Below are 72089 nucleotides of genomic sequence, written 5' to 3'. Positions count from 1 at the left end.
CCACATAACGCAACTTGCTGAGAATACAGGTCTTCATGACATTTTATGCTTGAGCTTGATTTCTGGGTTGTACAGACACAACTCAATGTCCTATGGCTAAAACTGAAGTGCTTACTTCATTAATCATCTGACTTCGCCCATTCTCTATTACTGCTAGATAATGCCACCATTTTTCCTTTTACTGAATTTCACAACATTGTATGTGAGGCAGGATAAGCTCAGACACTAAAAATCTGCCACTTCTTCCTTCACAACGTCCCTAAAGTTTCCTCCCCTTCTTGCCATTAACACTGCCAAGATACCTAATGACTTTGTTATCTCCTACATCAGCCACTGCAGCCTCCTCTCCATTTCAGTCCATCCCAAAATGCCAGTGCCAAAAATCTTTTGCTGCTCCGATCACATTGCTCCACTTCCTCAGCTCAGCTCTTGCATACACCCATTGCAGCGACATCCCCTCCACCCAAGAACCACTTCACTGCTTCCAGACGCCTTCATATCTTTGTGCCTAGAACAGAGGTCAGCAACCTTTCAGAAGTGGTGTGCCAAGTCTTCATTTATTCACTCTAATTTAAGATTTCACGTGCCAGTAATACATTTTAACGTTTTTAGAAGGTCTCTTTCTATAAGTCTGTAATAGAAAACTTAACTATGGTTGTATGTAAAGTAAATAAGGTTTTTAAAATGTTTAAGAAGCTTCATTTAAAATTAAATTAAAATGCAGAGCCCCCCGGACCGGTGGCCAGGACTCAGGCAGCGAGAGTGAGAGTGCCACTGAAAATTGGCAAGCATGCCATAGGTTGCCTAACCCTGGCCTAGAACATGCTCTGTGCCAGAGCACACAAAGCTCTTTCATTCCTACTTCAAAAATATATTTAAAAAAAAAAATCTACCGATTCTGTTACCTATTCCATTTATTATGACAACCTGCCACTTGGTTTGTATCCTATATTGTTTTGTAACCAGACAGGGCTTTTAGTTTACCCCTCAGAGAGAAGAACCTGTTCCTTTATGGCACAGCTCTCAAAATTGTAGGTCATGATATACAACAATAGCACTTTATATATACAGATAATACAATGTATCGTAGAGATCATGTGACTTAGGATTGTGAATAACTTGCTTTTTATGTCTAACTGAAGTAGATAGTCCCAAATTGTCACTGTTCAGTATATACCACTTTAATTTCTATGGAACTTCTCTATTATATCCAAAACATATTTGTATCATGAGGAAATAAAAGCCAATATTACTGTGGCTGTAGTCTTAAAAAAACCCAAAGGTTTTGTATAAAGTGATTTCTGAAATATATTTCACAAAGATTAACTAACAAATTTCATGAACAGTGTTCCTTCAATGTTTTGGACTTTATTTTGGACTGAGTTCTGGATTTTGACTAATTTCCCAGTCTTTTCAGTAGATAATGATTACAATCCTAACATTATAGGATTCTCCCCCCTAGCCCCCTTTCAGGGGAACTGATTTTAAGGGACTTAATACAAATATACTCTCATTCTCCAGATGTGTTAGTTCTTCCACTATCAAGAGTTTACTCATTTCTTCCCCCCCTTCCAATGTAATCCCTCAAGTACACAAGAGTTTAGCTACATGGTTCCTAGACTATATATAGTTAATGGAAATTTTCCAGCTAAATCCCTGTTTAATCCAGCACAATATAGCCAGAGCTTGCTGAGCCTCACAAGTCCCAGGAGGATGCAGATTTGCAGCATGCTAAGCTACTCAGGGGAAACCTTGGCCTACCACAAAGCTTTTTTTTTTTTTTTAAATATATAAAACCCCCTCAAAAGTAAGTTGCAGAGGTGCCTGAAGGGAAGTACACTTCATCCAAATAAGCACCTCAGCTTTTATGCTCTTGCTCCTAACTAGACCAGTGGGTAGTCCAGACTGTTAAACAGAAGAAGAAAAAAAAAATTCTTGGAAGTGTTAAGAGGAACTCTGCCCCCAAATCAGTCTATTGCAGGAGTCTTGCTTCACGGGGTTCTGTTTAGGAGGGTGTCATTTCTGGGTCTCACGACCTGTTTCCCAGATTCCTATCCAAAACAGAATTGTTAGCAAAAGAAAAAACTTTGCGCTGTGACTCCTTTGAAAGTCTGTCTTTGTTAACTCGTGTGCAGCCAGATGGGGGGGGAAAGCCCTCTGTCAATTTGCTTCAAGGACTCAAGTCTCCAACAGGATTCTCAAAAGCTTGTCTAAGGCCTGGTCCACACTAACCCCCCACTTCGAACTAAGATACGCAACTTCAGCTACATTAATAACGTAGCTGAAGTCGAAGTACCTTAGTTCGAACTTACCGGGGTCCAGACGCGGCAGGCAGGCTCCCCCATCGACTCCGCGTACTCCTCTCGCGGAGCAAGAGTACCGGCGTCGATGGCGAGCACTTCCGGGATCGATCCCAGAAGATCGATTGCTTACCTCCGGGTCCGAAGGTAAGTATAGACGTACCCATAGATGGCAATTGCTTTGGACAGAGACAGACTCTGGGCCAAATTTTCTGCTGATGTAATTTACTTCAGTGGAGTTATGGTAGTGGCCAATTTGGCCCTCTGCTTCTAGGAAGGGAGCAGCTGCCAAATATCTAATCACAGCCATCCGGAAGAGAATGTCTCCGTACCTAGGGAGGTGGTGGAATCTCCTTCCTTAGAGGTTTTTAAGGTCAGGCTTGACAAAGCCCTAGCTGGAATGATTTAGTTGGGAATTGGTCCTGCTTTGAGCAGGTGGTTGGACTAGACGACATCTTAAGGTCCCTTCCAACCCTGATATTCTATGATTCTTTGTAACAGAGGTTCAAGGAAACAGGAAAGGTATACAAAAAAAATATTATATATATACACACACACACACACATATCAAGAGTCCAGAAAAAGGTTCTGCACAACTTTGTTTTTTAAAAAGTTATTTTTTTGGAATTTCCTCATCTTTAAAAAACCCCTGCACTTAGTACCTCTCACAGAAGTATATATCACAAAATACACCAGAAAAGGGCTCCCTACAAAAATATATCCACCTTAACCCTCCCGTTCTCAACAGCCTTAAAGAAGAGAAAAAAGTATAATTGGGTAAAGTAACAATCCAAGATAGTGTTTGGACAGTTTGGGCAAAAGCCATTTTTCAGCACCATGATATGAACACATTTCATTAGCCATTTTAGAAAAGGGTTACACACTTTTCTAAGATTATATACAATTCTCTCAGACCAGGAGTATGGGTTTACAGAATTGGGTCTTAACAGAGAAACTTATCCTCCAGATCTGTTCTTCCACTATCAAGAGTTTACTTTTTTTTTTTTTTTTTTTTTTTTTGGAGGAGGGGGAGAGACAAAGAAATGAGTAATCTGTCAAGTACACAAGAGTTTAGCTACGTGGGTCTTATACTATATATTAGTTCATGAAAATTTTCCAACTAAATCCCTGTTTAATACGCTGAAGAGTTATGCTTAAAAAAACCACACCCTACCACAGTATTTAAGTGTGAATATTAGAAGGCGGATTTCAATTTTGGTGATTTATGCTCATGCAGATATTTTTCACAATAGATATTTACAATTTTCATTTTTTAAAACAATATTAACGAGTATTAAAATATTGGATTTGCTTCCACCCTGCATGATTAAAAAAAAAAAAAGTCTTTTTGAAAGTTTGCCTTTTCTGTTGATAGGTTTCTCTTTGTTATGATGCAATCAAAAGTAATGTTTATTCTATCACAGATCTGAAGTCTAACTATAAATCTGTATTTAAAGTTTCACTAATCAGAGGAAACACTAAATTTGTGTAGAATATTTGTGGAAAACATACTAGGTCTGCCCAGTGCAAAGTTTTCTGAATTCATTCATCATCCTAATGCGGCCACATGTTTTTGTTTGGTTTGTCTTCATGAATGGTTGATACTGGAGACATAACAGTCCACTGTGACTGAAAATGGAGAATTTACAACCTGATGAAGCCAAAGATAGAAAATTGTCAAGTTTGACTAAGAGGCTGAAGCTGGAAGAAAATGGCAAAACAGCAGAGAAGCAGTGCCAGTTGTTGTGGCTATGAGGATTAGCAGTGGGCTTGGCTTCTATGAGCTGGAAGTGTCCAAGGCAACAGGATGAAGTGGTCAAAGTGAGAGGCATGGCAAACTACTATATATATATATATATATATATATATATATATATCTCCAGATAAATCTGTGTTAAAGTGGAGTTACAGTTGAGTACTTATTAATAGTTCAGGGTAAAACATATTACAGGGATGTAGTAATTATTCCCAAACTCAGGGAATTCAGAGTTTAATATTAAACTTAAAGAAAGTCAAACAGTTCAGGTGCCCTAGTAACCCTAAATCTTCCCTGTAGCAAACATCAGGCAGTGACCATATGATAATTCAGGCATTTTAGCGTTTCTAGTTCCAGATTAAGTTAAACTAGATTTTACATGCAGTGTTGTTGCAGCTGTGTCATCCCATGATTAGCAAGCCAAGGTGGGGAGGTACTGTAATAATTTTGAGCTACACTGAGCTCTGTGTAGCTCAAAAGCTTCTCACCCCAACAGAAGTTGGTCCAATACAAGCTATTACTTCACCCTCCTTATCTCTCTAGATTTTTTATTTAGTCTCATGATATTTCTACTAGACAGAGTGACTGCTTCTACATAGCTGTGCTTGGGCTCATGGAAAAGAGTACAGGGAGCCTCTTCTCCAGCCCCCTCCCCAGGGGCGGCTCCAGGCACCAGCACAGCAAGCGCATGCCTGGGGCGACAAGCTGTGGGGGGTGGCCTGCCGGTTGCAGTTTCGGTGGCGGGGGGTACGCCGAAGCCACGGGACCGGCAGATCACCCACAGAAACGCCACCGAATCTGCGTGACCGTGGACTGCCCGCAGGCATGCCGCCGAAGGCCGCCTGACTGCCGTGCTTGGGGCGGCAAAAAAAACAGAGCCGCCCCTGCCCCTCCCCCGAGATCAAAGGGGATGCAATTGCTTGCTGGTTTTGAGACCATTTCTGGGAACTAGTACTTGTGAAGCAGGTGCATAATACATCTGAGATGCTTTTTGTGTTAAAAATGGTAAGACGCTAGGACAAGAGATGTATACAAGTAGAAGGTGGATCTGGTCTATTGACCGCTCAAAGGACTTTCACTATACTGTGCTCAGTAGAAAGTATCCTGAGAAATCCAGGTGTCAGAACATTAACCTACCTAGATAATAGTCAGAAAGCAATACAACTTGAGTTGGACTTTTCCCTCCCCTCTCAAATGTAGTTCTTATCTGCCTGTAAAGCCTGAGAGACACAGGACTCCATAAAGTCTAGTTCTGAAAGGTGCTCAAATATCTTCCCCCTCATTGGTGTATCCAAGAATAAAAAGGCCAAACATTTCTCTTTTTGGGAATCAAGAAAAAGCAAAATTTATACCAGATTCACAAGTAGCAGGAATATCTTCCCTGCCATGCAGCTTTCATCACACACACACACACACACACACACACACACACACACACACACGAGGAACAGACAGGTAAATCTTAGAGGTGATGCTCTGAATTAGTTATAAGACTCTTAGTGGATTAGTAGAAGTGAACTAACTTTACAATATTTGCTGAGTCAAAGTCTTGTCCTGCACTATTTCTGAAGAGCACAGCGGGCATTAGCCAGACTCACAATAAAAGCACTCCTCTTTGTAAGAGTCTGCACCAGTAGAAAATATTGCAGGAGGGTTCCACAAGTTGTTTCAGTGGATCCACAGTTCTGGGCCCCACTGAAGGCATCCTCATGCCACATGAGGAATATTGTGCTAAGATATTACAAACCAAGTGTCATACAGTGAGGTAAACAGAATTCTGATAGCATATATTCGTTAACTTTCCAGGGACATGAGAGCTAAGGGGCATCTGTTCTACCCCAACTCAACAAATAAGGCAGTCAGACAAATGTTGACTGCCTCCAACAAAATACTGTACTTCCTTTAAAAAAAAAATTTCTCCCACCCCAGCAATACCAAAGTACAAGTACCTCCATCACCACTGCACAATGCCAAACAATGCTTTTTGTTGGATAGTGTGTGTTAAATCTATTGCAAATATAGCTGACTGCCTCAAGACACTTGGGTAATTGCAATAAGAGGGAGGACAGCCAAATAACTTTGTTAAATGTGCACATAAAATCAGTGTCTTGTGTTGCATTAGTTTTTAATTTTAGAGTAGGACCACTCCAAACCATTTTGAGAGATCATCTAGGGTTGGTCGGGTATAATTCCCATTATGCCTCCACACCGGGTTTGTCTGTCCATGTGACAGTTAATACAGAAGAAATTACTTCTAGCTATAAAACAATTCCTATGTGCTTGTATTTTTAAGCATCATACACAGATACCACCTACAATACTCAAATTTATAAATACTGTAAATGCAATTGTTCAAGCCAGATGGCTATGGCCAAGTCTGGTTGGTTCCTTGGAGAGGAGCTTAGAATGTTTTTTCTATGAAGTTTATGGAACAGTCAACTTCTGTCCACAGGCCAAACAGAGTCTGTAGACAGCCAAAGTGTGATTTTCCCTAATACTGTCCAGTTAATGATCTCATACCTGACCTGAAATAGTCACCCTACTAGAGTGCAAGAAGTTTAATCTTCATGATTGCTTGGACCTGGTCCTTGTTCTCCTAAGTGGCGGTTATGTGCTATTATATGAGAACTACCATTAAGTTCAAGTTTTAAGATAAAATTAAAGAGTGAAGAATTAATTACTACAGCCGTCAAGACAGCTTGTGTAGGAAGAATTTCTGTCAAATGCTGCACTCTTAAACAGGTCCTGGATTAGCTATCTACTGAGAACATGACCTTTCATTAAAGGTCTCTGAAAAATTAAGGTAGCTAATCTGTACATTGTTATTTTCATGCCAATCCATTGCTATAGATAAAGATTTACTCATCTCCAAATGTATTTTGCAGCAGGGAACCTTGGCTTCTCTTTCTCATACCAATTTGGTAACCCTGTAAAAGTTCCCATCACTAAGAGCTATAACAGTAGACAGAGTCTAATTAGGGACGGAGAAACTGACCAAACGAGACCTTAGAACTCACATTTTCTTTCACTAGTGAATCTATAGTTAACTAAATAATCACCAACGATAAAAATAAAGTCAACACTGAGACCAATCTCAGCTACAGAGACCTGCATTGCCACTTTAGAAATTTATTATGCCATGTCTTTTGAAAGAGACACTGCACTAAATTTTGGGTCACTCCCCTGATCTACAATGCCCCCAGCAATATTGGTTATACACACACAAAAATGACATTAAGAGCACATTAAGGCCACAAAATCGGGCATTCAAAAGTTAGAAAGTGCCAGTATTACTGTTGCCTGGATTTAAGCTTAATTTGGCCCCCTTGTGCATATGCATTATGATCAGTCTAATTACATGATCATACTATTTTTCCCCATAGGACCCCTGTCTCATTGTGTGCACAGGATGGATGGTGCTTATTTAAAGGGTAGCTATTCAATATTTTGTTTTCTCCTCACTGTTCAGTATAGGGTTCCCTGCCTTATTTACTGCACACTATTCAAACCCTGCTCTAAGGACAGAATTTTAGTTTCCACACAGGCTTTACTATGGTGCTCATCACTGTAGTATCAGAATGCTTCACCAATAGTAATGATTTTTCACAACTCCCCTGCAAAATGAAGGGGTATTATCTCCATTTTACAGATGGGGAACTGAGGCACAGAAAAATTAAGGTCAAAAGTATGCACTAATTTTGGATGCCCAATTTGGAACACCTAGTACCTGATTTTCAGAGTACATAATATTATGTAGTACCTTATATGCTCAAAGCACAGCCTCTATTGACTTCAGCACAGAAGTGCTGAGCACTCATGGCTGCAAGTCAGACTGTAGGGTCTCAAGTTAGGAAAACACAATTAAATAAAAACTTCTCGTAAGTGGTTGCTAAGTGACTTGCCCACCATCACATAGGAACTCTACGGCAGAGGCAGAGCTAGGATCCCTTTCTTCAAGGCAGCATTCAACTGCTTTAAGCATCAGACCATCCTTCTCTTCCTGCAATCCCCTGCGTCATTCACTATACACCTTTCAACTTCTGTGAAGCAAAGGTCCTACAGATAGTGTCCTTTATTATTCTTCAGTGCTGGTCCATTCTGTGCACTGACTGAAAACTGGGTGGAAGGAGGGGGAGGGGGGGAGAGAAGAGAAGAGAATCAATGTATATGCACAAAAGGAGGCCAAATTAAGGTGGCACAGGAAACATTCATTCTGGCTTTTCCTAGTTTTTGAGTGTTTCCCTTCATAACTGTATTGCTCTTAACCTAATTTTTGTATGTAATGTCTTTGGTTTTAATAAAAGCAAACTGAAGAAGCCAGAAATTCCATCATGTCATACTTCAGAGTAGCAGCCGTGTTAGTCTGTATCCGCAAAAAGAACAGGAGTACTTGTGGCACCTTAGAGACTAACAAATTTATTAGAGCATAAGCTTTCGTGGGCTACAACCCACTTCATACTGACACTCACATAGGTCATTTGCAGGGGTGGATCTTTTAGATCCACTGCATAGACTTCTGCCATGTGAGCCAATGAAGTAAATGATACCAGGTTGTTATCGTCTGTGCGCTCTTGCACGACAGGGAGAGGAGACATTTGCCCATGGGTTTCACAGCTATTTCCTGACAGCAAAGGAATGGTGAGACTCAGATCTTGGAAATTCCAGGCTCTGGAGTGGAACATGCTCTAGTGGATAGAGTTCTCTGCCTGATTTCTACTTCCCACCAACCTTGACCCTGTATGTCTCATCCCTTCTAACTCGATCCCCACTCTCCTTGCCCAGCCATTCACAGTCTCTTCCTCCTCTCCCTTCCCCCCACAAGCTCCTTGCACCCAGTGGCCTTGCCCAGTCTGTTCCCTCTCTCCTCTTGTTCCTTGTACAATCTGTCTCTCCTCCCTGCGTCGCACTTCCAGGTTCCTACTCAGCCAGACCCAGTTATGATCCCCTGCCCCCATACCATAGCTCCTTATATCTGTCTCCACTTCCACCCTCACACCTCACTGGTTCCCAGTCTCCTTGGCCAGCAAGTCCCAGTTTCTCCTACTGCGTCATCTGATTTCAATCCACTGTCCTCCTCCCCACAAAACCTACTGACTCCCAGTCTCCTTCCCCTACCCCACCATCTTCATTTCCTTCCCTAATGCCCAGCCCAGTCCCTACTTTCCGTGCTCAGCCAATCCATCTCCCTCTTCTCCCACTCCAGTGTGGGCTCCCAATCTTATTCCTCTCCCCTTCCCAGCTCCTTGTTGCCATCTACTCTCACCCCACTCCTTCCAGTTTTTATTCTCTTTGCATTCTCATCAGGCAGCCACTTCTAGGCTTCTTGGGCTCCAGCAAGGGATCATACAGAGTGCAGGCTCCCTGCTCAGTTCCAGTGCCCAGCCCAGGCTGCAGCAGCTCAGAGCTTGAATTGCAAGTAAGTCCTGCTCAACCCCGAATCGGAGCATACCCAATGCAGACAAGATTTAAACTTTAGCTTCAGAGTGCTAACTACTCTTTACTGAAGATGTGTGAACTGCAGCTTTTCAAAGGCTCATAATTTAACAAAATTTGGGTGGATTTTTATTTGGGTGACCAGATGTCCCGATTTTATAGGGACAGTCCCGATTTTTGGGTCTTTTTCTTATATAGGCTCCTATTACCCCCCACCCCCTGTCCCGATTTTTCACATTTGCTGTCTGGTCACCCTAATTTTTACAGAAACAGAAGCCCATCCCTGACACAAGAGGCTAGGTGGACAGCTAGGGCTCCTCCCTGCCCAGCATGCTCCTGCCTCCAAGCCAGCAGAAGAGGGAGTTGGACTCACTGCAGACATGAGCCTCACTGCTGCTTTTTATTCTGTCTGCCAACAGGGGGGAGAAGCACATTTCTGGCAAGAGACGACAACTGAGATCCTTGTTCCCGAACTCAGCTGTTCAACAGCAATTCTGTCAGGAGCTGAGTGAGGAGAGATTGCCAAGTGCAGCAGGCACTGCATAAAAGCAGCACATGATTGGACCCTGCCCCCTCCAATCCTTCCCCACCTTTGCAGAGCAATGTTGTCCTTTAAAGTTTTGGGGGGGAATGACACGATGAATTTTAGGCCACTTGTGACATCTCCTGATCACTCTTCAAGCCCCCTGAAAGCTCCAACCCTCAGTTATAGAAACTGAGCTATGCAGCAATTGCTTTGCAGCTTTGATCTTTATAGTTCTAGAAAGAACACACATTTTATAGGAAGTGTTATCACTCAGTTGCTTCAGAGGAGTGTTCCAAACTTGATTTTTTTCTGAAGACAAAGTAGAAATATAGGAACACATCTTTTGAATAAAACAAGTCTTAATTACAAACCACTCCATCCCATTGTACCAAGAAACTCAGGACACCACATAGGTAAAAATATAACAGCAGCAACTAAAGCACATAAAAAAGCCACAAGTAAAATACTAAAAAAGTCCCCAAAAGGTATAATTTTTTAAAGGGTGGTGTTTAGTCAGTTTTTAGTACCATAATTTTTCTATATTCCAGAAGTTTTTAAAATGTTTATTTCTGGGGCTAGAACCTCAGAAAAGAGTCAGTATAATTACTGTAAGTATTAGAGGATACATTTTGCTATCCTTATCTATGATATTAAGTAATCCCTTACACCCTGAGTAGTTCTAATGAAACTAACAAGTGATTTACTGTGCAGAGCAAGGAAGTGGTGGTAAAAACTGGCTCTAAGAACTCATTAGGCCCAATTCATTTCTTTGTGTTAATTGTTTACAGATTACAAGGTGAGATACATATTGGGTCTTTGTGCATATGTTATGCCTGCAACAGTGCGTATGTGCAAATCCAACTTTGAAAGTCACATTAACTCAAAGCTCAGAGGACAGTTTGACTGAGATTAATGACAGTTTCAAGATGCACCTTCCAGCAGTAATTCACTTGCAGTTTCTCAGAAGAGTCTTCTCAAAGTCTTCATATTTAATAGTATAGTAATTTATGGACATAGTTTATGGGTCTTGTCATCTTATGAATCATTTTAAAAGACTGAGTTAATATTGAAGACTTCCTTAACTAATTATCTTAGACATTGTATTTGAATGTCAATTTCTCCTACTAAGTAGTTTAGGTCCTCCCCCCTCCATTGTTTTATTCCAACAGCAAAAAAATGCAAACAAATAAGGACATTCACCTTGTTGGTATTCATCTCTGCTTATGACATCAGTGTGTAGGATGTACAAATCCCAGGGATCCAAGTTAGTCACACTCACGATCTGTGTGGGCCTGTTTAAGTAACTAAGAAAGCAATAGAAAACAATTGGTCATACTGAGTTGCTTTATACAAAAGGGAAACAGTTTGAGTTGCAGAGATTATAATCAGTCCCTTGAGTAGTTTCAATCTATCAGTATGTGTCTGTGGGAGTCAATTGCTGGGGCCAATTCTTTCAAATATAACAAGAGATGGGGAGGAGATAAGGACCTTCTGTGGATGTAGCAAGAATTTTAGCAGATTATGGTCCACTAACCCAACTATGTCTGCATTAAACATTTCAGGCAAACTTCTTTTCATATATACGGATGCAAGAGAATTTAATAAATTCTGAGATTTGAATTCAAGAAGGAGAAAGTGATCAAACAGTTCCTTTATCTTCTTAGGGATGAATCCAATTGTAAGGTGAAGTTGAAGGTGCAGTGTGGAGCTATGCAAATACCTCCATTACGCCCCATCCCCATATGGTGACATGCAGGAAACTTCATCCCTCTTCTCTGTAAGGGCTTGGTAAATGCTCTGTGTAGGCTACATAGTCCCAAAATATTAGACACAAGCTGGGGGAGGTAATATCTTTTATTGGACCAACTTCTGTTGGTGAGAGAAGTTTATTGGACCAACAGAAGTTGGTCCACTAAAGATATTACCTCATCCACCTTGTGTCTCTATGTAGACTACTTCAGCCATTTGGTAAATCACCAAGAGGTTCCAAAATGGAACCCTCCACCATAGCCTCCATGGAGGCTCTCTCTGGATTTGGTTCTTAGTGAATGTAGGTATTTTTTGTGAAAGGTGCAGAAAACAGATGAGTAGAGAGAAATTTCCATCTACAAAACAGGTATTGCTCAGGTACTGTCAGTGCAAGATTACTCATCCTTCCCCACTAATGTACTTCAGATTATGCTGTTGGGTTTCAGAAGCATCTTTTATTAAAAATAGGGTACAGTATCCTGCAATAATCCCAGATATAAATAGCACCATTGTAAATTGCAGTGTTTGGGACCACTGCTACAGAATATTAAAGTACTTTTATAAGGGTCATCTAATGGGACCATTTTAAACAACGCAAAAATGTATGTTGGGTCTTTGGCCTCTCTATCGAGACTGCCAGCAATCCCGTTTATAACCATAAAGAAGTTATTGGCAACTGAAATATTTTTACTTTACATGTTCATTTCTTCAATATGTAAAGAAATTAAGAATAGTGAATAATGTACAATTGCAGACATGTGGGGGAAACAGTGGAGAGCAACTATCCACACTACAGCTAACTTTTATAAGCGCTATAAATCCAGGCTGTAACTCAAATTCAAATGGTGACACTGCTTTTTTTTAAGTCTTTGGATTACTTTTGTTTGAATTAAAATGACTCCACATTTGTAAACTCATAGCTAAGAATACTTATTTGCTGGTAAGTTTTATTTTGGTGCTAGTAGGTAGTTTCTAGACACCTGATAGTCTCTACCCCTCAGGCCTGCCTTATGTTGCAGATGAGTACTTGAAGGACATACAACTATTAGGAAGCAGGAATGCAGTATTCCCTTAACCAAATGTTAGTTTTTAAGACTGTTTTAGTACAATCATGCCTTGCAGAAATCAAACTGATCAGCTCAACTGCACTCGATCTTTACTAGATCATGAGCAGGAAACTAGACTATGAGACAATTTGGGTCTCTATGAAATCCCACAGGCTTCCACTGCTTTTCCAACAAAGAACCCTATCGGTCTCCCACAAGTTTTCAGTGAGCTGTTCCTGAGCCAGGTAGACATTCATCTAAAGCAAGTTTTCAACAAACTCATTCTGTTGTGAACAAATCCAGCAATTCACCCAGACTCCGAAGAATTAGGTTAATGAATTAATCACTTTCTCCTTCCAGATTTTTTTCTTATTTTCATTCAGTGTTATTTTCAATACTGTGCTAGCATTCTCCTCAACCTTGTTTAGTAGTTGGTGACCACAAGTTTAGGAGAGCAAACACCACACACGCACACAGTAAACCATGGCTTGAGAAGTCCAACAAGCTAAGGGACAAATAGACACTATCTCCCACCCAATAGCAGCCTGGAAGCTGGGGAAAGTGTAAAGTAGCAGAGGATCTTAACATTATAGCAGCCAGGAGGTTTTGGAATGGAAGAACAGTGATAAAGTGCTTCTTCTCCCTCCCAGCAGCCCAAACAGACTGAGGGAAGGCTAAGCCTTCAAATTTACTAGACGCCTACTAGCCAGAGCCCTCAAACTGGGCCCAGGAATACTTTAGTAGGAATCTCAGCAACTGAAGAAAGTCAGTCCTCTCCCTCCAGGGTTCTCTGTCCACTGCCATATCCTCTACCACACCACATGTTAACATGGCTTTATGACATACCACCACTACTTCTCGGGTTGGCATCTTTTTCCTTCGTCCTGATCTGTTGAACTTTTATCCACATGATTGTTAGGACTGCACTTTGCATGACCAACTCATCTGAGCCTGTACTCCCTCATTTTCATTTATAGGTGTTGATTTGAGCAGGTCTTTAATGTACACACTCATCTGGTGCCTCATTACACCACTCATCCATCTCAACATTTGCATTTCTGTGGAACAGATTATTTGCTCAGGCTTCTTTGTTGCCCAACACTCAGCACCATATATTAAGACTGGACAACACCATTTTAGAGCAACTTTCCCTCTTAATTGCATGTTCTTGTTGCATTCTATACCACTTAGCACTCTCCATTTGAACCAAGCACTTATTTATCCTAGCTCTAATTTAGTCCATTTCCTCATATTCTGGGACCCAGATACTTGAACTGTTTTCTGTATTGTCGGCCCATCTAGTTTCAAGGATAATTCTTCTGTGTTCACATTATTGAAGTTACATACCATATACTCTTTCCCCATATTTTGAGCCCATTTCTCTCCAACATCTCTCTTCATTTATCTTTCTCCTCGCTGCATAGAAAAAAAAATTGGCAAACATGCACCAATGTGCCTCCTTCTATATTTTTCAGTTAAGTACAGTAGACCATTTTTGTTGGATTAGTTGGATTTGTTCATTTAAGACTGCAGATTTTATGGGGCACAGGTTTGTTTTGAACTCTGGTTTCCACACTATGGAAAAGACTAAGAGTAAGTAGTGATGTGAGGTACTTCAATTTGTGTGTGGCCAATTCAAGGGGCCCCGATTTTCAGAAGATGCAGAGCTCTCATGCCTTACGGGGACATGACTTGCACAGCATCTCAGTTGGGCACTCCAAGAACTGAGGAAACTTAGGGATTAGTGCTATTCCCTTTGAAACCAACAGAATCTTTCCATTGAGTTCAGTAATAGTTGGATCAGGCCATCAGTCACTTTTGAAAGTCTTGGCCATAATCTTTAGCCCAGTAGTTGTCAGGTAACTTTCCCACCAACTATCTCTGCCCCCTCCTGCAGTATATATGCTCATTAGGAAAATAAAACAGAGAATGGTTCAGAAATGCAGTTGAATGACTGATTACAAAGGGTTAATTTAAAATAGATTATAGCCAACATAGTTAATAGTTGTATAAAATGCCATTTCCAAACAATGGTTAGCAGAATAGAAGTGCTGGGTAGAGGAAGTACAGGGAGCCTTTGAATTTTTTTTTAATTATTATTAATTATTATTGTTATTATTAAACTGAACGTTTTTTTTTAGTTGGCAAATGCATAAAGCTAAAATTTTACCATATGCTGAAAAAAAGCCAGGATGGAATATTAGTTTTGTTATGCTATATACTAAGGAATGACAAAGTTGGACAGGTTTGTTGTTAAAACTAGCGAATGTGCTACTTTTTTAAACTACTCATACGCATCAGTCCAGCACTAAAAGCTATGCTTTGATTTTATACTGTTGATTTTTATATTGAGTTTGTATGAATACTGCTTTTTTTAAAATGACAGTGTGGTATGGATTATGGTGTGTGGATTACCAATGTGTAGGATAATTAAAAGCAAACTTCCATGGCCTCTCAAACATATGTTTAAATGTAAGGAAGGCAAATAATGGAATAAATCGGAGGAGATGAGAAGACTGGAACAAAATGTTTGCAGTTGGCTTAGCCAATTACATACACTGGCTAGAATTCATATTTAGAATCATAGAAGATTAGGGTTGGAAGAGACTTCAGGAGGTCATCTAGTCCAACCCCTTGCTCAAAGCAGGGCTAACCCCAACTAAATCATCTCAGCCAGGGCTTTGTCAAGCCGGGCCTTAAAAACCTTTAAGGACGGAGATTCCACCACCTCCCTAGGTAACCCATTACAGTGCTTCAACACCCTCCTAGTGAAATAGTGTTTCCTAATATCCAACCTAGACCTCCTGCACTGCAACTTGAGACCATTGCTCCTTGTTCTGTCATCTGCCACCACTGAACAGCTGAGCTCCATCCTCTTTGGAACCCCCCCTTCAGGTAGTTGAAGGCGGCTATCAAATCTCCCCCTCATTCTTCATTTAATAGAACCCGTGGTTTTACAATTCTTAAAACCCATCTTTTGTGAGTTGAAATGAGTCTTCATTGTCCACCCATAAAATAAATGCACAGCTCAAAAACAGCTGCAATCAAGTGAAAAACACATTTAAAAGCAAAGAAACAATGCCCCAGCTGACAAAGGGAGGGCACCTGCTACTACCATGCTTCTGCGAATGCTGCTTCCTCCCCTCATTGCAGCAGTCCCACTCTGGGCCAGAATGGAAAGGAGAACCATGGCTCACTTCCTCCTTAACTCTCCCTTGGGGCACTCTCCTGAGGGATTATGGAAAAGAACAGTGGGGACTACAATTGTGCAGCCCGTTTAAGGACTAAGCACCAATGGTGTTTGGGGTGGGAGAGGCTGGCATAATCTCCTTGCACACCTTTCCCCCACAACAAACATACATTTCAAAAAATGAAGCACAGTCTAGGCCTTTGTGACAACAGAAGGAGGAGGCAAGTACTGAATGATAAATTCCACTTGCTACTACAGCAAGTAGTCATGGAGAGTCTCAGTGCTCTATTGTTGTTTCCAGAGTTATAGCCGTGTTGGTCCCAGGCTGAGAGAGAGACAGGGTAGGTTATGTAGTATGTTTTTGGACCAACTTTGGTTGGTGAAAGAGCTTTTGAGGTACACAAAACACTTCTATCTTTTCCAGATCTGGAAAAGTGCTCTGTGCAGCTCAAAAGCCATCTCTTTCACCAACCAAAGTTGGTCCAATATTACCTCACTCACCTAGTCTCTTACATGATCAGCAATATTCAGACTCAACAGTGACAGCCTGTTGGAAACAAAGGGGGAGGGTTGGGGCTTCCAAAATTAATCCCCCCCCCCCCCCAATCTGCTGTAAGAGTCAGACATTTTATGTAATTTCAAGAATTACTTATACTCAGTTTCAAGAAACTTTTGGGGGACTCCAAAGGGGAAATTAAATGGGATTCAAAGTCTTTCACTTCTAGGTTGCTAGTTCAAATCCAGACTCAGTGACCAAAATGTTATTGGAGCTGTATGTTGTGTCAGTCCAGTTCCTAGCAGACAGGCAATCACTTCACAAGAGTCTCTGCTGCAATTAGCACTAGCAGTTTTCCTTTATTGGTAATGTCATCAATTGGCCAGTTCAGGGCTGAGTAAATTGGTTAACCAGCATGGGAAGGGCTCCATTAATGCTGTCCCTGTTCAGTGGCTAGACGGTTTAGTCTTCAGGACTATCAAAGCAACATCTTTTATGATAAACTTTGAAATGATTTTTTTTTGGAGGGGGGGGGGGAAGAAAGAGGCTCAAACATATGTTCAGGGAAAAGGAGGAAGAGAGCGTAGAACAGGTAGTTGTGGTATGGAGAAATATTTAATAAATTTATCTCCCTAGGAAATCTAGCAGTGTTAAAGTCAAGGGGATCATAATGGAAGACTTGGAACAAGAAGAACATTAATACCAAGCAAGCCTCCTTTATAATAGGAAAATTAGAGAGGTGATTCAGGCCACACAACTAAAACTGGATTGAGGCTCTCTGTTATGGGTTTGGTCACAGATACCCCCTTGGGACTGTCACCTGATGTGCTGAAACTACCTCTGAGCCCATTTTCTCTGTCAGCTTGGGCCTCCAGACATGCTAGTCTGCTGCAACAGACCCGGTTCTGGTCCACACCCTCAAAGCTGCAGACTTTAAACCAAAAACTGCTCAGCAAATCACCTATCTCCAGCACCCAAACATCCAGTTCCCAATGGGATCCAAACCCCAAATAAATCCATTTTACTCTGTATAAAGCTTATACAGGGTAAACTCATAAATTGTCTGCCCTCTATAACACAGAGAGATATGCACAGCTGTTTGCTCCCCCGGGTATTAATCACTTACTCTGGGTTAAGTAATAAAGAAAAGTGATTTTAGTAAGTGGGATTTAAGTGGTTTCAAGTAATAACAGAACAAAGTAAGTTACCAAGCATAATAAAACAAAACATGTAAGTGTAAGCCTAATACATTTAAGAAACTGAATACAGGTAAATCTCACCCTCAGATGTTCCAATAAGCTTCTTTCACAGAGTAGACTCCTTCTTAGTCTGGGCCCAATCTTTCCCTTGGTACAATCCTTGTCAGTTCCAGCTCAGGTGGTAACAAGAGGATTTCTCATGACTGGCAGCCCCGTTTGTTCTGTTCCACCCCCTTTTATATCTTTGGCACAAGGTGGGAATCCTGTGTCTCTGGGTTCCCACCCTTCCTTCTAAATGGAAAAGCACCAGGTTTAAGATGGAGTCCAGTAATGTGAGACTTCATTACCCACTAGCTGGCACACAGGTATACAGGAAGGCTTACAAGTAACCAGAGCCATTTACCACCAATTGTCCTAGTTAATGGGAGCCATCAAGATTCTAAGCCACCATTAATGGCCCACACTTTGCATCATTACAATTGGACTTAGACTCATAGACTTTAAGGTCAGAAGGGACCAATATGGTCATCTAGTCTGACCTCCCGCATGATGCAGGCCACAAAAGCTGACCCCCCCACTTTCCCTTAACTCTGCTGTTGAAGTTTCCAGATCGTGATCTAAAGACTTCAAGTTGCAGAGAATCTTCCAGCTTGCGACCCCTGCCCTATGCTGCGGAGGAAGGCGAAAAACCTCCAGGGCCACTGCCAATCTACCCTGGAGGAAAATTCCTTCCCGACCCCAAATATGGCGATCAGCAGAACCCCGAGCATACAGGCAAGATTCTCTAGCCAGACCCTCATTTTACCAGCGATGGCCGTTATTGCCTAATTGACTAAAATCACGTTATCCCATCAAACCATTCCCTCCATAAACTTATCTAGCCTAATCTTGAAGCCAGAGAGGTCTTTCGCCCCCACCGTTTCCCTCGGAAGGCTGTTCCAAAATTTCACCCCTCTGACGGTTAGAAACCTTCGTCTAATTTCAAGCCTAAATTTCCCCACGGCCAGTTTATATCCATTCGTTCTCGTGTCCACATTAGTACTGAGCTGAAATAATTCCTCTCCCTCCCTGGTATTTATCCCTTTGATATATTTAAAGAGAGCAATATATCCCCCCTCAGCCTTCTTTTAAACAAACCAAGCTCCTCGAGTCTCCTTTCATAGGAAAGGTTTTCCATTCCTCGGATCATCCTAGTGGCCCTTCTCTGTACCTGTTCCAGTTTGAGTTCATCCTTTTTAAACATAGGAGACCAGAACTGCACACAGTACTCCAAGTGAGGTCTCACCAGCGCCTTGTATAACGGAAGCAGCACCTCCCTGTCCCTACTAGAAATATCTCGCCTTATGCATCCCAAGATCGCATTAGCTTTTTTCACAGCCACGTCGCATTGCCGACTCATAGTCATCCTGCAATCAACCAGGACTCCGAGGTCCTTCTCCTCCTCCGTCACTTCTAACCGATGCGTCCCTAGCTTATAACTGAAATTCTTGTTAGTCATCCCTAAATGCATCACCTTACACTTCTCACTATTAAATCTCATCCTATTATTATTACTCCAATTTACAAGGTCATCCAAGTCTCCCTGCAGAATATCCCGATCCTTCTCTGAGTTGGCAATACCTCCCAACTTTGTGTCATCCGCAAACTTTATCAGCCCACTTCTACATTCGGTTCCGAGGTCAGTAATGAATAGATTAAATAAAATCGGACCCAAAACCGAACCTTGAGGAACCCCACTGGTGACCTCCCTCCAATCTGACAGTTCACCTTTCAGTACTACCCGCTGCAGTCTCCCCTTTAACCAGTTCCTTATCCACCTCTGGATTTTCCTATCGATCCCCATCTTTTCCAATTTAACCAATAATTCCTCATGCGGTACCGTATCAAACGCTTTACTAAAATCGAGGTATATTAGATCCACCGCATTTCCTTTATCTAGAAGGTCTGTTACTTTCTCAAAGAAGGAGATCAGGTTGGTTTGGCACGACCTGCCTTTTGTAAACCCATGTTGTAATTTGTCCCAATTGCCATTCACCTCAAGGTCCTTAACTACTTTCTCCTTCAAAATTTTTTCCAAGACCTTGCATACTACAGAAGTTAAACTAACAGGCCTGTAGTTACCCGGGTCACTTTTTTTCCCCCTTCTTGAAAATAGGAACCACATTAGCTATTCTCCAGTCCAACGGTACCACCCCCGAGTTTACAGATTCATTAAAAATTATCGCCAAGAGGCTTGCAATTTCTCGCGCCAGTTCCTTCAATATTCTAGGATGAAGATCATCCGGTCCGCCCGATTTAGTCCCGTTTAGCTGGTCAAGTTTGGCTTCCACCTCTGATACTGTAATGTCAATCCCCCCTCCTTTATTCCCCTCTGTCCTACTCCCTCTATTCCTAAACCCTTCATTAGCCTTATTAAAGACCGATGCAAAATATTCATTTAGATATTGTGCCATGCCTAGATTATTCTTAATTTCCACTCCATCTACATTCTTCAGTGGTCCCACTTCCTCTTTCTTTGTTTTCTTCCTATTTATATGGCTATAAAACCTCTTACTATTGGATTTAATTCCCCTCGCGAGGTCCAACTCTACACGGCTTTTGGCCTTTCTCACCGCATCCCTACATGCTCTAACCTCAATAAGGTAGGTTTCCTTGCTGATCCCTCCCTTCTTCCATTCTCTGTACACTTTGTTTTTTCTTAATCGCCCCTTTGAGACGCCCGCTCATCCAGCTAGGTCTAAATCTCCTGCCCACTAACCGTTTTCCCTTTCTCGGGATACAGGCCTCGGACAGCTCGTGCAACTTCAGCTTGAAATAATCCCAGGCGTCATCTGCCTTTAGATCCCTAAGTATGTTAGCCCAATCCACTTCCCTAAGTAGTTGCCTTCATTTATTAAAGTTGACCTTTTTGAAATCGTAAACCTTAGTCACAGTATTATTTCTGTTAATCCTTCCATTTAGTTTAAACCGAATTAGCTCATGGTCACTCGAGCCAAGGTTGTCCCCTACAACCATTTCCTCAACGAGGTCCTCACTACTCACCAGCACTAAATCTAAAATGGCATCCCCCCTCGTCGGTTCAGTTACTACTTGATGAAGGAATTCATCTGCTAGCACGTCTAGGAACATCTGAGCCCTATTATTGTTACTAGCATTTGTTCCCCAATCTATATCTGGGAAGTTAAAGTCCCCCATGATGACACAGTTCTTATCAGTTTTTACTTCCCTAAAAACATTAAGTAGTTCTCTGTCCGCATCCAGGCTAGATCCTGGCGGTCTATAGCACACCCCAAGCACTATCTCGGGGGAGGCAAGAGTAGGAGGCAAGACTTCAGAGTAATATTTCATATTTCTAGCTTCAGACACAAGAAGGATCATCCCATTTGTATGAATGTAACAGACTCAGTACATGATAAGCTTTGTAATGATACCTTACAAGAGACCTTTTGCATAAAGCATATTCCAGTTCATTATATTTACACTCATAAGCATATTTCCATAAACATACGGAGTGCAACACCACTCTCATCTGCCCATTTCTAACTTTAAATCTGAGACAGGCCTCAAATGAGACATTTGGATCCAGATCTGAACAGTCTCAGTATTTGTCTGTGTTACTTATTTGAAGAATGATAAAGTATGCAGACAGATTTCTGTCAGTTGTAGCTTCCCTTCCCCTCCATTTTTAAAAGAGGATTTGAAGGAGGTACTCTGACAATGAAATGCAGAGGAAAGTTCAACTGCCTGAAGTTTATAAATATTTCTGACCAAAATAACTTTAAGATAAAGTTGAAGCCAAGAATACATGTCAGGCAAACATAAAATCTTCACTCGAGTGTTCCAATTAGTATAAATACCACAAGTGTTAAGAAGCTAGGAAGTTCAGAGTTTAAGTTAACTTACAAAAATCCTAAATATTTCAGAAGCACAGAAGTTCACAGTTAAGGTATACAAACTACCTGAACTCTGTTTCCATAGCAATACCCTGCAAATCAAATCAGTGAAAAGTCACCTGACCCTATCCATGACAATTTCATCTTATCAATGACCGCAAAAACTTAAATGTTTCCACTTTAAAAAAAAAAATTGTGGTTGGCACAACCAGTCATTTTTATCTCTTACTGTTATAGTGCACGCATCACCAGCGTGCCACCACTTGTGGCAGGACACAGCATTGTAGGGGTTCTTCCCCTCATGTCCTGTTTCACAATGGTCTGCTGTTTCCATGGCCCAGTCCTCTCTCAGTCGAGTCCCTTTCTGGGGTTAACAGAAAGCTAATTAAATCTGAGCTCAAAATAGACACCTGGTTCTTCGAGTCCATAGTATAACCATTGGTTCTTTGTGGAGATCAAATGCCAAATTTAGGCCCCTGACGATGCCAGGTTACTTGGGGACAGAGTAGCAAGATCCTTCTGTCCCAGTCCTGGATTCACTTAGAAAACTGGCCCCTAGTAGAAGCAGCCAGCTTTTTTAATGTGGCCTGCTGGACTCTTATTGGCCACCTCCTGCTCCTGGATCTTGTAGATGCCAGAGGCCCAACTCTCGGTGGCTCTGTCCACAGCAGATCGTGGGAAGCCTTTCCAGGCAATCCCTGGAGGTCTGACCTCCCAGCTCTTCCCTTCACTTGCTAAGGCAGTGAGAACCTCTAGCAAGGGGGTTGCAAATCCCTTTCGGCCCTGTCACAAACTACTTCAACATATTGTACCGCTCATCGAATTAGGAATGGATGAAAATCACCATTCCTTACTCCTAACTAAGGGTCCTATTCTGCAAAGAACTGGGTCCAGTTTTTCCTATTGACAAGGCTTGCTAGCAGCCAGTTGTATTTTCAGGATTAGCTGCATAACAAAGAGGGCTAAAGTCATTTAAAAAAAAAAAAAAAAAAAGGTAAGATGTGGACTCCAGAAGTCATTTGGTGCCATATCTTAGATTTATTTGATCAAAGAGGTCATTCATCCAGTATTTAAAATCTTAATTACTTCAAATTAGAATTTAATAAACTAAACTTTGGTCTTGAGTGCTAGATCTGAACTAGAGGAGTCCAGTACTTCACTCCCTTGTTTTGTTACATAATGGCAGAAGAGAGAGGTCTTGAACTCTGGTGATTACTTCTATTTTTGGTAGAGAAATTCTACTTCAGACATATCCAATCTACCAAATTTGAGGACAGTATTCCTTTGCTTGCAGATTTTAAATGAGAGTGTCAAAATTGGGCTTATAGGGAAAAAAGTAATCATTCCATAATTTGCTAGAATTAAAAATATACTTGACTGTTGATTTTTTTCAGTTACTAAAGTTTTCCACATGTAGTGTTTACTGTAGCTTCTACTACGTGGATGGTAGTCACTGCCATCATTTGGTGTTACAATCATTTTGCTGCCTTCACAAGTGAATCTTTTGCGTCCTCTTCATGGTGTTCAGTCATTTACCCTGAAGCTCCAGATCCAGTGCTGGAAGCTTGTGCCTATTAGATTTTACATAAAGTTCTCTTTGGATAATACATCATTTCTAATTATAATTAATGAGGGTCAAATACTCTGGAAAAATCTATTTAGGCTCAGTTTTATGTAGTTTTCTTATCTAGTGTCTTGAGTGGCAGTACCAAAGGATATAACAAAATGTTGCTCTGCATGGAGTGTCATGTAAGCCAGTGAAGCTTCCCACAGGTGCAGGGATATGCCCATATGCTGCACCTTGCAGGAGTGGGACCATAATTTTCAGAAGTGCTGAATGTCAGGAGCTGCAGGTGCACAGTATCTCTGAAAAGCTGGCCACTAGGGCCTGATCCAACACCCACTGACGGCTACAGGAGCTTTTCCTTTGATCAAGCCCTTATTTAAGACAAACGCCAACTGAGGTATCAGTAGGGATTTAGGTATTTCATTTGAGGCAGCCTTGTTAGGAGATTACACATAAATAAAAACCAGGCCAACTCCAGAACACAACTAATTATTTTTAAACTTTGAGGCTAATAAATCTCTGTCAGAGAGAAACAGATGTTTGGGAATTTTTTTTTTAAACTGTATTCATAGGTCTCTTATTTCTCTCTCATATGTATCATGCTGGCTCAACTATTCCTCCTATTCTGGTTTCCTGCCCAGCTATTAGCATGGCTACAGCATGCAATAATGCTTAGTGCTGCAGCTGGTCTGCATTTTCTTTTTACGGTTTATGGGAATAACTCAATTGTGAGATGTAAAAGTGAAAAGCAACATACAAGAGTGGAACAGGCATGGTTAGACTTAAAATGGTTAGCGGTCTCATCAGAAAAAAGTACTGCTGAACTGAGTTGCTTCAGATTAATGCAAAGTCTGCAAAATATGAAGACCAATATTTGAATTGGGTTTTAAAATAGAACCAAACAGATGACTGTCAGACTGACATCTGATATAATGGCAAGGGATTACTTGCAATTGAGATGGCCTCCATTTTCAATTAAAAGCGACTCCGGAGGACTTTCAAAGGAATTTGTTTATTACTTAGTCTGATACAATGCCCATGGGCATGTGCTGCCCAATTAATGCAATCGTAAGGCAATGGAAGATTCACCAGCTGGGACAGTCCAAATAAAGTTCAGGATCACATCCCTTTCCTCAAACTGGGTTTATTAGACTAGATCAAGAAACTTTATATGTGGTTTCCTGAAGGGCACATGACTAGGTACAAGCATATGACCTACAATTATAAGCTCACATTTTTAGAGGATCAACAGGCCATAACACTGGGACTCACGTGTGCCCCAAAGCCCAGTGCCCTGTTACAGTACAGTCATCAAAATTCATGACTATATAAGGCTTTGCTCTTTATTCTTAAACTATAATATTGTAAAGTCTGACAGTATTACTATATGCGCTGTTAGAGAGAAAGTCCTATCCACTTAAAATTTCTCCTGTCCTGAAGGGATTGCCTTTCCCAGGAACTCATTCAGTAAAAAAATCCCCTACAGGACCAGAAGTCCCCTACAAGGAATGGTGACTTAAGTGCACTGTGCCGTCAGAAAGGGGTAACAGAGCCTTGAACCTGAAACCCCTTTGTATTTGGGGAAAGTACTGGGGTTTGGATTCAAATTCCTGGATCCAACCCTCTCTGTCATTCTGATTCTAAGTGAGATCCAAAACTAGAATGGTCTGTTTGGATGCGGCTCAAGTCTCATGAGAACAATTGGAATAAGAATGTGGAATTTTACTCCCTCCCATTTGAGCTGGAAAAGTCTCGTCAGCCGATCTCATGAACTTTTCACCATTTTGGGCTACAATCTTGCCAAAATATCCAGAAAAAAGATTGATATTTTTAAGCCAACCACATTTATCCCTCCTAATCAAAAAAACCAAAAGCATTTAAAGAAAAAACCCTATACTCAGGCCCTCTGAACTGGTTGCAGGCTTCCCATCTATTTTGGTTCCTTATGAACCCTGCTCCACCTTGCCATCTTTAATATAGGCAAAATTTAATATAAATGAACCAAGATGTCTTCTTTCTATAATGTAGTAGCAACTTTACAACTATGACTGTAACAGCATGATAGGACTTCCTGATAACAAATGGTTATCATTGATCCATTAGTGCAGAGTCCTTTCAATTCCTTCCCATAAAGCTAATCTTCCCCAACCCCGATGTACACCTGGTACTATCACACTGCTTATTGAGCACATAAGACTATCCCACTGTTGCGTCCCAAACCTTCTCCAATCACCAAGATTAGTGTCATAAGTAAAATGATGTATCTGGTAGTCACTTGACTTATTGACTACTGACTGTTCTGGCACAATGCTGTTTTGTCATTTCACATCACAATACACATTGCCAGGTCATAGGGGACTTTCTTTAGCTATACTGTTGTATGATATAACTGACAATAGTTTTCCCCATTAACTTCAGTGGTGCCAGGATTTCAGCCAATAGTCTAAATGTAGAGAGAACAAGGAGTCCAGAACATTGCAGCTTGATTATTTTCTGGATGAAGGAAGTAGGAACAGATCACCCTGATTTTCTATTATGTAATAGTAGTGTCCAGAGTCCCTACTGTGTTAAGTAGTGTACAAACAAAGAAGACAGTCAGTAATTGCCACAAGGATCTTAAGCAAAATGAAGCAAAGTTCTGTAGATTGCAAAATATTTTACTGAGGCTATAACAGGTTTTATTTAAGATTGCTGTAAAAAATAAAGACACTGCATTGCTTTTGCAGTTTCTGTATAGCCCTCTAAAATGAGAATATGCTGGAGTGATAAGGGACTAATATAAAGCCTATTGAAGTCAGTGGGAGTTCCCCCCGCTGACAACAGTGGTCTTTGGATTAAGTCCTACATGCATTTTTTTAATCCTAGTTTCTTTCATGTGTCTGCAAAAAGCAGGTTTTAATTCAAATACAGAAAAAACCACCACATACAGTCTAAAGAAACGTGAAGTATCCCCATAACTGCAGAACAAGTGTGTAACCAGTTTATTCCATAGTGGGAAATGGAGTCTGCTCATCAAGCCTGGAGCTGTTCAGATTTTGAAGGAAAAAGGACCACACAAATTTAAAGCACAATCTTGTCTTCACCTTTTAAGCCATGCTGGTGTGAGGAGCAATGTGTCAATACTGAAGGGTCTTACCCCCACCATGCAGATGGTCCAGGAGCAGAAAGAATGGGAAACAACTTACTGCTCTTTTTAAAGAAGGCACAGCATGCAACTTTTCAGCTCCTGTTGCAGATCAAAACACAGCATGCATGCAGGAATGCTGGTGACCTGTTCCTTTCTCAGACCAGTAGACTGCCTTTTAGGCTGTTTCTCACCATAGCACTATCTTGAGTACAAGAATAGAACCCTCTCCTGTTGCTGCTCTAGAGGATGTTCATGGGATCAGGATCCCTCTCTCTTTTCCCTCCCCTGCCCGGTGCGGCACAAGGCGGGATTTTTCCTTTAATGTAGTGGGCTTCACATTTCAAGGATGTTTACTGACTGACATTATATCTATGGTTATCCTGCCATTCTCCTTCAGTTTGCTCTGAGAGTGCACCACTGTTTTCCTAAGTTTAATAAGTGCCCAAACATTCAAATGTCTGTCACCCTGCACATGAGATGGCACATAGCGTTCTTAGCAATAAGAGCACTATCCAAGGTCAAGTTGTAAGTGGTATAATGTGATCCAAGATGTTTTCATAAATGTGACTCCCCATCCACAGCACCACACACTTCCCTAAGACAATTTGTGCTGTAAAAAGCAGACATTTGCATATTGGCCCTGGATATGCAGGCAGCACAGGAAAGAACCCCAGAGATTTTTTTGTTTGACAAATTCCTTGGTATATTAGAGCTCTTAAAGCAAGCAGTATGAAATTGTTTGCACACTGTAGAGCATTTTACAGTCACTCTTAGGAATAGGATACAACAGGGGATCCTTACAGAGCCCTTAACGAGCCAATAGAGGAAATGCACCACCAAAAAGTATCATTTGGCAATGTTTGCAGAGTTAATGTTTTGCTTCACTCTTTTCAGGGCACATTTATTCGAATCAATTTTCCTTCTGCATCATTTTAAGGTAGTCAGTGTCTGACAAACATTTGGTTGTGCACTTTGATATTCACTAGAGAGGGGCCTAAGGTATAGAGTTCAAATGCAAAATACCATCACAATTAGATTTGTTGGGGATTTAGGGACCTTTATATCTGAGGTTTTGTTTCAGAACCAACTCTAATACTCCTCCCTTAAGACATATGCATCATTAACTTCAGAAATTAATATAAAGCAAGCATTGATCAGAAGGACATATAATAGAATCTGAAGAGATTGTGCTACAGATTTACATGTAGTCACTATGGATATCGTGAAATCTCTCCCTCCAAGATTGTGAATTTGAGCCATTGACTGTCTTCATAGCAGGGGGACTCCTTGAAAGGGTTCAGTGTGCTTGCCCCTTTCCTGACCGGTACACTTGTGAGAGTGGAAAGTCTGGCTCTACACTCCTCCCCAGTCATCACTTCCTAACCAAAAGCAGTGCCTCTAGTCCCCTGGTAGTGCACAAGCTGGTCCCAATACAAGAGCCCAACAGGGAGAAGGCTTTCCCCTTCTACGCTCCCTTGTGGGCCTGCTCAAGTGGGCACAATTTAACCTGGATATTAGTGTTACAGGCAGAACTGCTAGTACAGCCTACAGTGCAGGGTGTCCAATAGCTTCCATCGGAAGACCCTATTCTCAGCTGTTTATGGCTTTGATAAACTCAGTGGCCAGAATGTTCCATGCTAGGGTCTACCTCAGTCTTCAAGTTTCAACCAAAACTGGTTAGCCATTTCTGAGAATGAAAATAGGGAAATACATTTTGCTCGTGTAACAAAACCACACATCTGTTTTGTTGAGAAATTCCAGTGCCTCCCTACCTCAAAGAAGGGATATGAAATTTGGCTGGGGGTCACCCTTGACTGGGTGGACACTTGATAATTTTGGTCTTAATCTCTGCCTTGAGTTACCACATCTGGAAAATGGGGATTCCACCACCTAATCTCACCGGGGTGTGGTGAAGATCAATTCATCCATGTTTGCGAAGCACTCAGACACTAAAGACTGCTAAGAATTGCTCAGGAGGAAACTAATTTTTTTTTTAATTCAGTGTGGGGTTTGGATGGTGAGAATTAAATAAGGTTGGGGGGCCATGCACTGAGTGAGGATGAAATGTTGAGTAACTACCCACTCACTGAATGCAACCTGCATCTTGTAGGAGAGATTGTTAAATTATTTGGTCATATACTAAGTATATGCACAAGGGGGCCAAATTAAAGTTGCACAGGCAAACTTAATCTGAACTTTTTCTAAATTTTGAGTGCTTGACTTTGCTTGACTTCATCTGAACTATGTAGTTCAGATGAAGAGGCTGAGCATGATTCTATCCTGTGTTACTGCCATAAAACTGGAGTAAAGTTCCATTAATTTCAATAGAAATTTACTGGCACAAAACTAGTATTAGAGTTTAAATTAAGGCCCAAAAGATTTTACTGAAATAAAATCATTTTTTTTTATGTTACTGAAACCCCAAACTGAAATTCAAGATGGTTTAGTGCATTCATTTATAGTGTGCGTGCTTGACAATTCTCTTCTTTTGAAAAAGGTTTCACTTTTTCCAGCGTAGAAAGTGACACTCTATACAGTTTTACAAAAGACTTCCGAAAGCAACAGTTCCCACAGAATGAAAAATAATCTGTAAAGTCTTTATGGAAAAAGTACAAATCAGTATGTATTAATGTTATATGGACATCAGGATGGAACCATCAGATGGACTGGTGCCAGTTATGCTGAGCAGAACTGGGTGTTTTTGCACATATTTGTCTTCTACACATTTGTTTGGGGAACAGTATGAGAATTAAAAAGACAAGATAAACTTAAATGGTGAAATCCTGGCCATATTGTGGTCTATTGATGTTAATGGCAAAGATGGCAAAGATGCCATTAACATCAATGGAACCTGAATTTCACTCAAAGTCTATCTTTATCAATAAATAAATAGGCATTGCAGAGCAAGTAAAAGAACAAAAGCCAGACATTGATCACAGCTGCAATAAAAATCATTCAGCAACATTAGAAAGGTTCCTTCCTACTAATTATGATAATTGGCTACAGTTCCTACTTACAGCATTCAAACCTGAAATAAAAGTACATGTTTATCAAAATAAGATTGGAGATACTCCTAAGTAGTCCCACTGTGAACCAAAATAGGTGATAAAATATAACCATAAGTACGTAATTTAATCCTGTATTTGTGAAGGGGGAGAGAGAGAGACACACACACACTTGCTACATCTGCGTTAGTTTAGGAAGCATGCTTTACTTAGGTAGCAGAGACATGGATTAATTATGCAGGACATCCTAAATAAGTGTCAAGTATGCATTTACATAATATTTATATATGCAATATGCACATCTCTCCCCCTTTAAAAGGATACATTTTGGACCAAATCCCACTTGCTTTACTCATTTTCAGTTCCCAGAACTGACGAAACTTTGTAAGTGAGGCAAGCAGAATTTGACCTTTCATGAAATAAACTGTTCTAAAGGAAGTGCTTAACTCTTAATTTTATAATTCAAAATAAAAAGTATTAGGTACATCTGTTTCTTGTCAAAAAATTTTAGCATTAGCAGACAGATTGCTTAATAGCACAATATTGCAAAAGGGAAAAAAAAAATCTCAGACCAAAATATTTTACAGATTATGTTTGTCTGAATCAAGTAGTCTAAATGAAATCCTGCCTTCTTTGACAGTCAATATGTGGATTTCAGGGATCTAGAGCATATTCTCATTTTAAAGAAAAATGAAAAAACTGACAAGACCTGGGCACTTGGCAATATTTACTACAGTCTCCTGTTTTCTGACAGTGGCCAATGCTAGATGCTTCAAAGGGAATGAATAGAACAGGGCAATTATCGAGTCATCTGCCACATGTCATCTAGTCGCAGCATCTAGCAGTCAGAGGTTTAGGAACTAATAGCCATTGATGGACCTATCTGCCATGAACGTATCCAATTCTTTTTTGAACCCAGTTGTATTTTTGGTCTCCACAACATGCCCTGGCAATGAGTTACACAAGTTGAGTGTGCGTTGTGTGAAGAAATACTTCCTTATGTCTGTTTTGAACCTGCTGCCTATAACAACAGCCACCACCACCACCACATGACCCCTGGTTATTGTGCTATTTGAAGGGGGTAAGTAACACTTTTGTATCTACTATCTCCACATCATTCACGATTTTGTAGACCTCTAGCATATCACCATCCCCTTAGTCATCTCTTTTCCAAGTTGAACAGTCTGTTTTTTAAATTTCTCCTCATATGGAAGGGCAACCAGAACTGCATGCAGAATTCAAGATGTGGGAGTACCATGGCTTTATATAGTGGCATTATGATATTTTCTGTCTCATTATCTATCCCTTTCTTAATGATTCCTAATATCGTGTTAGTTATGTGCAGCAGCAGCAATCAAAGAGTGGATGTTTTCTGAGAATTATCCAGGATTACTCCAAAGATATTTCTTGAGTGGTACAGCTAATTTAAACCCCATCTTTATGTATTTGGGATTATGTTTTCCAACATTAGCTAGCTTGCATTTATCTACTTTGATTTTCATCTGCCATTTTGTTGCCATCAGCCAGTTTTGTCACAGCCCTTTGTAACTTTGCAGTCAGCCTTGTACTTAACTATCTTGAGTAACAGTCATTGGCAAACTTTGCTACCCCACGGTTTATCCCCTTTTCCAGATCATTTATGAACGTTGAATAGCACTGCTCCCAGTACAGATCCCTGGGGCATTCCACTTAAACTCTCTCCATTGTGAAAACTGGACTGTTTATTCCTACCCTTTGATTCCTCTCTTAACCAGTTAGAGATTCATGAGAGCATCTTCCTTCTCATCCCATGACTGGTTGTTATGTTGCTAATGTCCTACACTAAAGGCTCTTTTCAAATGCTTTCTGAAAGTCCAAGTACAAGATTTCCACTACATCACCTTGTCCACATAGTTGTTGACCCCTTCAGAAAATTCTAATGGATTGGTGAGGTAGGATTTCTCTTTACAAAAGCTATGCTGACTCTTCCCCAAACTGTGTCCATCTGTGTATCTCATAATTCTGCTCTTTACTATAGTTAGTCTTACAAGCCTGTAATTGCTAAGATTGCCTATGGAGCCTATTTAAAAAATTGATATTACATTAGCTACCCTCCAGTCATCTGGTACAGAGGCTCATTTAAGTTATCAGTTATATACCACAACTAGTAGTTCTCCAGTTTCAGACAATAGCCGCACCTTAAATGCATAAGCCAAGATGAAGTAAAACATCTTTGAGTAGTCTGAATTTCTGTATTAGATAAATGAACACAATTAAAGTGACTCTTCTTGGAAGAGACTGTTCACTTACTGTTACATTAGCAGCCATATTTTGGCTGACCTTCCTTTAGCCTTTGATGCTGTGCCCAGTAGTTTACTTAATCAGAACTGGACAAGTGCAAATGAGCCCTGGAAAAAAAATAAATTTAAGTTTAAGTCACTCTTCAATGTCTGTTAAATTAATCAGTTTGTGATTTAGATTTTCTTCCAGTGAAAACAAGAACATGATATACAATGTGCATTGTCTATTGTTTTCCTACTTGAATAAATGAGTCATTCCCCTTGTAATCCAACTGCAGTGAGTAGGATCCTTAACCATTGTATCTGAGGCCTGCTCTACACTACACGGTGAGGTGTATGTAAGCTGCCTTGCGTTGACCTAGCTATGGAAGGGTCTTCACTGAAATTTGGCTCCTGCTGATATAAAGTGCCTCAGTATGCTATTTAGTAACACCTCCTCCCCAAGCAGTGTGGACCCACGGTAAATGTAATTAGGTTGACAGTGTCAGTGTAGACACTGCATTGCACAGGTCAACCAACACAGGCCTTGAGGAGCCATCCCAAAATGCCCCACACGGACAATACAATCTATACAAGAACTCCTGAGGAGGATGCATACTGCTGACACAAGATACCAAGTGCATGCACACTCAATTTACTAACTGCGGTGCCTGTATGCTGATGCAAATCAAGTCAACATAATTTTGCTGCATAGACATGGCCTGAGAGAATTCAACTAAAAAAAGATAGAGGACCAACTGAGGGCTTGCCCACTGAACACATTTGTAGTTGTACTAAGAGCCATTTAAAGTACAGTTTCATTTTGTAGCATAGAAAAGACCTTAGCCATAATGGGACAACTGTACTGTAACAACCTTTCAGAGAAACCTGGTGATACATATGGTCCTGAATCTACTGGCATGGAATTTATCTTCGGGGAGAGTGGGGGGAGGAGGAGAAGAGGAAAGAACCATTACCCTTCATTTTGCTTTTCTACACATTAGAAGCTCTTAAGTTGTGATTTTTAAGCACAGAAGAACTAGAACGACCACAGTTGGTGTGAGATCCCAAACCTAATATCCCCAAAGCCAGAGCACATTTGGAGACCATAAGCTGTTGAAGTCACTCAGCAGTAAGAAATCCTGTAAGTCAGTAGTGTCTTTTCTTCAAGGATTAGTATTAACAAGAAATCAAAATACATAGGCCCAGACTGTGTCTGGGCCTCATGCTGGGCTTGTTCTCCCTCCTTAACTGGGAGCTCTGGGAAGAATGGTGCCTTAGGACTACATTGCCAAATGTCATAAAAAGCACATGTCCCATAATTGTAAGTTAAAAAACATGGTCCAGTTTGCAGTTCAAGCCAGTGCTATGACCAATAGGACTAGAGCTCTAGCAAAAAATAATAATAATAATAATAATAATAATTCTAGCCTCTATCTTCCAGCCACTCTTACAGCCCTTCTATTGAGCACTCACATGAGGAGATGGGTGGGTAGTAAGACGCTAAGGTGAAGTCAGACTTTACTCCAGGGTCATGTAGTACCCCTCCCTCATCACAAGCCCATTTCTTTAAGCTTCCAAGGTTCTTGTGAATGTATACGAGTGTACCTTTTGCTGAAGAGCATGCTAGTGTTTTCAGTTTAAGAAAAATCTGTTATTGGAACCTGTGATTTATTTGAGTAATTCCTATTAAAAAAGGAGTTATGAACATAAGTTCCATGTATATCTATTGCTAGAAAGACCTTTGGCAAAAGTGTTAAGGCGCTGATTTACAGAACTTAGGTGAAATGGTAACAGATCTTCAAGAACCTTGAGCTAGAGTATGTGCAAAGCCAGACTCATTTGAAAAGCCATTTACTTTTTGTTGGTACTTAAAAAAAAAAAAAAAAAAAAAAAAAGTTAGAGGCGTTCACTCTAAGAGGGGGTTACTTGTTCCAGTAAAGCTCCATTGTGTTGCAAAGTAATTCTTACTCCTGCAGGCTCAAGCACCCACCAGTGGTGTCACAGATAAATGGTTCCTGAGAACAGGTGGCCACAGAGACCCCCTTGGGACTGTCACATGATGTGCCAGAATTACCTCTGAGCCTGTTTTCCACTGCTAGCTTGGGACTCCAGAACCCTACCTTGTTGAGCCAGATATGCTAGTCTGCTGCAACACAGACCCAGGTCTGTTCCACACCCCCAAAGCTGCAGACTTTAACCAAAAACTGCTCAGCAAGTCACCTATCTCCAGCACCCAGACACCCAGTTCCCAATGGGATCCAAACACCAAATAAATCCATTTGACTCTGTATAAAGCTTATATGGGGTAAACTCAAATTGTCTGTCCTCTATAACACTGATAGATATGCACAGCTGTTTGCTCCCCCCAGTATTAATCACTTACACTGGGTTAAGTAATAAAAAATGATTTTAGTAAGTATAAAAAGTAGGATTTAAGTGGTTTCAAGTAATAACAGACAGACCAAAATAAAACAAAAAACACGCAAGTGTAAGCCTAATACATTTAAGAAACTGAAGACAGATAAATCTCACCCTCAGATGTTCCAATAAACTTCTTTCAGAGTAGACTGCTTAGTCTGGGCCCAATCCTTTCCCTGGTACAGTTCTTATTAGTTCCAGCTCAGGTGGTAAGTAGGGGCTCTCTCATGACTGGCAGCCCCCTTTGTTCTGTTCCACACCCTTTTATATCTTTGGCACAAGGCAGGAATCTTTTGTCTCTTTGGGTCCCCACCCTTCCTTCTGAATGGAAAAGCACCAGGTTTAAGATTGATTCCAGTTCAGGTGACATGATCACATTTCACTGTAAGACCTCCTTCATTACTTGTAGCTGGAAGACAGGTAATTAGGAAGGCTTGCAGGTAAAGAAACCCATTCACAGTTCATTGATTCTGAAGCATCCTTAATGGCTTCCACTTAACATGTTTACATCAGTAATACAAGTTTATATCTTATTATCCTAACTCCAGACATAGAAATACATGCAAACAAATAGGATGAACACTCAGTAGATCATAAGCTTTGTAATGATACCTTACAAGAGAGATTTTGCATGAAGCATATTCCAGTTACATTATATTCACACTCATTGCACTCCATATGTTTTATGGAAATATGCTAATGTCACAGCCAAGAACAAGAAGAATCCCAGTAATGTGCTTTCAGATGGTTTTTCAAATACAGTTTGGATTTGTAAACTAAATAAGAAAAAAAGAAAGCTAAAGATCTTGCCTTTAGGCACGTTACTAACCTTTAGGAACAAGGAAGTGGTGATGCACAAGATAGTGTCTCCTGGAGCAGTGTGTGCCTCATGACATGAGGCAACTGGCAAATCTTTACAGTGTATAGTTTTATAGCAAAAAGATCAGGAGTACTTGTGGCACCTTAGAAACCAACAAATTTATTTGAGCATAAGCTTTCGTGGGCTACAGCCCACTTCTTTGGATGAATAGAAAGCTTACTAGTATAATTAAACTGGCAAAACCCTCTTAGAGTAGATGTAGCTATACTGGTATAAAAAAGTGCTTATAGCATTAAAGCTTATGCTGTTCAGAACCATGATAAGCTGTATGATATCACAACTGCATGCCTGTAGTTATGTATTTGTGTGTACAGTTACAGGTATGGATGCAATTATGAACAAATACATTTGCATATATAATCAGAGTTTTCATGTGCAATTGCTCACTCAAATCTTTGCAGCAGCCTCTGGGTCTCCCTGTATGAGAATTAGATTAGTACATTAGTGCACACATGAGATTGTAGCATAAATATTTTTTATAACTATGACAAGGTTAAATCAATCAATTCTGTACTAATCAACTACAGAGCTGTAGAGTGATTAAGAACTTTAACTGTATGTTAAAGAGATTTAATTTGTTCAGGCTAGTGAAGTATTAATACCTAAGAAATAAATGGATCCCTCCATATGGGCTGGGGCTTTTTTGACACTCTGCTTTTAGATGCAGTTAAGGGGACCACATTAAAAAAAACCTGACAAAAATAGGGCAAGAGTTCTGCTCCTTGGTTCCTGTCTACTTCAAAGTTCTGCAACTAGAATTTAGCACTTGATAACTGAGGAATCAGAAGAGTTCTGCTTGTTCTTTTGTAGCTGTGTCAGCTCTGCTGTACTAAGAGGGAGTAAAAATCTTACTTTAGTCAGTCAGGATATGACTGATTATGCACTAGAAGGAGTTTTTTTTTTTTTTTTTTTTTTTTTTTAAAAAGAGTCACTCCTGACAACTAGACTTAAAACTAGATTATAGTAGGGTAATATAATGGGCAGAAATTATAAACAAGCAACCCCTCAAAAAGGTGAGTAGCTTGGTGTCTGAGATTGAAACAAACAATATTTCCTCAAATACTTGCTTCCCATTGTCTTCCAGGGAGGTGACTTAAAGAGTCCATTGCAGGTGTTTGCATCAATTGTCTTTTGCATACCCTTCCAGTAGTTTGACACTTGAATGTTTTGTAATAGTGTTGTGTCCCAGAAAATAGAATTCCTTAACATCCTCTCAGATTCTTACTTTAGCAGGGAATCAGAGTTATGCTATGGTACCCATATCAATAAAGGATTCCTCCTTCACCCACTCCTTGCATGAGATTATCTCCCATGACCTGGTCTGTGTTAGCAGGTTCACGTCTTTTAAGTGCATCTTGGCTTCCAAGAGTATTTTTTTGTATGGGCTGCAGCTCATAGAAAGCTATCTTTCTGCCTGAGCCTGCACCATTAAGTTACTGGCAAAACTTCCATTACAGTCAATAGGGCAGAATCAAGTCTCCTATCCCAAAAGTTGGTGCATTACCATGATGGTACCAATAGAACTTGACTCAGTCTTTGTTAAATCTTTTCTCTAGATATTAGATTGTCCTAGGTATCAACATCCACAAAGTATCAGAGGGGTAGCCATGTTAGTCTGGATCCGTAAAAAGCGACGGAGTCCTGAGGCACCTTATAGACTAATGGACGTATTGGAACATAAGCTTCTGTGGGTGAATACCCAGTTCGTCAGATGAATGTGGTGGAAATTTCCAGAGGCAGGTAACATCCACAAAGATGCTGCTGTCAGATCATGTTTTTGATGTTCCTTCTATTTTATTTGTTTTAGCCTGTACTTTGCCCCTTTTGTCAGTTCTAGTTTTGGGATTGTGTATCCCATGCTGCACTGAGAGTCCAACAGATTAGGAGATATGAATTCAGAGGTGCCAGAGCCTAGCAGAACTGGTAATGGCTTAAAAAATAAAAATAAGTGACAAGAGACATTGAGATTAAAAATGTCAACATCCCATGTCAAAATATACAAATTAAATATCCTTAAACTCAAATAACTTATCATCAAGCAGCATTTTTCCTCTTTGCCCACATGTAACTTTTGATTCTCAATGGAAGCATTCTGTTAGTGTGCGTACAGTGAAATTGACATTTACCAATAAAAATCTAATCTTGAAGCCTGTTTCTATGACAGTAAAGCTCAAAGGCCCAAATCAGGAGCAGACTCCATGGTGTTAGTGCAGTCTTCCTATGAGTTTTTACATGATACTCACAGTAAAGTTTATAATGTTAACAGAGAAAACAGAAAATATGCATGCAAGCAAAGTGACAGAGACATCTTACTTTCCTTCATCCTCCATCTCTCTTTCCAGGTATCCTAGCCAGTCTGCTAAACCTCATAAATGTGATCATCAGGGGGTCAAGATGCACTGATGCAGGGGTGTATGCCGTACCATCAGAGAAGTGTTGGTAACTCCATATGTTTCTGCAGAATCAATCTTTTCGTTAAAAAAAAAAAAAAGTTTCTTCCATTCAGAATAGTATCTAAATGTTAGAGTCTATGCAATGACTAGTCTATACTAGTAGAGCTTATGTTTCATTCTAAGGGCCAAATGTTGCCCCACCCCTCTATGCGCCCCATCTTTCCCTCTTCTGGAATGAAAGATCCTGAACACAGAGCACCCACTCTGAGGGTCAGGAATAACATACGAGGTAGACCCACCAAACTACTGTATGGCCTCAGAGACTGTGGAGAAGAGTGGCCAGTAACTTTGTCACTGCATCAATCTACAGGCCTAAATCCAGAGCGCCTTGAGTGCACAGGGATCACAGCTACTACTATGGTCAACAGGCTGTGGCAGTGGCATGATTACACAAACACACGGCTCCAAGCCACTGACAAACCTAAGGGCAGCGGCATTGGCAACGGAGCTGTCTATTTGCTGCTTCAGGAAGACAAACACTGCATCAATTATATTTAGAAGGGTATATTCACAGCTACATTGACTAAAAATTGGAGGTTTTTTTTAAAGCTTAAGCTGAAGAAATGGTTCCCCATTTCCCTCCCTGCAATTGTACACACCACACACCCCGCCATGCAACTGGTGAGGGGATTTTTCAAATCCTCATCAGAATTCAGCAGACTTATGTTACTTTATATTAGAATTTCATAGTGAAGTACTGAAGGAGGTTTCGGTCAATATGCTTAGTAGAGAGTATTAGACTAACAAGCATATTTCAGGCCAGGTTCTGCCCTTTGAATACAACACCAGTCAATGGGAGTGGCATGTGCACATATGAGAGACAGCATTTGGACAGATTTGATTTCCAGATATGAGGTAGTGGATTTTATAAAGCCTCTTGAGAATTTTAATGTGAGTAATTTAGACAGCATTCCAATTGGAATCAACTGAAATTTGTTTGTTATCTCCAGGGATTGGTTTATCCCAAAAGGCAAAATATCAGTAAACAAAAACTTGGACAAATAATATGGAGAGGAGGTCCTCAAGTACAGTTAATTAGTTGTGGTTCTACTCTGAAAAGTAGCCATAGAAATATCACAGGGTTCCATGTTTGGCTGTCAGTAACCACCAGATCAGAGTTTGCTCAGTTTTCAAGTTAAAAAATATTAAGACTAATGGAGTTATGCAAGTGTCACAAAGGTTGCATGGTCTCCTGACTTTCTCAACACCATCAAAACTACCAGATAAATAAGAGTATATATTGTCAGCTAGTTATTTAAAATGCAAATAATGCTGTTACCTTAGAACACAATTCAAATAACATACTCTTAATAAAATACATTGTAATTTAATACAAGTTTTCCACTGATTTCATACAACTAAAGACAAAATCCTTGATGTTTCATTTATAGTTTCCTTTCTTTATTGCATTAAAAAAAAAAAGCGGCCTTATTTTTGTGGCCAGGAAGAGGTAGTTGGTGCAAATTGCAACCAGTAAGGTACTAGGAGATAATAGTCTTGGCAGCATATCCATTATAATTCCAGTTAGGATGAGCATGCACTTATAAATTGATGTAGTTCAGTGAAAAATAGGCGTATGAGATTATTCCACTGAACTGCACAAGTGAAATAACAAATAAAGTTAAAGCACAAACAAAGGTTAAAAATTAAAGAGTTAAGGTTTTTATTTTTAAAAAGTTTCATTAAATATTTTTTCCTCTTTGTTGTTTACTTCAGAGAGGAAGCTTGCCTTGAAAGCATGTTACACACAAGCCTTATATAGCTTCTGCTCTGAGGTTAGTACAGGAAGCTGGCCTACTTTTTATAGTAATAAAACCAGCCTGTGTGTGCTGTTAGTTGACTGCAAAATTCCCTATTTACTTTTCATCCACAGCAAAAAAACCTAGACAAACAATCTTCACTCCACAAAGGAGCACATGTTGGAAACATTTATTCTAATACAATATCAGCCAACCAATCAAAATGCTAAAGAGGAAATAAAAGGACAGAAAGTTTCCCCCCAAAAAGAGAAAACCCCAACAACTCCAGAGTCTCATACGATTTCGTTTTGCTAGGAGCTAATTAGTATTTGTACTAAGACAGATTTCATTGAGGATAGTGTGAACATACATAATACTTTGTAGTCCTTAACATACTGTAGTCCTACACTTCAAAAATAGTGTATCAAAGTTTGTCTGCATCAATTTCCAAATTCAGTGTAGGTAATTTAGTGTTTCATTACCACTTGTCAGATTCTATATTAGTGAATGTCAAGGAGTCAGTCTGATCTTTGTGACTAAAGGTGCAAATCAGGTTTATGCTTCTGAATGTGAAGCACAGGACAAAAAAATCAGGCTCTTGAAACTCAGTGTATACTATGAAAAAAAATGACCATATCAGCAATATATACTATACATCACATCTTTCAACCTTCTCAGAGATAATCATAGGAACCAAAATATAGAAGAATGCAGCTCAGAAACAGGTGTTCTGGACAGATAGTATTTTAAATACCATAGCTATGATTTTGGAATACAACGTTCTTCTCTACTCTTTCATGAAAGAAACTGGGAAAAATATTTAGTGTTAAGTTTAGCATATTTCAGAGGTATGGTCCAATCTATCTGTATTCTTTTTTCTAGTTTCCATGAGCATTTCAAGGCAGTATTTGCGGGCTCATACAGGCAAGCTATGTATGCTTTTGTTGGCTGGGTTAGATTGGTTTTGTTTGTTAACCATTGATGAAGATATTCATCTCTCTCTTTAGTCTGTATGCCACTGTTTGGCTTACTGAGGGATCAACAAAATAAATTAACATTTTAAGAATGATATTTTAAGGGAAAATTCTTCCGTCAGAGCATACTAAAATGAAGGTGAAGATTGCCATCTGCTGGCTAAAATATGTAGAGTACAAGACCACCACTTAGAACTTACATGTGCTTTACACATTCAAAGCACTGTACAAACTGATTAATCTCCACAGCCCTGTGAAGTAGGGATCTGTCATTATTCCCATTTCTGCACGTGGTAAAAGTTAGACAGATTAAATGGTTTTCTCAAGGCCACATTGAATCAGTGGCAGAGCTGATGTTAGAACACAGAACTTCTTGACTGTCCACTCTTTGCTACCTCCTCCAGAGCACTACTCACTATTTACCTGACAAGGTATTACTCACCACAGGATAAGGACAGTATGTAGATTCTAGGCCTGAGCTAGTAGATTGTCATAAGAATTTTTGAAGCTGATGTACAGCATCCTAAAGAACTTGCTTTGCCTTCGGTATTTTGAAATTACCATCTTCAGGTTAGCATATTCTTTTATTAGAGCTGGTGGCAGAGTCAGACATTTTATTATCCTATAACAAGTTATTTTATTTCATTTTAATAATTCTTAAATATTTTAATATAAACTACCAAAACTCCCATGACAATGAGCATAATTAGGTATTTGTGTTAGCCACTGTATTACCTCCAGATAATAGCTGCTCTTTACAATACACAAAGACATGGCAAACCTACAGTATGTACCAAGGAATGTTGATAACTATGCTTCCTTAATATATTGCATTCACCTAACCCTCTAGGGAACAGAGCCAGAGGGAAAGGGTTATTCACATGTATCATGCACAGAAAGTACTATTAATAAAAATATTACCATTTTAATAGCATCTAAAGTACACTAGGTAATAGATAGAAGACAAAAAATATGTCTGTCACAAACAGCCTATAATCTAAGGTCCCACTACTGCCTCAAAGCAAATGCAGGTAGACTCCTGGGGCCATATGGAGCCACATTGAAACCAATCTCACTGTTGCTCATTATAGCAACAGGGCCTGTATTAGATGTGACACAATCAACAAAGTTGACAAACACTAGGGACTGACAACAGCTACAGCTATTCAGATTAGGCACAGGCACATCTTTGTGGCCAAGGTTTTCTTCTACTCCTAGAACATGTACATACACACACTATTTATACGTCTTTAACCCTTTTGTTATTGACATCTGCTACATCTTATGCTCTGCAAGGGAACATGAAAGCAGTTTTTCCAGATAACATACATCTAGATATATAAATGGAAGTGTCCCATGAGCTCCATATAGTGCTTAGGTCACTTAAAGCAATAACAAGAACCACAACTGTTAGGAGATCCACTATGTAGGTAGTTTTGCCCCTTGGAGAACCATTACAGATATCATACCTCTTCAGACTGGCAATCCTCACAGATCCTCTTCCCTGAGCTGACAAGGTGATTTAGCTCTCCAATCCAATCAAGCCTCTCTTCTCATGAAAAGCAAACAATCTTTCAGCTTCATTCACTCAGTAGTCTTCTTCAAAGAGTATGCTTTGGAGAAAGGAAAATGCAGTCTCTTCTAACCCTATCTGGAAGCCAGAAACCCCCTAAACAAGGACAAGTGCTAACAGACAATCTGAAACCCATACCTGTATCTTAGTTACCACAGGTTTTTCCCTTCATTAGTTTCCCACTCACTCTGTCTTATCCTATAAAAGCTACTTTAACACAGCTCCTTTAAGACCCAGTGTTTCCTTGGTACTGAAACTACAGCTGAAACTACACTGATACTCCTCCCCAGCATGCCTTGCAGCAGCTCACAAGCAGGTGACCTTCTGGAGACTCTAATCACCACAATACTGTTCCTTAAAGGGCCAGAACTTGGAACTGGGATGTACTACCTAAGGCAGTCCTTAAAATTACAGCACATCCTGTGACACGGTTCTGCTTTCTGTGACAGATATCATTAGAGCTATTGAACTGGGACTCCTACTGCCATGCTTAATGTATCACAGAGAGGTACAGATGGGCAGAGAGGCATAACTGTTGGCAGAAGGTACAGGGAGCCGGGATGGTCCGTGATGCTCCCGAATGACTCCCTGGCCCACCTGTATGCCTGTCACCATTCCCACTGCAAAGCCCAGTTCTCTGGCCCAATGCCTCTGTTGTCTCACCTAATCCTCAATCCAAAATGAAGCTCTTCATTCTTTTTCCACTTACGTTGGTTTACATCAGTTTTATTAGCACTTACTTTTATTCATAAAATTAATACAAATCAGCAGAATCAAAAAACAATGTAAGAACAAGGATTAGGAGAGTGTGTTTTGGGGGAATCATGAAACTAGGGTGGCCATTGGGGCCAGGCAATTGGGCTCTACTGTGGAGCTCATGACACAAGTACAGCAGGGCCAGGGAGTCAGTGATAAGCCCCACTGCCCAGCTTCCCACCAATGTATGTTTTGTCTCTCCATCATGAAACATCCTCACCCCCCAAATGTACAACCTTAACTCTGAACATACTAATTAATATACAAATAACAGATTATATTTTTAGTGATTGCATTGACAGAAAATAATTTGAGCCACGGTAATTGTGAGTTAATGTTTTTTGTGTGCAAATATTCCTGGGTTTTTTAATGTCAACATTAATCAGTATCAATGCTTACAAGTACAATGGAGCAATAGGCTAGAGGCAGAGAGGGGATCATTGGGCAGGTAGCATCAAGAGCACGTCAATGATATAGGATGCGCTATCTACAGCTAATATAGAGTCCTGTATCTCTATTTGCCTAGCCTATGAAAAAGCAAATGTCTAATTATCAAATGATATCTGAAACCTTTTCAGAAGAGATTTACATTACAGCATTTAAATGCACCATTATATGCCTGTAAAAGCCCTATTGGAAATTTTACATCATTTTGGATTCTATCAGTAGTTAGTGTGTAATTTTTTTCAGTTTCTAAGAGCTCTGTAAATAGACATTTGGACACGTTGAACACAATTATCTTATGCAGCTTTTTCCACAATCCTCTGAGGCCTATTACTCAAATCAGTTGTAACTGGATATCTTTTGAGGATCAGGGTTATGCAATACCAAAAACAAGAGAGTCAAGAAAAAAAAAAGACAATAGTGCCAAACTTGACTACGCAATTACAAACACTTTGGTGGGAGGTTTTGTTTACATTTATGTGTAGTGCTCACAGGGCTCACAGTTCCTTATGTCCCCCTTGAATCACTCAGCTTTTCCCTTCCAACCTCCTAATACTTCTGGAATATAGTTAATAACTAGGTAAGTGCTAATTGCTTAGTCAAGTAAAAATGAATCCCTGGATGATTAAAGATTTAATCACTAAGTAGCTGAAGGAGATCTGGTCTATTCTGTTGAAAAGTGTTAGTAACTTGTTTCAAAACTAAAATTCTAAAAACCTATACTAGGCATGAGAGTGTTCCAAAATTTACCTATTCCTGAATTCTGAAGTTTATAGACAATTTTATGTTAGAGAAAGCCAAATAAATGTGGAGATTTTTTTTTAACTTTTTGAAGTAGACTTACATTTAGGGCTGCCATTTTAAAAGTTTTTATTTGACATTTTTGAAAAATCAACAAAAAAATCTGCTCCTTTAATCACAAAAATGTTCATAGTAATAGCTTCTTTCAATTATATGTTAGTAGAATGTGTGTGTCATAGATTATATTTCATGGCTATATGGACTCTCAATATGACCTTAACAACATAGCTATGAGCAGCATCTCCTATATAGATATTATCTATGAAAATTTTATTAGTCTTATAATTCCTCTCTGTATACCTCACATTGGACTAGATAGTCAGCTAGTGTAAAGCAGTATAACGCCAATGTAGTCAAAGGAGCTACACCAAGTTATGTAAACTGAGGATCTGTTTCATCCAGATTATGTAGAGGGCATAAAGGACATTTGGTGGGCCCATGTCATGTAAGTAGTGACAATGGTCCTCTGGGCAGCTGAAGACCAGGAGAAACTCCTTAGGGACCCCTGTCTTCACCCCATGCCCAAGGTTTGTTTAGGGCCTGAGTTGGATATCTGGCTTGCTGTGGGAATCCTTAAAGTATTCGTAGGCTGTGGGGATACGACAATACCAGGTGTGTTGTGAAAGGGGAGAAATGGGGTTACTGCAGAAGAATGGCCAGTAATCTGTGGGAGCCAGGGGCTGTTTCAGGTGGAAATGAGGAAGTGGAATATTTTTCACAGGGCAAGGGATAGGTGAAGTGTTGTGGAATTGTGGGTGGAAAAAGGGGGTTGGAAGAGCCAAAATATATGGGAGATGAGGAAAGGTAGGGAGATGAGCTAGTATGAAGGGCCCAAGGTTTAGATTAGGTCTGGTGCCATACACTTGGAGCCCACTAACAGAGACTTCTTAGGGACCGCCCCCCCCCAAACCTTCTTTCCCACAAGCTTTAGCTATTTATAGTCATCAGGAGCTGACAAAACTAATTGAGGTGTCTGAGGGGATGGGCCGTCAGAGGAGCTTCAGAAGGCTGCAAGGCACCTGGATATGGTGGTGTCTATGACAGGAAGCAGGAGGGCTGGAGAATGAATAAATGGGTCAAGGAGCCATCAGAGTAAATGGGAAGGCTGTAGTTGGACAGTGGTGCTTGAGCTAGCTCATCCCTCTGCTCCACAATACCTTCTCTAGAGCGAGAGACACAGGACGAGAAGCCAAAAGGAAAAGGGAGACATCTAGTCAGACCAATACATAGGAAGTGACAAAGGCCCACCACATTTACAATATTTTTAAGTAACTGCTCTGATTTTCTGACTGTCCTTTTACTGAGCCAGGACTTACAGTAAAACAGCTTTTTTTTCCCCTCTAGAAAATTGTTGGCCTCCAATGTCATGCCGATACCCCACCCCAAAAGAAGTGTATAGAATCAGATTACAAATAGCAGCAGTGGTTTTGATGAGTAAATCTAATCATATTTAATCCAAATGGTGTCAGCCATTACAGTGATGACAGAAAAATGCTCAAGAGCAGGAATTAGTTTTAGTACCACCATTTACAGTCTTTTTTCTATTTTGTTTTCACCCAAAGTATGAAACACTCACCGTGAGGTTTACTCAAAGTATTAGTTTGAGATACTTGTCTCCACAGTTATAAGCTTTTCTGTTACAACTAATACCAATTCCATCTTGGCTCGGCTTACTATTTAAATACTGCTAGATGGTAAAATGACTCTTGACTAAATTATCCAGACTCAGATTTGGTCTTTTGCCACAATGAAAGCATTATAGAATGCTGGCTGTAAAGCGTCATCCCTTGTTTTGTTGAAAAGGGATAACCAAAAGAACCCAAAGGAAACCAGGTAGACTTTAATTTTATTTTATTTAGAGGGGGCAAATATTGTCAAAAGGGGGTGTTTCAAGTGAGACCTTTTCCAAGATTTGACAGCCTATGTAGTATATATTTCTTACAATAAGAAATGTATGCCCTATTTATAAACACAAAAGTATGGTCTCTTCCTGCAAACAATACCACATGTAGTACTAATGAGTATAATCTACTGCAGGCTAGAGTACTAAATTTGTATTTGCAGTATGTACAAATTGACTTAGTAGTATATTGAAAGGCATATCCATATACACATTCTCATTTTATATACATATTTAAAATGGATGAATGATTCCTTCTTCCCTGTCTTTCCATAGCACTAAAGAACATTAAAAATACAGCAGCTTTTTGTAGTGCGCCAAAACACACATTATACTGTCAGTACAAGTTCAAAATATAGATATTTTCAAATAGTTTTTTATATTAAACTGAAATGAAAAGGGGTTATAAAGGATGTGTAAATCTAAACAAACATTTGTCTTTTGCTATATTACATTAAATTTAATTCAAAAGAATACCTACCTACCTCTTAGATAGCATATTTCATCCATAGCTCTCTAAGCACTTTATAAATAAGGTCTATACCAGTGATGGGCTGCGTGCGGGCCGCAGGTTGCCTATCAGAGTACTCTGATTGCGGGCTGCGAGACATTTTGCTGACGTTGACCATCCGCAGGCACACCACACAGCTCCCAGTGGCCATGGTTCTGTTCCTGGCCAATGGGAGCTGTAGGAAGCGGCGGACAGCATATCCTTGCGGCCCCTTCACCTGCAAGCGCCGCTTCCCACAGCTCCCATTGGCCGGGAACAGAGAACCGTGGCTACTGGGATCTGTGGGGCGCAGTGCCTGCAGATGGTCATTGTCAGTAAAATGTCTCATGGCCCGCAATTAGATTACCTTGATGTGCCACAGGTTGCCCACCACTGGTCTATATGATCATCCCCCTTTTAAAATATAGAAAATGAGGCACAGAGGTAAATTGTCATGCCCAAGACTATAATATAGCCCCTAGGCAGGTTTCTGTTTAATAAAAGTTGGAAATATAACCTTTTGGGGAGTAATATTATATAATATGAAAGCTAGTCTCCCTTCTCACAGGAGACAAATGTTCTTAAAATTCACTTAAATTTGTAAGAAAAGTAACACTTAGGAAAAGGAAGGTAATGGCAATGGCTTGAGCCAGGCACAGTTCAAGCTTTCTCAGTCAACTCTTTCCAGTGCACCTCAATCTTAACTAGTAATACTTGTGATTCCACTTTTAACATATCTACTATGTCTATAGATACCACCATGACTGCTATTTCTTCTAGGAGGACCTCTCAGCACCCTCTCTAAATAGAGGCATAGGGAAGCTCCCTCTTCCAAGAGAGTAGTTACCCCTCTGACATAACTGCGTAATGTCTTATATGGTCACCTGAGCACTTGTTGGTGGCAAGTTTGTTGCCTGATCCTCTGCTGGCATGAACCTACTGAAGTTAACATCACAACATTGATTCAGGCCAGCTGAGGAGCTGATCCTGGGTATTCACTACTTGGAATAATATTCAGTGAAGTATGCTTAATACTTCTCACCTTCTCAGACTTCCAAACACAGAGCAATTTCCCCTCAACTGACAATAGCTAGTCTCTGAAGCACTTAGAATAGGACCTGCAAAGAAAGTGCCCATTTCCTCATCCACGCAGAAGGCACAAGATGTAGGGTTTTCCTCATTGTACTTTTTGCATAAAGACTTCTCTTCCCTGTTTTTGGTTGAGCTCTTCATAGAAGTCCAGAGAAACAGAGAAGGAGCTTTCTCAACCCTTAGCTAAAGGGGTGAAGTGTTGAATCGTCCCTCTCAACAGCATCAGGCATTTGGGGAAATGGTGGTCACCAAAAAAAAGGGGGGGGGCAATTAAAAAACATTTGTTACTTGTGATGTCAATCTCACTAGTATTTGAGTCATCTAAGCTCTTCCAGGAACAGGGTAGACAAGACCTGAAGTTTCTTATATGAAAAAATCCACTAGAAATAAGAAACGAGGGTAGACAGACAAAGCAAAGCCCCCTTAAAAATCACAGAACACCCACAAAAACAGCAGTTGAGACAGAAGGGTGTTACTCCTCTGCTGTAGCAGGTGAATAAGGGCAAGAACTGACTTTGTAGTAAAGGGAAATCTGTAGATGAAGCCCTCAGCTGCCCCCTCGCCACTGTTTTGCAAAGCACAAACATGCCAGAAACCCAGACCAAATTTCAGTCTTTTCTCTCCACCTGAAGAGTCTGGAGCTATATTTTCTGCTTCCTATGCAACGTAGCATAAGAAGTGGGGAGGAGAGTTAATAGAGAGAGCATGGGAAACAACAGGCAATATTGTTGCTTAGAGACATTGAGCTCATTTCCATTAGTATCTCCACCTAGCAGCTTCATACTTCTCTCATGCATCAGTTTGACCTTGTCACAGTGTAGATTGGATGGACACCAAGATGCAAACTCCATTTCTAGAAAGTAAAAGCTACAGCATTATCTAATTTGTCTCTACATCCATGTGCTGAATTTTATTTGTAAATATCATTGGCATAACCCCTAAAAAGTTTGCTTTATAGCTGCACAAACACTGTGTACCTGCAAATTTTCCACCCACTGAGTTAGAGTCCTAAATAAAGCCTACCACGTCCTATAAAAATATGAACTCACTGGATACATGTGAATTTAATAACTGATTTCTATTAGGACCTGTGATAATTTCAGCATCTGTTTGAAGCACTAATAGCACCAAGTCTAGAGCTCTGCGCCATGCCTCCACCTTGGGTGTAACATTGTCATATATCTTTACAGCCTCCTGGGGTTTAGCTGAAAGACCAAACTCCCCCATGACCTTATCTCCCTTATTGAACTCTTTCAGAATATATGCTGAAGGAGAACCACAGTCTGCTGCTTTTTTGAGATGATGCTCAATGGAAGTGCTTGCTTCAAACTCTGATGCATAATGAGCAGTGTTACACATGACTCTTGAAAGGTACTGATGCCAACCACTTGCCAGAGCTTTAAGCACAACTGGTTTATACTGTGTCAATGATTTTGTCAGCCAACAAGATGACATGTAAAAATCCCCTGAAGGTTTTTTATCTGGTTGCTTTAATGATTGTTCTTCAAGCGTCTTAAGATGACTGAGGCACAAAAGTTCAACAGCACCACCTCCAGGAAAAACTTTCTGGTCAGTTAGAGCATGATGCAGGCGATAAGCACAAGTCCAGAACTGATCTTCAGTGACTTGCATCTTTGAAGTTACTGTGCTACTAAGCACAGCTGTTACCAGATGAATTCCTTCAGCTTTTATCCTGATTGGCACTTTGTTATCCAATTCCATTGTGCTCAAGTCACCAGTTCTCCAGAAATCCACCCAGACACTGCTACCCATACAATGACTATTTACCTGGGAAAGGTATGTCACCAGCTGCACTCCTGTGCCCTTCCCAAAAGCATGTAGCACATTGAGAGTTACTGGATTGATTATCAATATGTTATTCAGGATGCATCTTTCCATTAAACTTTCACACACATTTCCTTTTACCAAAACTAAATTTACTTTTGCTTGTATTAAAATATCTAACACACAATTTATCCATAAACTTTCTGAGCTACTTTCTTGTAAACCTACATTTTCCGATATTGTTCTGACATTTGATGGTCTATTAAATCCCAAGTGACGATACTTTTCCGTTAGATCACCATCTACAAGAAGAATCTGAAGCGGTCTATCCTGAAGTTGCTTGGTAACAGTGGCTTTCTCTGGTGATACTAAAGTGATATACCCTGGACACACACAAGAATAATGTTCAGACAATCCTGGTAAACAGCATGTCACAACTTCTGCAATATTAAATTGAGAAGAACCTGTGTGATCAGCTACTTGTTGCTGGCATCTGACAATATCCTGTACCAATTTCATGCTAGACTGATTCCCATGGCTAAGAGCCATTGCCAATTGTTCAAAATCATTAAATTCATAAGGACATGCTACAGGCCCAGTGGGAGGACCCCCAAAACTGTCTACTTGGAGTGAACAATGTTTTTTTCCTGGAGTGTTAAAGTATCTACTATGAGTTAATCTTGTTCTTTTGGTATAGCTGGATGCAATCAAACTGCTTCCAGGAACTGCAGGCATAGTTTTATTGCCCACTAGTTCAACCAATGAGGGTGTTATATAGTCTGTAGGGCATAGGTGTGAATTCAAACATCTGTTATGAAGATCGCAAGGGCTTGCTTGATGAGAATGAAGGCCTTCTGGAACACTTTCTTCTTTAGATACAGGAACCTCTTTAAGAATATGCACAAAAGGATTTAAAAAACTGTTAGCTCCAATACCAGGAGTTTTATTTTCAATAATTTGGGGCCCCAAACTGCTAGAACTGAAGTGAATGGGAACAGAATCAGGCCCTTTATATAAATCATGTACTGAGAGCTGAAGACACTGGACTTTTTCACTGCAAGAGTTCAATCCTTCAGACATCACAGATACTATTAGTGAAAAAGGAACATTCTGCTGAAGGCATTCAAGTACAGCACTGCTCCATACACCAATGAGAAATAACTGGGTAGTCATTCCAGTTTTATATTCTTTGTTCTGTGCCTGAATTGTTTCATTAAGAAGCTGTCCCACTGCACTAGTTAAATCCAAACTTTCAAGAAGTCTAACTGCAGAACAAGTCAAAACACTCTCATTGGTGCTTTCATCTACAATAAATTTATATGATTTTACTGGCCCTAAAAGTGTTCTTCCTATTGATGCTAAAGATGAAAGCTGCTGAAGTCCAATGTGACGTCTTCTGTTCACATTTCTGAAAGCCATGATCAGCAGTCAATATCTGTAAACAAAATACAAGTTTATTGCTTCTGTCCTTATTGTGCTAGACTTCACAAAAAATTATCTGTACACAATATATAATTAACAAAAAGTAACTGAATACAGATTGGGTGAAGTAATTTTACACTGCGTGTATTGTATTATAAAATGTTCATGTCGGACGCATGCAGTTGTTGAAATGTTGCACTGCAAAGACATTACAGAAGATTTTTTCCTCAAAATTAAAAGCTATTTTAATTTTACCCTATAAATCAAATATTTTATTTAATAAAGCAGATCAGATTTAATAATAAAAAAAGACCACCATTCCTTAAGACCATACCCAAACCATTCCTCTCCCGACTTCTTTTCTTATGTCAAATCTTGCATTTGTCTTATTCAGAATGCATGTTGTTAGGGCTGGAAACATATCTTGTCTGCAAACAGTAGTAGGCATAGGTTTTACTACCCTTAGTGATACCACTGACTTCAAACTGAGCTGGAAAGGGACCAATTACCGTATTCCATTCCCACTCAATTGCAGGCTCTCCTAACATAGTCATGAAAAAATGGTCTAAAGCAGGGGTTCTCAAACTGGGGGTCGGTACCCCTCAGGGAGTCGTGAGGTTATTACATGGGGGGTCGCGAGCTGTCAGCCTCCACTCCAAACCCTGCTTTGCCTCCTGCATTTATAATGGTGCTAAATATATTTAAAAAAGTGTTTTTAATTTATATGGGGGGGGGGGTTGCACTCAGAGGCTTGCTATGTGAAAGGGGTCACCAGTACAAAAGTTTGAGAACCACTGGTCTAAAGCCATACTTTTTATGCCTCATGAATAAAATACAAAGATTTTACAGCTTGGACTTCAAAGGCACTGCTCAGAGAAAAACAATTTTAAAATCACTTTAACGTGTCAAAACTGAATGCCTTCTCTTTCCCTATATAACCTCTCCACTCCACAGCCTCTTTCAGTGTGGAACCATCTGCTCTCCTCCCTGTCACTCAGGCCCATAAACTGGTAGTCCTCTTTGACTCCTCCACCTTACTTGCCCCAAACGTTCAGTCCATTTACAAATTACACTGCTTCTCCCATCACAAGATTTCTAAGGGCATGTCACTCAGGAAAGTTAATTCACTGTGAATTAAGCCAAAGCAAACTAAGACCACTTTACTTCTGACCAAGAGCATCCACAGAGGGGTTTAATAAGCTTTAACTAATGCAATTTAAAGTCACAAATTTAGTTAATTTATCTGAACTTGCCTGAGTGTCCCTATGTAGGCATGCCCCAAGATCCAAACTTTTCCCACTGACCCTCTAGCTAAAATTCTTGTCCAACCCCTCCTATTCTAATATATTACCTTCTACTCTTTGGCCTCTCTGACACCCACATAATCCCCCCTCCAGACTATATAAAATGCCACTGCTAAAATCATCTGCCTTGTTTGTTGTTCTGACCATGTCACCCTATCTTTGAATTCCTCCAATGACTTACCCTCCTGTCCCACAGTCAAGATCAAGCTTTTTGTCCCCACATAACTTTGCCTTTACTATTTATTCATCCTTGTCTCTTTTCATGACATCCCCCGTCCACCTTCCATTCCATTAACAAGGCTGCCTAGTAAATCTTTAAAGTTCTGCATGCAAGACACCAACATTTTTACAGGTTAATTTATACATTTGTTCCATGCAATGTCTTTGTAGGCCACAATGACGAGCCAAAAGTATCTTACCTCTGAACTAAGGCTTAAAGGAACCATTGAAGTTTGAATTGAACACAACTTGCTTTCAATTTACTTAGTAAGACTTAAGTAAAATTTAAGTCAGTTCCAAGAGAATCACTGACTCAGAATAATTTTATTCCACGTCTATAATTATTGTGATTATTTTTAAAATAGGATTTTAAATAAGCAACTCATTTTAACTTCTGAAATTGTACTGAAGAGGGATGGGAAGGGGAATGTGCACCTAAAAAAAGAAAAAAAGGCCTAAGTGTTTCTGGCAACTTTTCTTGGCAGCCTCTTGTGGTAATAATCTAGGCTTGTCATGCTATCTATCAGTGTTTTCCACAAACAATCCTCCTTTTTCATTAGTGGAATCCTTAACAATTTTACTTGCCAGTTACACCATTATTTCTTTATTTATCCAGACACTGTGGCGAATGAAGACAGACACAAGGATGGATTTTAAGCAGGAGGCTGAAACTTCATTAAACTTGTGGGGAACTTGCTGTCCTGTCACCCATACGCTCACATACCAGACATTTTAAATGGTTTCAGTGCAGGAGTTACAAGGTTCCTACCAAATGAACCAATAACTTAGAGCAGACCCTCTCAGCTTACTCCTAGGATTCAGCTCACTCTTCTGAATCCTATCAGTATCCCCACCACCCATGAGGGGGACAGAGGTTACTAAATGGTAGGAGGCATCAGCCCGTGAAGGCCATAACGTCTTCCACATCCCATCAGCACAAAGCCCAGGTCTTCTACTTCTGGGAATCCTTTTTAAATGCACTGGAAAGTGGCTGCAAGGTGCAACAAACTAACATCCCTATCAACTACCAAAGCTATGTCCACACAAACTGCTGCAGCGGTTCAGCATAAACGCTCACTACAGTGAGGGAAGGGGTTCTCCTGTCACTGTAGTTAATCCACCTCCCCGAGAGGCAGTAGCTAGGTTGATTGAAGAATTCTTCCATTTACCTAGCACTGACTACACCTGGGGTTAGGTTGGCTTTTTCACACTCTTGAACAACAGAGCTAGGTTGACCTAACGTTTTAGTGTAGACCTGGCCTCAATCCTATTCCTATTTAACCTAAGTGCACCTCCAGGATGCTGAGAGGAAGGGGAAAAAAAGAAAAACTCTACCAGAACTATGAGAATTTGGCCCCAATAGAAGAAAAACCCCTTCCTGACCCCCAGACAGGCAACTGGTCAGGCCAGCAGCATCTGCAAGACACAGCTGTGAAAATATACTTACAGGTAACAGGGTGGGGCTGCTGAGCAAAAAGAGGCTCCACATGGGCCAAGCTAGGGTTTAAATTATGAAAGGGGAAAATGAGAAACCAATCAGCTCCCTTCCTCTCTAGCTGGCCAGTGAGTAGATAAAGCCTCTGGAGGGGGAAAGGGCCACCCCTGCACACACCCCCCCCACCAATGAGTGGTGTTCTCTCTGTTTCTACTGGGACTGACCCAATCACCAGCAGTCCCATCAAAGTTTTCTACCTGTTGAGGAAGATGTGCCTCAGTACTAAACCTGTGCTTCTGCATGGGGGTTAAGAGGCACCTTGGTGCTGTCTATCAGATGAGATGAAAAACCAAAGTCCTGTGATTTGTGATAACAGATACGGTGGCACCTTCTGTAAAACAGAGGCAGTCACACCAGCGCTATGGTCAAATTCCAACACTGTCAATTACAGACTGTTCACCTAAAGTTTCCCCTGGTATTTCAACTGAAAAAGGTAATCCTCACTTCCTGTCCTAAATCTGGACTGCTGCTGTAAAACAGATGCTTCATTTCAGCCTACAGGATATACTAGAGATGTGAAGTAATCCCTACAATGCTATGTATAACTTGTATATCGGGTCATAAAGCAATTTGGGTATCTTTTGCTTGAGACATTTTATTTAAAAGAGCCAGGATACTCATTTTTGAGCTGTAAAAGGTTGTAACTTTTTTCTCTTCCATCATGCATACATGTATATTGGTAATAACCATAACATACACGTGACTGTAACACAGGAAATCAACATGTAGTACAAGACATTGCATTTAGAATATCGTTGTTTCATACTTCTTTCTCCCCACTTTCTCCACCCATCAAAAAAAAAGAAAAGAAAAAAAAGAAAAGAAAAAGTTAGTTTGGGTTATATTTTCAAGTTACCTAAATCAGAAAAGGCCAGGGAAGGGTGAAGAAAGAAAAGGAGGAAGACCCTGTAAGATAACAAAAGAGTAAGAGGTGGAATTGTCTATGGAGAAGCATCAATGGAGAAACTGAGGCCTTGTCTACACTGCAAATGCTTTGCCAGCCTAGCTACGTTGGTATAGCTATGCTGGCAAAGACCCGTAGTGTAGACACAGTATATGCCAACAGAAAGCCACGTCCGAGTGACATCAGCTACACCGACAGAAGCACTCTTCTGTCAGCACAGCTGCATCTACACTGGGGGTTCTTCCAGCATAACTATGTCACCTAGGGGGTGTGATGTTTTAACTAGCCTGAGACCCTTTGACTGCCTTAATGGGTTTTTACCAACCCTACCTGACTTACAGGACCAACTCCACTGGAAAGCCTATCCTCTGTAAACAGCAGAGCAGAAGAATACTCTTTTTCTAGAAAAGAATTTGTTTCATTGCATCATCTTTTTTGGCCTAAAATTGCATCTTATTTTTACACTCTGAAGTAGAAAGAGAGACCGTATGTTTGTATTACTTTGCTTTGCTTTCCTCAGTAGCATCTTAATCTTTAAAAGGTCTTTCTACACTATAACATTTTGAATCAATTTTCCAGCTCTTAGTATATTATCATGAAGTGTTAGTAAAAACTGCTGAATTGTCTGTACATAAGTGCACATACCCACCCACACACCCCATTGCTAGCCCTGGTGGAGCTGCAGTTACTGGAAAACTGGCAGCTGAAAAATGTTTTAGTTTACTATGAACCATGCAGAGTAACAGCAATTCCTTATCCCATCTACCTCAAGCATATTGCTATTTGGAGACTGATAGTTTCTCAGAAATTTTTCTGGCTAGAGACAGGGGGCTTGTCTACACTTACAGTACTGCAGTGGCACAGCTGCACTAGTGCTTCTGCAGTGCTTAGGGAAGATGCTACCTACACCGACTGAAGAGCTTCTCTGGTCAGTGTGAGTACTCCACCTCCTCGATAGGTGGTCAGGGTCGGCTCCAGGATTTTTGCCGCCCAAGCAGCAAAAAGAAAAAAAGTGAAAAAAGCCGCAATCGCGATCTGCTCTACCGCCGCCGTTTCAGTCTTCGGTGGCAATTCGGCGGCTGGTCCTTTGCTCCCAGAGGGAGTGAGGGACCCGCGGTCAAATTGCCGCCGAAGAGCCGGACATGCCTCCCCTCTCCGTTGGCCACCCCAAGCACCTGCTTGCTGGGCTGGTGCCCGGAGCCGGCTCTGGAGGTGGTGCCTATGTTGAAGGGAAAAGCCCTCCTGTTGACATAACACAGTCTACACTTGGAGTTTGGTTGGTATAATTGCGTTACTCAATTATGTAGTTATTTTACAGTCATAAGTTGGCAGTGTAGACCAAGCCTTAATCTTAAAAGACTGCATTTCTTTTTCACTTGAATACATACTTGGGGGGCTGGGCAGCTATGTACTTGGGGGGCTAGCCCAAGATATCACCCATGCCACCACAGCCACCCTGCTATTTTTACCATGCTTGTTTGGGTGGAGTTAGTGTGGGTCTATCTAGCTGCTCTGGGAAGCATGCTCCCAGCAGTTGTGTAGACTTACTACATCCCTAAACCACCAGCAGCTGCAGAGAAGGGGGACTGTCTGTGCAGGAGCCACTTATGCAAGGTGTTGCACAGTGGCAGTATCATAGCTAATGAGATTAATCCGAGGCGTGATTATTGCTAGTTGAAAACTTTTCCCTAAGTCCTTTAAACATTGCCAGAGTGGCATAAAGGGGACACATAGCTCAATGGAGAATTGCCCCCTCCTTTTTTTATTTTAAATTAATGTCTAGAACCTGAAGTTAAATTTTGCAACAGGGATGGTAAATTCCACAGCATCTCAGAACTAGGGTGACTAGATAGCAAGTGTGAAAAATCAGGACACTTTTTTTGGGGTGGGGGAGAGGGAGCAGATGTATAGTTGCCCACATAAAACAAAGCCCCTAATAACAGGATGGTCCCAGTAATAGCAGGACATCTGGTCACCCTATCTCAGAACACACTGGGCCCTGAGTAGGTGCATAGGCATCAGATTGTCTACTGCTGCATTCCTGACTCTACCTGTTTGCACGTAAGGAAGGTATTCTTCACAAGCTCTAGTATTGTACTCAAGTCGGAAACTACATAGCCCCCCAGACACTTTCTCTCCCAGGAATGCCTCCGCCTAGACCAGCCCCTTGGAGCCACTGCGAAGGTGTCTCAGCGGAGAGGCTCTCTTCGCAGCCCATCCTTCACAGGTGCTGGCCCCACCGTGCATTCTCCCCGCCAGCCAGGCGCCCCGCAGGCGCTGTGCCCGCAGTGAGGGGAGAGAACACGGATTCCCGCGGGAGTTACTAGCGCGACCCCCGGCTGGGTTGTTGTTACCCCAGCTGGGAAATGGACAAACCCCACTCACACAGCAGCTGAAAGCCGGGTTCCGCGGCTTGGGCCCTCACCAGAGGCAGGGCTGCTCTGCTGCCCGTGTGGGATCGGGACACCCGCCGCCCCTGCAGCCGCTGAGCCCCGCCAGAACTACTGACCGCTCTCCGCCGCCAGCCCCGCTCTCGCTCTCCCTCACGCGCAGGGGAGGCCCGGGCCGCCCGCGGAGGAGGGTCACTGCCGTTCTAGACGCGGCCGAACAGCCGCGCACGCAGCGCGGGATTTCTGTCGTTTCGGGCAGGCGCATGCGCCCAAGCTCCCGGCGGCAGCTAAAACGGGGATTTGTTGCCAGGACAACGACGCCTGCGTTTGTAGTGTGTATCCAAGCCAACGGACAACATGGCGTTCGGTGTGACCTCACAATGCCCGCCGCACCTGACTGGCCCCGGGTATGGAGGCGGGCGGGGCTTCGGGGGCGTTCTCGCTGGTCATTGGACCGGCCGCGTTGCCCGACCAAGGAGAGGCACTCCGTGTGTGCTGGTGGCAGAACAATTGACGCCCCGCGTCAGCCCCATCCAGCGCCCCGCGAGCCCCAGTGCCGCGTGTCGGATGGTGAGTGTGCACGCCCCCTCCCCCCGCGCCGAGCAGGACTGGCCTGGTAAATCCGCCCCCACCTGCCCCGGCCATCAGAGTGCGCCGGGAACCCTTCCCCAGGCCTGGGGGAGACAAGCTGCCAACCCCCGGGCCTGGGCACCGTGGCACAGCCCGTCCCGACCCAAAGCGGCGAGCCTGGCCGCCCTGTGTGAAGATGAGGTGGGATCCCAGCCCTGCTGCAGCAGCCAGTGCTGGGCCCTCTGGGCAAAGCTGCGATGGAGGGGGAAGGTGCAGGGCGAGTTCCAAACAAGCTGGCACGCGGGTGGTGTTCGCTCTAAGCACTGGCTCTATTGTTTTTAAAGCTGTTACCATCAAATCGTGGACATCCTGCCAAGGGGTTAATATAGGAGCCTCTTCAACTCTGGTCAGACAGGCTGCTAGATTCTGGCCTCGTGCAGGGGATTCTGGGTCTTAGAGGTTGATCATTCAAGGAGTGGGTCTGGTGCTGCTTTTTTTTTTTTTTTTTTAAGTTATAAGGAGACCCCCGATTAGCGAGTATCCTGTATTTGCTTGCATATGTCCTAGGGTGGCTCATCCCCATGTGACTACTAATCCATACACACTTCCCTTGACCTGGGGTCTTTGGTAAGCACCTATCTGAATCAGTCCTGTTGTTTCTCTGAGCTACACCGAGAGAAAGTGTCAGAGAGGCTAAGACACTTGAGCTCACCTTGAAGAGCTGCTGCTCAGCCCCTAGAAAACTAGTCTGTTCAGGTTTTCCACCTATTTCACTTTTTTTTTTGTTATGTTATGGGGCATTATTGATTTTGGCTAGATTGCAGGATGCTAAAATAAACTTACCCAAGTTTAATTCCAGTAGGACAGGTAAAAATTCCTTTTTTCGGGGTGACATAGTGATGTCACTCTTTTGTCTAGTAGAGATAAAATACCAAACATGGCTAATCTGCAGTTTGAATTTTGGGTGTGGTAACATGCAGGGAACACACACAGTGCCACTTAGAATGGGTAAATGTGCTCTCCTAATTAATTTACCCTGTTCTGGTGTCTGACTGTCAGTTAGCATACACAGCAATTATGTGGGCAAGAAAAGAATGCAAATGGAATATTTGCACTGAAGAATTGTGCAATGTTAAAATTTGAAATGTGCGGAAAGAACAATAAGTAGTGTCCATTTGATCAATTGGATGTATGGAAATTTTGAAAGACAGTAGGTTTGGGCCTCTGCTGTATAACAATTTATCCTTCCTTTTCAATTAGAGAGTCTCCCTGTGAGTCCCTCTATTACTTAAATGTGATATCTTAGGGGTTTTTAAATATTAAAAATCTGGAGCAGCCATGTTAATGGAAAGAAAAGTGAGAGAGATTTGCTGGAATAATGGGTTCCTAAGCCAACCTGGTATGGACAAGTCACGTTAAAAATAAAATTCCAACCCAAAATAGAATCTAAAAAATGTTACTTTAGTGGCATTCCTACTGACAGAAAGTTAGGGCAGGGCCTGAAATGTCTAATTTCTTACTACAGGTAAGAAACTTTTCCTACTAAGTGCAAAATTAAACTTCCATTGTAATAAACTTTTTATTTACTTTTCTCGCCCATAAAGTTTGAACTTTTAAATACTGTCTTCATGTGAACCCAGGCAGAGTCAAGAATCAGGACTGAAAGCAGGCTGAAGCCTCTTGTGTTCAGAGATGCAGTGGAAGTTGCTATTCATGTTGCAGAATTGTACTCCAGATTCTAAGCTTTAAATAAAAAAAAAAAAAAAAAGGAGGAGGTGGAAGGAATGCAATTCTCCATTGGAATATGTCCCCTTTATACTACTTGGGGAATACACCCTGCATAGCTGGCTCCTACATAGCCAGCCCCCTTTCCTCTCTCTGACTGCCAGTGACTTAGGGGTGTATTAGAGCTAGGTGCTATACTCGCCATTTTCTGGTTTCTGTGGCCCAGGGTGCCAATTAAAGAGTACAAGTTACAGCAGCTCAGAGGCTGCTGTAATTTAACCAGGGGCAAGCTCCAAATAATCCCAGAATAAGCACTCCCATTTCTGTGCTGAACGAGTATTGAGGTACCCTTCAGTCATGCTCAAAGTTGAAGCCTATAGTGCTAGCCATTATGGTTGTGAAGATAGATTTCTCTTAACGTTTTCAAGGTTAAATTAATGCCGTGTTCTCTGCAGACAGACTGAAGCTGTAGTCAAGAAATATAAACATCCTCAGTCATCTAAGTGGTATGTTACTACTGCCACTGAAAGATGACAGTTTGTGTAAACAGTGTTAATTATTTAATTGCTGATTATTCTGGCAGAAACATCTAGCTAAAGTGTTTATCCACTTTCTCTTTGGGGTGGTTCCTGATACTCTGAGCAAAAGGATTCTGAGTGCTGGCCAGAACTGAGCCAACATCTTTGTTCTACTATTGCTGAGTATTTTTTGGTTTGATTTTTAGAAATGGGTCTTTACCAACTTTTGTCTTTCATTCATTTATTGAAGGCATCTAACTACAGAAAAGCTGGCTTGGGTGCTGCCCAGCGGAAGAAAAGTGGATCAAAACCAGAACTAACTGAAGAACAAAAGCAGGAGATCAGAGAAGCTTTTGATTTGTTTGATACTGATGGATCTGGAAGCATTGATGTAAAAGAACTGAAGGTTGTAACTTTTTCTTTATGTTTATTTTCAAAGTTGTAGCTCTTGACCTGCTCTATTCACCAGTGTCCAAACTCAGTTGTAGACTGGCATTGTCAGTCACAAATAATATATGAAATGGCTTGTTTTCTGAGAATTAAATTTTACAAATGTAAACCAATGCTTGGGTGCCCAACAGGGCCAGATTAATTCTCCTGTGGGCCTGGGACTATTAGATTTTGTGGGGCCCCTGTATACAAGTCTTTTTCCTAATTTAAAACAAAATTATCACAATTATGGCATCAAGGCTATTAATGCTATACTAAACTTGCCTTTTAATTAACATAAAGGCATTCCGTGGTTACATTTCAGTCTTAAAACATGCAGAATAGAGGTAGTTAATTCAAAATAGCCTACTTCTTACCTTAGAACAGCTGTTATATTCGTTTCTTTCTGGGAGGGAGTTTGGGTACAAGAGGGAGCTCCAGGCTGGGGCAGAATGTTGGGGTGCAGGAGAGGTTGAGGGGTGCAGGCTCTGGGAGAGAGTTTGGTGCAGGAGGGGATTCTGACCTGGGCAGGGGGTTGGGTGCAGGCTCCGGCCGGGAGGCGCTTACCACAGGCGGCTCCCGGCTGACGGGGCAACAGGGCTCAGGCAGGCTGCCTGTCTGCATGCTGTGGCACCAAGCCACTCCTGGAAGTGGCCGGCTGCTGTCACGTCTCTGTGCTCCCTGGGGGGAGGGGGACAGCGTGTCTCCATGGGCTGCCCGCAAGTGCCGCCCCCGCAGCTCCCATTGGCTAGTTCCTGGCCAATGGGAGCTGCAGGGACAGTGCTGGGGCAGCAGGGAGAGGTGCTTCTAACTTGCCCCACAGGGGCTGCAGAGATATGCCAGCAGCTGTCCACTTCCGGGAGCAGCGTGGGGCCATGGCATGCAGACAGCTTGCCTGAGCCCTGCTGCGCCGCTGGACTTTTAGTGGCCCAGAGATCGCGATCGACTGGCAGAGGCTCCAGGATCAATCAGTTGATTGCTATCGACAGGTTTGTGACCACTGAATTGTATACAATTATGGATTTATTTTTGGGGGACCCCTCCCTTCACCCGAAGTCCTAGGCTGCAGCCCCTAAAGCTCCTGCATTAATCCGGCCCTGGTGCCCAACTGGAGAAATCGCAGGCTGGATTTTCAGATGTGTTGAGTTACTCCCAGCTCCGGTTGACTTCAGTGACTTTAAACACTAATCCTTGTCAGCACAGTCTGGCTGGTCTAATTAATATATTGATAATATGTAAAAGAGTTAATTTTAGAACAAATGGAGGAACTTAGCTGCTAAGATAACAGAAATTTGCAATATGTTTCTTACATAAAATAATTCAATATGTCACATGCATTCATAATTTCTAGCGCTGTTCAGGAACTGGATTTTTCAATTTGGGAGGAGTTTCATGACTCTGAAACTGTTCCATTCTGAAATGGAAAGAAAAAAAATAGCAATTTTCCTTGATCAGAAATACAGAAAACAAATTTTTGGTTGATCGAAACATACCCCAAATCCACTCTAATCTAAGTATTTTTGAAACTGAATTTAATCTTTCTAAATTAAATTTGCTTCAGGCACCTAGCATGCTGCTGATGCTATATAAATTTTTTGAGTAGCAGCAAGCATAGTTCAAGGTGTTGAAAGACTGCAGGTACAAAATTTAATTTTAAAAATACCTTCTGTTAACCCCATCTATGACAGTCTAAATCAGTGATTATCAAACTTTTGTACTGGTGACCTCTTTCACATAGCAAGCCTCTGAGTACAACCCCCTTATAAATTAAAAACACTTTTTAATATATTTAACACTATTATAAATGCTGGAGGCAAAGCCGAGTTTGGGATGGAGGCTGACAGCTCACAACCCCCTGAGGGGTCCCGACCCCAAGTTTGAGAACCCCTGGTCTAAATGACATGTTTGTAAAGTTATGTTTTGTATTTTGTTTATGGCCCATAAAAGGCAGGGATTTTGTTTTCTGACTGTCATACTGACTGATTTTAAAGGACCTTAAATACCTAATAGTTGTTACATTTCTAGGTTTGGGGTTTTTTTCTCTTTAAATAAATATCAAAAGTCCCTAGAGCTAGGAATGGGGATTCCTTTTAACTGTTTATATATCAATAAGTAGAATAGTTAAGTTTTATAATTTACTTGAGGCCTGTTCCTCCTTACCTTAACATTAGTGGGAGTTTTGCTGTACAGTTCAATAGGAGTAGGATCAGTGGGAACAGGAGACCTGCAGAGACTTGAAGTCCCAGTTCAACAATTCAATTCATCTGTAAAATAAATGACATATTGATTTTTAAGGTAAGAAATTTATGTTGTTTTTGTTAGAGCGGTAAGTCACAAAAAACTACTCCACTCCAAAGGAAAAATGCCATTACCATGTAATGCTACCATTAATAATTAAAAGGATGACAAATGTAGATAAGAATTGAGATTTATATGCTTTAAGTTATAGTTGCAGTTTGAGGAAAAGAACTGAAACACTGCTTAATGCAAATGGTATAGGTATAATTCTAGTGGCATCTTGTTGTATATGTTAACTGAATTGCTCTTTGTTGCAGGTAGCAATGCGTGCTCTAGGCTTTGAGCCAAAGAAAGAAGAAGTTAAAAAAATGATAGCAGATATCGACAAAGAAGGAAGTGGCACCATTGATTTTGAAGACTTTTTGGCCATGATGACCCAAAAAATGGTAATCATCTACTTCGTCTGAAAAATCAAATGCAATAAATGAATGAGGACATTTAGACAATGGGTTTTTATTTTTTCTTGATTTTCATTTTAGAATGAGAAAGATTCAAAAGAAGAAATCTTGAAAGCCTTCAGATTATTTGATGATGATGGGACAGGAAAGATTTCTTTCAAAAATTTAAAGAGAGTTGCCAAGGAGCTAGGAGAGAATTTAACAGATGAAGAATTGCAGGTAAATTCTGACTTTAGTAATCATTTCCCAACAAACTTTGGGACAATTCTTTAGCTCTGTCAGGCAAAATTGTCAGGCTATTCTGAAAGAAAGACAGGAGGCAATAGACATGTTTTAATTAGGCCACAACTTTATTCACCTAAAATATCTGAGACTACCCAGCAATAAATCACACAGTGCAGGTCATCATTATTTTCTTAATTCGCCCTTCTCCATCTCAAAATAGAAACCCAAAAGGATACAATCAGAAGGAAACACAGGCAGCAATTGTTAATGATTCCTACCCCATTGCTTGGTCTTCACCACCTAGTTATATTATTCCCGTATTCAAAACCTGAGCCCATGCGGAACTACACCTGCCAAGCGTTCCCACTCAGGGAAGCCTGCAGTTTCTGTAACAATTATTAGCCTGCAACAGTTGTGTAAAGCTTTTCTATGGAGGTCAACAGCATGTTTACCCTACAAGTTCCAGGCAACGCCCCCCCCCCCCATAGACGATCCCCACCCCCTTAGCTCTGTGGCTAAATCTGTTGCCCCACTTATTTCAGTAACTCCTGCCCTAGAGGAGAGTGGGGCTTGGTGGTCACTCCCCCATCACTGATCCCAGTGAGAGGGCTTGTCTGGAACTATGCGGTATAAATATCCCCCACCCTATCCCCAGTCACCTGGCTGGACCAGATTGGAGGAGACGGCCCTTCCATTCCCTGTTCCTCCTTGCTCCTCTGCCTTCAGTTGCAGAGGTAGCTCTTATAGGGGTAACAACCACTTTGGTTCTGGCCAACCGGACAAAAGACCCACTGAATTCAGTAGGAATTTAGCGTACATGAAGCATATGGCATTAGACCCAAAACGTGTTCCAAATGTAGATGCATAATTAAATATTTCATGGTGTAAACTTGTTTGCTTTTTATATTTTTTCATATACTTCAAAGTAGGACTGTCGATTAATCGCAGTTAACTCACACGATTAACTCAATCACTATTAAAAAATTAATCATGATCAATCGCAGTTTTAATCACACTGTTAATAGAATACCAATTGAAATTTATTAAATATTTTGGATATTTTTCTACATTTTCAAATATATTGATTTCAGTTACAGCACAGAATACAAAGTATACACTGCTCAGTTTTCATTATTATTTTTTATTACAAATATTTGCACTATAAAAAAGATAAACAAAAGAAATAGTATTTTTTCAGTTCACCTCATACAAGTATTGTAGTGCAATCTCTTTATCATGAAAATGCAACTTACAAATGTAGATTTTTGTTTGTTATATAACTGCACTCAAACTGATCAATGCAAACCTTTAGAGCCTACAAAGTCCACTCAGTCCTACTTCTTGTTCAGCCAATCGCTAAAGACAAACAAGTTTGTTTACATTTACGTGAGATAATGCTGCCCACTTCTTATTTACAATGTCACCAGAAAGTGAAAACAAGGCATTCACATGAGACTTTTATAGCCGGCATTGTAAGGTATTTACGTTCCAGATATGCCTAACATTCATATGCCCCTTCATGCTGTGGCCACCATTCCAGAGGACATGGTTCCACGCTGATGACGCTCACTTAAAAAAAAATGCGTTAATTAAATTTGTGACCAAACTCTTTGAGGGAGAATTGTATGTCTCCGGCTCTGTTTTACCCACATTCTGCAATATATTTCATGTTATAGTAGTCTCACCTGACTCAGCACGTTGTTCATTTTAAGAACACTTTCGCTGCAGATTTGACAAAACGCAAAGCAGGTATCAGTGTGAGATTTCTAAACATAGCTACAGCACTCAACCCAAGGTTTAAGAATCTGAAGTGCCTTCCAAAATCTGAGAGGGATGAGGTGTGGAGCATGCTTTCAGAAGTCTTAAAAGAGCAACACTCCAATGCAGAAACTACAGAACCTGAACCACCAAAAAAGAAAATCAACCTTCTGCTGGTGGCATCTGACTCAGATTATGGAAATGAACACGTCGGTCCGCATTGCTTGGATTGTTATCGAGCAGAACCTGTCATCAACACGGACGCATGTCCTCTGGATGGTGGATGAAGCATGAAGGGACAGATGAATCTTTAGCACGTCTGGTATGTAAATATCTTGGGATGCCAGCTGCAACAGTGTCATGCGAACTCCTGTTCTCACTTTCAGGTGACATTGTGAACAAGAAGCAGGCAGCATTATCTCCTGCAAATGTAAACAAACTTGTTTGTCTGAGTGATTGGCTGAACAAGAAGTAGGACTGAGTGGACTTGTCGGCTCTAAAGTTTTACACCGATTTGTTTTTTAATGCAATTATTTTTTGCACATAATTCTACATTTGTAAATTCAACTTTCATGATAGAGATTGCACTACAGTACTCGTATGAGGTGAATTGAAAAATACTGTCTTTTGTTTTTTACAATGCAAATATTTGTAATAAAAATAAATATAAAGTGAGCGCTGTACACTTTGTATTCTGTGTTGTAATTGAAATCAATATATTTGAAAATGTGGAAAACATCCAAAATATTTAAATAAATGTTATTCTATTGTTTAATAGCATGATTAATTTTTTTTTAAATCACTTGAGAGCCCTACTTTAAAGTAAATAAAAGGTCTTGTGTTGAGTCTGCTTGTTAGTCTTAAAAATGTTCTTTACAGGAAATGATTGATGAAGCTGATCGAGATGGAGATGGAGAAGTAAATGAGCAAGAATTTTTGAGAATCATGAAGAAGACAAGCCTATATTAATGTTTGCTATTGCCTTTTCTTAGGGTTGTTTTAAAAGGTGACCTGGAAAAGACTTTAAAAAATATTAGCTTGCACCCTTTTTTTGATGCTTCATAATATATAAAGAAGGCCTATAAGGGGATGTATTTTTCTTCCGTTTCTTTTTTGGATAGCGTTTATTTTATTTTTTATGATAAAAATGCAAGGCCTATATAGCTTGGAAGACTGTGGGTGACAGAAGAACTAGTGAAATGAGACATCCCAGGAGTGAAAGCTGAGAAGGAGAGTTAGTCAAACTAATACTCAGTTTTTTGTTTTTGTTTTTAAATGTAAGTAAGTTCAGTGACTAACACTTTAGAGAAAGGACATTGTTGGAAACAAAACCCATTCCCCTTCATTTAAGATGTGAGAGCCCATAATACACATTTTCTCCAGCAAACCTAGGGATGAGCAGAGTTGACTTTCTTGATATTTCTAATGCATTAAAAATTAAATTAAATTACAGGCTGAGTTTATACTTCCGAAAGAAACAAAGGCACAAGACCAATATTTTTGTTCTTGTAAGCCTTTCAGGTTTGGTGGCTACCATGTTTATTTCTATTAAGGAATCTAAAATCTGTTGCATATCCATCTTTGTTTCTTTACGAAACACCGTTCCTGTGGCCAGTTGCGTTGGGACCCTGTGGCAGGTATGTGAGTAGCAGATAGCAAGGCATTTGGGATAACAGAAGTTGTACTGTACATGGCTCTCTCTAGATGTTGTTTCATTTCACAATCGAATGATTGTCTGAAATCTGGCTTATCTGAACTTGATTTTTCTCATTTTGTTTAGATTATCAAAGTTGTACTATTTTTTATTTTTTTTTTTATATATATATATATAAAAAAAAATCATTGTCTTCTCCCAGGTACTGATGTCTGAAGCATTACTGAGTTTCTACTATTCTTTTAAGTACGTGGAGTGAAATTCACCTGTAGGCAACACTGAAGGCCAGGCTGTGTGCACTAGAGTAAATTTACAACTTTCATACAATCTGATCACACCTTGATAGTAGAGAAATAATTTTATACTACACAGATGTCAAGCACTAGCAAATTAAGAGATTCTATGCATATGGGAGCTGCTTTTTAATTTTTATTTTATAGGAGTACTCATTTTTTTTGAGAATGTTCAGGTATTGCCAATTTCAGCCTAACTGGCTTCTCAACATTTCCTTTCTGCACACAAGCATATGGCAGCGAGGCATAACATGTCATCTAAGGACATAATCCAGAGGGAATTATCCCTGATTCACTGTCAAACAACCAAATGAAAAGTTGTAAGGTGGCCATAAAACCTAAACAGTATCTCTCGATTACAGCTCCTAAATGGAGCTCAGAAGAGGGGAGTGTTAAACTTGCAGTTGCTTTTCAGCTGCAAGGCCCCAGCAGGGGAGAGCTAGTCCCAACTAAGGAAGTGGGGAGAGTTAGTTTATGTGAACTCTTGATTTGCAGATGCAGAGCTGATATGTTTTGTTAGAATCTTTCTAGCTTCGGGCTCTGTACTGATCTTCCGCTATATAAGCTAAGCCACACTTAGCTTATATAGAGGTGGGCTCAAATCCATGGATGGCCCTCTGTATTGAATAGAGCCCATATGAACTAGAACATTTATTTTCCCTAATCAATGTTTAACTTTTTCTACTGCAGTAGATGTGACCTATGGTACTGTAAACTTTTTCAAAATACATGTTTCAACTTTGTATAAAGTGAAATAAAACAAATTTGCAAGTATACTACTTGTGGAGTTGAGTTCAGGAAATTGAATGTACTATCTAAATATCACTTTGTTTGATCTGTGCGTACAGCAATTCTGGACAAACTTTTTAGTTCTGTATTTTATAAGACTTTCCAAAAGAGAAATGCATAGCCTCTAAATGTTCTGTCAAATAAAACTTTTTTTCCCTGGCATGCTGATTAAAAGTTTCTTACACTAAGCAATTCTATTCAGAAAAGGGAAATTTCAGCCTCTAGAAGACTGGGGGAATCCCAGAACTTGTTAGAGTGACTGTACAGTTTTTGAATGCTGCAACAGGAAAAGGGTAATGACTCTTGTTTACCTGTGATGCATTTAGTTTCTTCCTACCCTAATCACATTACTCACAGTTAAACATAGATTGATTCTGAAGCTAGGAAAAACATACATAAATTTACCTATTCATGCTGAAACCTTGTAGCTTGGCCAAAGGGACGAGCTTGTTAATTAACCTCTTCAATCTGAAGTTTTGCACAGTTTTTTGAATTGGAGTAGATCTTACTTCTAGTGAATTTTAACAATCATAGACATGTCGGGCTGGAAGGGACCTCAAGAAATCATCAAATCCAAGCTCCTGCGTTGTGGCAGGACCAAGTAAACCTACAGCCTCCCTAACAGGTGTTCATCCAACCTGTTCTTAGAAACCTCCAATTATGGGGATTCCACAACCACCTTGGAGGCCTAGTCCAGAACTTACAATTAGAAAGTTTTCCCCAATTTCTAACCTAAATCACTCTTGCTGCAGTAGGACATGGAGAACAATTGATTGCTGGCCTCTTTATAGTAGCCCTTAACATATCTGCAGACTATTATGGCCCAGTCTTCTTTTCTCAAAGCCAAATATGTCCAGTTTTTTTAACCTTTCCTCATAGATCAGGTTTTCTAAAACTTTTGTCATTTTTGTTGCTCTCTTCTGGACTCTCCAATTTGTCCCCATCTTTCCTTAAATGTGGAGCCTAGAATTGGACACAGTACTCCAGCTGAGGCCTCACCAGTGCTGAGTAGAGCAGGACAATTACCTCCCATGTCTTACATACGACATTCCTGTTTATACACCCCAGAATGACATTAGCCTTTTTTGCAGCTGCATCACATTGACTCATATTCAATTTGTGATCTACCATAACCCCAGATCCTTTTCAGCAGTACCACCACTTGTTCCCCATTTTGTAGTTTTGAATTTGATTTTTCCTTCCTAAGTGAAGTACTTTGCACTTGTTTTTATTGAATTTCATCTTGTTGAATTCAGACCAATTCTCCAGTTTGTCAAAGTCATTTTGAACTCTAATCCTATCCTCCAAAGTATTTGCAACCCCTCCCAGCTTAGTGTCATCTGCAGATTTTATAAGTATACTTCACTGCATTATCCAAGTTATTAACAAAAATATTCAATACTACCAGATCCAGAACAGATCCCTGCAGAGCCCCAGTTCATACACCCTCCCAGTCTGACAGCAAACCATTGAGAACTACTCTGAGTATGGACTATTATTTTCTAGTTACTTACACATAGATTGTCCAGTAGTTTTCCAGATATCAAAGTTAGACTGACTGGTTTTTAATTCCCCAGATCCTCTTTGTTCCTCTTTTTGAAAATAAGTTCTGTTTGCCCTTCTCCAATCTTCTGGAACCTCACCCATCCTCTAGGAGTTCTCAGCCATAACTGCTAATAGTTCCAGAATTGGTTCAGTTAGTTCTTTAAGTACCCTAGGATGAATTTCATCAGGCCCTGCTGACTTGAATACATTTAACTTATCTAAATATTCTTTAACCTGTTTTTTCCCTATTTTGGCTTGTGTTCCCCCTTGTTGTTAATATTAATTGTGTTGAGTGTGGTCACCATTAGCCTTTTTAATGAAGACTGAAGCAAAATAGGCAATAAACACATGATTTTTCTTGATTTCATCAGTTATCTCCTTCCCCGCCAAGTAGAGAACCTACACTTTCCTTCATATTTCTCTTGCTCCTAATACATTTATTGCCTTTTATGTACCTTGCTAGCGGTAACTCATTTTGTGCCTTAGCCTTTCTGATTTTGTTCCTATATGCTTTTGCTATTCCTTTGTACCCTTTCTTAGCAATTTGTACATGGTTCCACTTTTTGATTTTCAGGTCATTAAAGAGCACCTACTGGAACCATATTGGCCTCTCACTACTATTCCTTTCTTTCCTTTGCATCAGGACAGATTGCAGTTGTGCCTTTAATATTGTCTATTTGAGAAATTGCCCGCTTTCCTGAACTCCTTTTTCCTTTGGATTTTCTTCCCATGGGACCTTGCCTACCAGTTCTCCGAGTTTGTTAAAGTCTCCTTTTTTGAAGTTAATTGTCATTCTTCTTCTGCTTTCACTCCTTTTTCTTAGGAATTACTAAATCTATCATTTCATGATCACTTTTGCTCAAATTGTCTTCAGCCTTCAGAATCACTACTAATTTCTCTTGGTTAGTCAGAATCAAATCTAAAATGACAGGCTCCCTGGTTACATCTTCCAATTTCTGGAAGAAATAAGTTGTTTCCAGTACATTCCAAAAACTTACTGAAAATTTTGTATTTTGCCATATTACTTTTCCAACAGGTGTCTGGGCAGTTGAAATCCCCCATTACTTATCATAAGGGACCAGGGCCTAGGTGATCTGGCCTAGCAGTCACAGCTGGGCTGGTGTCCACAAGTCACAAGGCTGCAGTCAATAAGCAGGGATCAGAGTAATCACTAAAAACAGGATCAATAGGCAGGAGTCAGAGTTAGGCTAGGGTCAGAGATCAGAGGTAATTACCAGGCTGGAATCAGGAGGCAAGAGCGAGGGTCACAGGCAGCTGAAATGGGAGATTGGAGATCAGAAAGCAAGGTGAGGTCTGGAGTCACAGCAAGCCAAAAATCTGCATGATTGCCTAGACAACTTCTTGGAGATCCTCCAGGGTTAAATATTGAGCATGGGCCAATAAGAAGGCTGCAGGGTGCTGTCTCTCTGGACCCTTTGGGCAGCAGTTTCTGTGCCTAATTGCCACAGTGCTCCCTGGAGGGGACTCTGTATGACATCACAATGGCAACATAGGTCAGCTGTCTCGTACTCTGCGGACCTGGGTTCTAGGCCTACAGTTGTGTACAACTACCGCTCTCATGTTTTGGAGATTTCTGTTATTTTGTTCTAGAAATGCCTTATCCACTTCCCTATCCTGATTTGGTGGGCTCTAGTACACCCCTATGATGATGTCACCCCTGGTTTTTGCCCCTTTTATCGTTAACTAGAGCCTCTTAGCTCGTCTGCTTCCCATGTCCTTCTGGATCTCAGAACAAGTGTATATATTCTTGATGTATAATGCAACACCTCCTCCCTTTTTAACCCTGCCTGTCCTTTCAGAACCTGCAATACCTCCCTATACCAACATTCTAGTCATGACACACATTCTGTACTCCTGAGGGCATTCTGCACCAAAAAATTAAAAATTCAGTGCATACTATTTTAAAATTCTGCAAAATATTGCAGGTTTCATTTGTCAATAAATAAATGCAGAGGCTCCAGCATGGCGGGGGGAGCACAGGCCACTGGCTGCATGAAGATGCGAGATCACCCTACAGTGCTTCCCCCAACCCTAGCCCCAAGATACAGACTCAGCTGTGAGGCTGCACCTGACCCTGATGCAGCACAAGGCCTGGGCCTGCCCCAGAAACACCTGGGGGCCCTGCCCCTCTGCACCAGGCACACCAGGTGTGGGGCAGGCAGGATCCATGTGTGGAGGGGATCAGTGTGGGAGGATCCAGGTGTGGGGGTGAGAGGATTCTGTGTGGGATAATCAGGGTGAAGGCAGCTCAGTGGGGGGGGTCTAGGTGTGGGGGGGATCTGGCTGCACAGAGGCTCATGGGGGAGGGGGTTCCAGGTGCAGGGGCTTCCAGGTAAAGGTGGTTGGGGCTCAGGGGAAGGGTCTGGATATGGGGGCTCTTAGCAGGGGTGTCTGGGTGCTGGGGGAGTGAGGCTTGGTGGGGTGGGGGTCTGGGGGTCAGTGGCATGAGGGTCTGGATGTGGGGGCATCAAGGTGGGGGTTGGAGTGCAGGGAGCTCAGTAGGGGGTGGTCTGGGTGCAGGGTGGGGGGGGGCTGGAGGCAGGGGGTCTTGTTGCAGGGGGGGCTCCAGATGCGGGGGTTGAGGTTCAGTGGGGTGGGGTTTGGGTATGGAGGATTAGGGGGGGTTCTGGATGTACCAAGTGAGACTTGGCGGGGATATCTGGGTATGGGAGGTCTTGATGCATGGGGGTTGTGTGGATGGGGGGGAGCAGCTCCCTGTACAGTGACCCCTCCCCCCACAGCTGAGGAGAGGCAGGAAGCAGGGGAGGATGCTGAGCTTTCTGCAGCTGGGGGAGGTTTCTGGGGGTGGGTCTGACACAGCCCCAGCAACTCCTTGCAGGGGAAGAGTATTATTGACAATTAGAGTGTGATCTTAAAAACTTGGAATAAATTGACTGGACACTTGCAATTAAAATATTTAAATAGCTTTTTTGTGTGTGTATGTGTATGTGTAAACTAACTCTATCCCTCAATCTTCCCAGTGAAACCACATTACATAATGATATTTGAAACATGAGTACAATTCACTGGCTACGCCCAGGCAGCCTCACTGTTGAATTCATGTACAGGAAATGTCAATAAGTAGATTTTGACATTGGCTCATGCAACCAGCAGGGTTTAAGGGCAGAAATAGTAACATGTTTAAGAAACTGCCGCCATCTCATATTTAGACACAATTCTCCATCACTGAAACTGATGGGAAAATGGAAAAAACTGGTCAAATATATTTTCTTCAATCCCTGTCTTGAATGAAATTGTTCCATGATTAAAGCAAAGATG

At 40.9% G+C, this 72089-nt stretch overlaps 3 protein-coding genes and 1 pseudogene across 4 annotated transcripts in view; 2 read left to right on the top strand and 2 right to left on the bottom strand.

Moving 5' to 3' along the window:
- The window catches only part of FGF2 (fibroblast growth factor 2), an 83388-nt gene extending 74737 nt beyond the window's left edge, over positions 1 to 8651 (bottom strand). The window contains exon 1 of the mRNA XM_029910607.1: positions 8509 to 8651. Coding sequence (XP_029766467.1) covers positions 8509 to 8651 — 143 coding nt within the window. The remainder of the gene's footprint in view (positions 1 to 8508) is intronic.
- A 37708-nt stretch (positions 8652 to 46359) lies between these two features.
- BBS12 (Bardet-Biedl syndrome 12) lies at positions 46360 to 56786 on the bottom strand. Of its 2 annotated transcripts, none has more exons than XM_024212927.1 (2): positions 56707 to 56786; positions 46360 to 50288 (listed from the first exon to the last, which is right to left on the bottom strand). In XM_024212927.1, the coding sequence occupies exon 2, from the start codon at positions 50270 to 50272 to the stop codon at positions 48098 to 48100; it is 2175 nt and encodes a 724-aa protein (XP_024068695.1). In that variant the 5' UTR covers positions 50273 to 50288; positions 56707 to 56786; the 3' UTR covers positions 46360 to 48097. The 2 variants fall into 2 exon arrangements, with proteins under 2 accessions (XP_024068695.1, XP_024068690.1); XM_024212922.1 differs by lacking the exon at positions 56707 to 56786 and adding an exon at positions 56583 to 56669.
- Positions 55811 to 55992, top strand: LOC112115938 (annotated as a pseudogene).
- A 158-nt stretch (positions 56787 to 56944) lies between the features above and the next one.
- Positions 56945 to 66305, top strand: LOC112115754 (caltractin). Its single transcript, XM_024212936.2, has 5 exons — positions 56945 to 57157; positions 59651 to 59806; positions 62385 to 62513; positions 62607 to 62744; positions 65388 to 66305. Exons 1-5 carry the CDS (start codon positions 56945 to 56947, stop codon positions 65475 to 65477), a joined length of 726 nt encoding a protein of 241 aa, XP_024068704.1. The 3' UTR covers positions 65478 to 66305.
- The last annotated feature ends 5784 nt before the right edge of the window (positions 66306 to 72089 follow it).

The sequence above is a fragment of the Terrapene carolina genome, unplaced genomic scaffold (assembly GCF_002925995.2).
Source record: "Terrapene carolina triunguis isolate 2854851 unplaced genomic scaffold, T_m_triunguis-2.0 Scaffold66, whole genome shotgun sequence".
Taxonomy (NCBI): domain Eukaryota; kingdom Metazoa; phylum Chordata; order Testudines; family Emydidae; genus Terrapene; species Terrapene triunguis.
Note: the sequence above shows the minus strand (reverse complement) of the source record. Positions and strands in the feature narration are given on the sequence as shown.

Bases quoted from the DNA above. Each gene is read 5' to 3' on its own strand.
- LOC112115754 (XM_024212936.2), top strand. From the start codon at position 56,945: ATGGCGTTCGGTGTGACCTCACAATGCCCGCCGCACCTGACTGGCCCC. The intron at 57,158-59,650 runs GTGAGTGTGCAC...CATTTATTGAAG, and splicing joins CCAGTGCCGCGTGTCGGATG to GCATCTAACTACAGAAAAGC. The intron at 62,745-65,387 runs GTAAATTCTGAC...TGTTCTTTACAG, and splicing joins TAACAGATGAAGAATTGCAG to GAAATGATTGATGAAGCTGA.
- BBS12 (XM_024212927.1), bottom strand. From the start codon at position 50,272: ATGGCTTTCAGAAATGTGAACAGAAGACGTCACATTGGACTTCAGCAG.